The sequence below is a fragment of the Geotrypetes seraphini genome, chromosome 4 (genome assembly GCF_902459505.1).
Source record: "Geotrypetes seraphini chromosome 4, aGeoSer1.1, whole genome shotgun sequence".
Taxonomy (NCBI): domain Eukaryota; kingdom Metazoa; phylum Chordata; class Amphibia; order Gymnophiona; family Dermophiidae; genus Geotrypetes; species Geotrypetes seraphini.
In genome coordinates this window covers 45,944,555-46,014,116 of record NC_047087.1, presented here as the reverse complement: position 1 = coordinate 46,014,116, position 69,562 = coordinate 45,944,555, and the positions used below count along the sequence as shown (strand labels likewise).

The following is a 69,562-nucleotide window of genomic DNA, read 5'->3' as shown; positions in this document are numbered from 1 at the left end:
AACCGGCGTTGACTTCAACATATATTTCTCAAAAGATGGCGTCGGTGAAAACCAACGCTGAGCTATTTAAAGAGCTCATTAATCAGCTGTCGGTACAGCGTTAGAAAACGTCAAAAAACGTCAATACGTAATGACGTACACAAAGCTGACACTGCAGGAAAAGTGCAAAAAAAATTTTTTTATCTTCAACCTCAATAGGTCAAAATATCACGGAAAAATAATCTAAGTGATACTACTAGTGATACTGAGATCCAAAAAGAGATCCAACGGCCAAATTTAATAGTACACTGACCAATCAATTCTATCATTTAAACCAGAGGGATATAATGATTGTAAGGTATATATCCAATATGTTTCCCTCCGTTTAAGTGCTGCAGCTCTATCACCTCCTCTCCTATTCTTTTTTATAACATCAATCACTAGACCTTTAAGGTTATGGAAAGAGTGGGAGGCATCCTTGCAATGTTGGACTAATGGCTCTTTGAGTTGCAATCTCTTAATATTTGATTTATGTTCAGCAAGTCTCGTTCTAAACGGTCTTGTAGTCATGCCTACATAAATTTTTTGGCAAGGACACAATCACATAAACTACATGATCTGTTTGGCAGGTACTAAAGTGTTTGATTTTATAGCTTCTTTGATTGTTAGGGTTGATGAATTCTTTTGTTGTAATTGAAAAGTCACAGTACATACAGTGACCGCATCTAAAGTGTCCACATATGGTCGGAATAGTAGACTACGTTTTGCTTATTCAAGAGGCAAGAATCTTAAATAATTCTTTAGTAGCAATAGAGAACAAGTAAGAAGTACTATTCCGACCATATATGGACACTTTAGATGCGGTCACTGTATGTACTGTGACTTTTCAATTACAACAAAAGAATTCATCAACCCTAACAATCAAAGAAGCTATAAAATCAAACACTTTAGTACCTGCCAAACAGATCATGTAGTTTATGTGATTATGTGTCCTTGCCAAAAAATTTATGTAGGCATGACTACAAGACCGTTTAGAACGAGACTTGCCGAACATAAATCAAATATTAAGAGATTGCAACTCAAAGAGCCATTAGTCCAACATTGCAAGGATGCTTCCCACTCTTTCCATAACCTTAAAGGTCTAGTGATTGATGTTATAAAAAAGAATAGGAGAGGAGGTGATAGAGCTGCAGCACTTAAACGGAGGGAAACATATTGGATATATACCTTACAATCATTATATCCCTCTGGTTTAAATGATAGAATTGATTGGTCAGTGTACTATTAAATTTGGCCGTTGGATCTCTTTTTGGATCTCAGTATCACTAGTAGTATCACTTAGATTATTTTTCCGTGATATTTTGACCTATTGAGGTTGAAGATAAAAAAATTTTTTTTGCACTTTTCCTGCAGTGTCAGCTTTGTGTACGTCATTACGTATTGACATTTTTTGACGTTTTCTAACGCTGTACCGACAGCTGATTAATGAGCTCTTTAAATAGCTCAGCGTTGGTTTTCACCGACGCCATCTTTTGAGAAATATATGTTGAAGTCAACGCCGGTTCCGTAAGTTTGCTAATAAATTTAACACATTAAATTTAAAGCCTAAGTATTTGCTTGTATTCAAATACTATATTATTGATAAATTGTGACTTTTGTTACTTATTACAGACACTGTCCATGTCGTTCCCCTGATGAAGCCACTTCAGGTGAAACGGTGGCCCCATTGGGATTAAAACAGTGTGAACATCTTTTAAGATAAGTGCTTTTTCTTTGAACTTATGCACTATATTTTATATTTCTCATAGTATTTGGTGTTAAAGATGTTAAATTCATCTATTTAAAAAAATCCTTTTGACAATAATTTAATGTAAAGAAAAATTGAGATATTTAATAATAATAATGAAAGTATGAATATACTCAAATTTACCACTTGCCAATGATTGAGACTAGAACCGAATTAAGTATTTTGCAAATTTTGCTTTAATACTCGGTCTCTGAGGCGTGGTTTAAACATCTCATCCAGTATATGTGTTTGAAGAAGTGAATTTTCTCTTGTCAGTACCCTTCTCCTCTACTGCCAACTCCCGACTCCGGTCCTTCTACCTTGCTGCACTGTATGCCTAGAACAACCGTCTGACTTGATACGCTGGGCTCCATCTCTGGCGGTATTCAAATCCAGGCTGAAAGCCCACTTTTTGAAGCTGCGTTAATCAATTTGTTAAGCACTCATATGTCTGTCATTGCCCATTTAGTCCCCTACCCTATCTGCCTCATTTTCTTTGTAAGTCCCTACCTGAGCAGCATATATAGATTCACCCTTTTTGTCCTGTGTGTCTGTCATAATTTAGATTGTAAGCTCTTTTGAGCAGGGACTGTTTCTTGCATTTTTAATGTATTCTATAGTAGTAGTTCCGCTGTTTTTCATATTGTTCTTATTACACTTCTAGTTATAGACTTACTATTTAACAGCATATCAAGGGGAAAAGAAGGGTTAGACAGGAAACAAGATATAGGTGTACATTTATTGCTTTAGCTGCTGTTAACCACAAATGAAGCTTCAAGAAAGGGATATTGGGTTCAAGGTGTAAATAAAGAGATAGGGACTGTATACTGTCTTTTGGTAGTTGCACAATCACATTCAAAGTGCTTTACATGCCGGTACTCAAGCATTTTCCCTGTCTGTCCTAGTGGTCTCACAATCTATCCAATAGACCTGGGACAGTGGAGTATTAAGTGACTTGCCCAGTGTTACAAGGAGCAGCGTGAGGTTTGAACCCACAGCCTCCGGGTGCTGAGGCTGTAGCTGTAACCACTGGACCACACTCTTCTCCCATGCTTGACATTTAGCAGATATATAATTTGTTTATTTTTACTGAACAGGAGCCCCATCTACAAAAATATGCATATTAGTTCTCTAGGAACCCTAAGATCAAACCACTGTTCTATTGGCTTACTCAGCAAGATACTAAAATACAATTTTTATTTCCTCAGTAACCTGTATTGCTGTATTTTTTTGATGTAGGTATATTAATTCAGATGGCTGTCTTAAGATTCATCTCTTCACCCCTGCCTCACTTTTCTGCCTTTCTCCAAATCCCATGCCTTATTTTAGAGTTACATATGGCAGTAACCACTAGGAATCAACTGAATAAGAAAAAAATTCAGAGATGTTAAATAATTTAACTCGAATAGGATAGAGAACAAACTCATATCAAGGGAATTTTATTACCAGACCTCAAACACCCAAAGTACTACTTGATTTTTTTTCATGCCCTTGCTGGGGTAATGTGTTCATCATCAGTCTTGGTAAAGTGACGTGTGCAAATTGATTTTTAACAGGCTCTATATAATTATAAAGTGCTGTAAAAGGAAGGCACTTATCTTTATGCCCAACGGCTGCCCGTTTCACTCTTGGTTTCGTCTGGGGCTATGCCTCCTTGAATACATACACCAGTTTCTAAAAGAGAACCAAAAACACGTGGAGGGGCATAATTTAAAAAAAAAACGACATCCTAGTCCCCTCTTGGCCTAGGCCCTAAACGCTGAAAGTAGAAGCAGAGAAAATGTCCATTCTCAAAAAATAATGTCCAAAAGGAGTTTTTTTAAAAAAAATAATGGCCTGCCTCTACGTTCAGCTGTTTAAACGCCCAGACCACCACTATTTCTACACTAACAACATATAATCAACCAAAAAAATGCCTAAGTCCCAAACGCCCAACACAAGAGCTTTTAGGCGAAGGAGGAGCCAGTCCTTCGCCTAAAAACTGGATTCTGTAATCCTGTATTTTTCAACCTTTTTACACCTAAGGACCGGCAGAAATAAAAGAATTATTTTGTGGACCGGCATCGGTCTGCAGACCAGCAGTTGAAGAACACTGGGCTAAGTCGTGGGCCAGACCCTGGCCATCTCTACCCAGTCTCCACCCCAGACCCTGCCCCCTTAGTCCTAATTGTAATACTATTTTTTCCATTCATTTTTCATATATACACATAATATAATCTTATTAACAACGCATCGATCGCACTACGGACCGGCAGTTGAAGAACAGTTTTGGGCCTGATGCACATGTCGGCCCTGTGGACCGGTAGGAAATTTCTGTGGACTGGCACCAGTCCATGGACCGGTAGTTGAAGAACACTGCTGTAACCGGTGTCTGTCAAAAAGAACACCGGTTACAGAATCCACCCCCCCCCCCCAGCAACGATCACGTAAGAAGAGAGCCAATCTCTCCTGCCGCAGTCCACACACCCCGATTGGATCGGACAGGAGGGAGCCCAGGCCCTCCTGCCAGGCAACTCCCCGCCCCTCTCGACATGACTGGGGCAGAAGGGAGCCCAAGCCCTCCTGCCCGAACAACCCCCACCCTCCCCGACACGATCAGGGCAGGAGGCAGCCCAAGCCCTCCTGCACTGGCGACCCCCTTACCCCCGAACACGACCCGTGAGACTGCCCGCCGACCGCCCCCCCCCCCCCGTACCTTAAGAAAGTTGGACGGATGGGTCCCAAGCCCGTCCATCCAGAAGGCCTGCCATCCTCAGAATGGCAGGCCTTAGGACCTGATTGGACCAGGTCCCTCAAGCCCCACCTACAGGTGGGGCCTGAGGCACCTGGGCCAACCACTTAGCACACCTCAGGGCTCCTTTTACTAAGCCGCGCTAGCGGTTTAATGCGCGTAATAGCGTGTGCTAAACCACGGGACATGCTAACCGCTACCACCTCCTCTTGAGCAGGCGGTAGTTTTTGGCCAGCACAGGGGTTAGCGCATGATGAAAAATCACGTGCGTTAACCCCACTAGCGCAGCTTAGTAAAAGGAGCCCTTAGTAAAAGAGGGCCTAAATGTTAATGAAATATTTGATAAATTGATATAATTAATGAGTTTAAAAACTACTTATTAATTTAGAATTCATTATTAATGAATTGATTAAGTAACATATAATATACTGTTAGGTTGGGGATGTTAGGATTTTCACATTTTAAATTGAACATCAAGTGTTTTGGGTTCTCTTTTAGAAACTGGTGTATGTATTCAAGGAGGCATAGCCCCTGACGAAACCAAGAGTGAAACGGTTGGGCAGCCATCGGGCATAAAGATAAGTGCCTTCCTTTTACAACACTTTAAGCACTTTATAATTGTACTAGTGTTTAAGCCCGTTACATTAATGGGTGCTAGAATATATGTCTGTCTTTCTTTCTTTCTGTCTCCCTCCCGCTGTCTTTCTTTGTCTGTCTCTCTCCCTGGCCCCTTTTGTCTGTCTGCCTTTCTGTCTCTCTCCCTGCCCCTGTTTCTTTCTTCCTTTCTTTCTGTCTCCATCCTGCTGTCTATCTTTCTCCCTCCCTCCCACTGTCTTGTCTGTCTTTCTTTCTTTCTATCTGTCTCTCTCCCTGCCCCCTATGCAGCAGCAGCATTTCTCTCCCCACCACTTCCCTGTGAAGCAGCAACAGCAGCATTCCCTCCACCTCCATTTCCCTGTGCAGCAGCATTTCCCCCACCCCACTTCCCTGTGCAGCAGCAGCATTTCCCTCCCCCCGCTTCCTTGTGCAGCAACAGCAGCAGCATTCTCTCACCCTCCATTTCCCTGTGCAGCAGCATTTCCCTCCCCTACTCCACTTCACTGTGCAGCAGAAGTATTTCCCTCCCCCTCCACGTCCCTGTGCATCAGCAGCAGCATTTCCCCCTACCCCCCCTTCCCTTTCTGTGGTCTGGCCTGCTCCCTTAGTCCCTTGCCGCCCCCCCCCCCTTTCCTTTCCTTCCCGCGGTTTGGCCGGCTCCCTTAGTCCCTTGCTGGAGTTTATTTTTAAGTTTTAAGGTGCCGCCACGGCTCCTCTCATGATCCCCGCCTGCGTCGGAAGCCTTCTCCAAAGCAGGTGCGACTTGTGAGAGGAGCCGCTGTCGCAGCTTTTAACTTAAAAACAAACTTCGGCTAGTAGGGCCGTATTTCCTGGATGGAGGACTGGCGCTTCGATGGCTTGAGGAGGTGGAAGCAGGGAGGCCAGCGCTTTTCAATTTCTCTGTCGGCCACTGACACAGCTAAGCGCGCATGCGCACTCCTGCCGGCCATGGACCTTCGGATCACGCAGGTAGGAGTGCGCATGAGCGCTTAACATTTTATTATAGTAGATAGAGCCTGTTAAAAATAAATTAAAATCAATTTGCACACGTCACTTTACCAAGACCGATGATAAACACATCACCCCAGCAAAGGCACAAAAAAAAATCAAGAAGTAGTCACTTGGTTGTTTGAGGTCTGGTAATAAAATTCACTTGATATGAGTTTGATCTCTATCCTATTCGAGTAAACAGCAGGAGAAATTCATTCATTATATAGTATACTAGCTGATGCCCCGGCGTTGCACGGGTATTTAATTATAGCAATAACACTGTAAATGGATTCAAATAAAGATACTTCATAGTGGTGAATAAAATTATTTTTTTACAGCTTTATAAAAAGTACAATATTCAAATTATAATGTGAAATATTTGACAAAATGAATACAATACAACTAACACAAAACTTGATTATAAACAACATTTTTAGTTTCACCTCCAGGAGCAAGAACATATAAATTCTTGGGTGAAGAGACCCCCAGAACATATCACCCCAGTTAGTGAGGGATCTGCATACCAAGTTTCGTTCAAATCGGTCAAGCCGTTTTAGATTTACTGTGAGAATGGCAGCTTTTTACATTTTTTCCATTGACATGAATGGGTGAAATCTGATGTTCTGTTTGTAGCTCCGCCCACGTGTGCAGGTGGGCCGCGAGACCCCCAGGACATATCACCCCAGGTAGTTGGAATTACTGTGAGAATGGCAGCTTTTTACATTTTTCCCATTGACTTGAATGAGTGAAATCTGAAGTTATGTTTGTAGCTCCGCCCACGTGTGCAGTTGGGCTGCGAGACCCCCAGAACATATCATCCCGAGTAGTGAGGGATCCGCATACCAAGTTTCATTCAAATCGGGCAAGCCGGTTTTGCAGAGGCAGTTTTTACATTTTTTCCATTGACATGAATGGGTGAAATCTGATTTTCTGTTTGTAGCTCCGCCCAGGTGTGCAGGTTGGCCGCGAGACCCCCAGAACATATCACCCCAGGTAGTGAGGGATCTGCATACCAAGTTTCGTTCAAATCGGTCAAGCCGGTTTTGAATTACTGTGAGAATGGCAGCTTTTTACATTTTTTCCATTGACATGAATGGGTGAAATCTGATTTTCTGTTTGTAGCTCCGCCCACGTGTGCAGGTGGGCCGCGAGACCCCCAGAACATATCACCCCAGGTAGTGAGGGATCTGCATACCAAGTTTCGTTCAAATCGGTCAAGCCGTTTTTGAATTACTGTGAGAATGGCAGCGTTTTACATTTTTTCCATTGACATGAATGGGTGAAATCTGATGTTCTGTTTGTAGCTCCGCCCACGTGTGCAGGTGGGCCGCGAGACCCTCAGAACATATCACCCCAGGTAGTTGGAATTACTGTGAGAATGGCAGCTTTTTACATTTTTTCCATTGACATGAATGGGTGAAATCTGATTTTCTGTTTGTAGCTCCGCCCACGTGTGCAGGTGGGCCGCGAGACCCCCAGAACATATCACTCCAGGTAGTGAGGGATCTGCATACCAAGTTTCGGTCAAATCGGTCAAGCCGTTTTTGAATTACTGTGAGAATGGCAGCTCTTTACATTTTTTCCATTGACATAAATGGGTGAAAACTGGTTTTCTGTTTGTAGCTCCGCCCACGTGTGCAGGTGGGCAGCGAGACCCCCAGAACATATCACCCCAGGTAGTGAAGGATCTGCATATCAAGTTTCGTTCAAATCGGTCCCACAGCTTTTTACATTTTTCCCATTGACTTGAATGGGTGAAATCTGATTTTCTGTTTGTAGCTCCGCCGACGTGTGCAGGTGGGCCGCGAGACCCCCAGAACATATCACCCCAGGTAGTGAGGGATCTGCAAACCAAGTTTCGTTCAAATCGGTCCCACAGCTTTTTACATTTTTACCATTGACTTGAATGGGTGAAATCAGATTTTCTGTTTGTAGCTCCGCCCACGTGTGCAGGTGGGCCGCGAGACCCCCAGAACATATCACCCCAGGTAGTGAGGGATCTGCATACCAATTTTCGTCCAAATTGGTCACAGTGAGAATGGCAGCTTTTTACATTTTTTCCATTGACATGAATAGGGGAAATCTGATTTTCTGTTTGTAGCTCCGTCCACGTGTGCAGGAGGGCCGCGAGACCCCCAGAACATATCACCCCAGGTAGTGAGGGATCTGCATACCAAGTTTCGTTCAAATCGGTCAAGCCGGTTTTGAATTACTGTGAGAATGGCAGCTTTTTACATTTTTTCATTGACATGAATGGGTGAAATCTGATTTTATGTTTGTAGCTCCGCACACGTGTGCAGGTGGGCCGCGAGACCCCCAAAACATATCACCCCAGGTAGTGAGGGATCTGCATACCAAGTTTCGTTCAAATCGGTCAAGCCGTTTTTGCGTTGGCAGCTGTTTTACAATTTTTCCATTGACATGAATGGGTGAAATCTGATTTTATGTTTGTAGCTCCGCCCACATGTGCAGGTGGGCCGCGAGACCCCCAGAACATATCACCCCAGGTCGTGAGGGATCAGCATACCAAGTTTAGTTCAAATCGGTCCCACAGCTTTTTACATTTTTCCCATTGACTTGAATGGGTGAAATCTGAAGTTATGTTTGTAGCTCCGCCCACGTGTTCAGTTGGGCTGCGAGACCCCCAGAACATATCATCCCGGGTAGTGAGGGATCCGCATACCAAGTTTCGTTCAAATCGGGCAAGCCGGTTTTGCAGAGGCAGTTTTTACATTTTTTCCATTGACATGAATGGGTGAAATCTGATTTTCTGTTTGTAGCTCCGCCCAGGTGTGCAGGTTGGCCGCGATACCCCCAGAACATATCACCCCAGGTAGTGAGGGATCTGCATACCAAGTTTCGTTCAAATCGGGCAAGCCGTTTTTGCGTTGGCAGCTGTTTTACATTTTTTCCATTGACATGAATGGGTGAAATCTGATTTTATGTTTGTAGCTCCGCCCACATGTGCAGGTGGACCGTGAGACCCCCAGAACATATCACCCCAGGTAGTGAGGGATCCGCATACCAAGTTTCGTTCAAATCGGTCAAGCCATTTTTGAATTACTGTGAGAATGGCAGCGTTTTACATTTTTTCCATTGACATGAATGGGTGAAATCTGATGTTCTGTTTGTAGCTCCGCCCACGTGTGCAGGTGGGCCACGAGACCCCCAGAACATATCACCCCAGGTAGTTGGAATTACTGTGAGAATGGCAGCTTTTTATATTTTTTCCATTGACATGAATGGGTGAAATCTGATTTTCTGTTTGTAGCTCCGCCCACGTGTGCAGGTGGGTCGCGAGACCCCCAGAACATATCACCCCAGGTAGTGAGGGATCTGCATACCAAGTTTCGGTCAAATCGGTCAAGCCGTTTTTGAATTACTGTGAGAATGGCAGCTCTTTACATTTTTTCCATTGACATGAATGGGTGAAATCTGGTTTTCTGTTTGTAGCTCCGCCCACGTGTGCAGGTGGGCAGCGAGACCCCCAGAACATATCACCCCAGGTAGTGATGGATCTGCATATCAAGTTTCGTTCAAATCGGTCCCACAGCTTTTTACATTTTTCCCATTGACTTGAATGGGTGAAATCAGATTTTCTGTTTGTAGCTCCGCCCACGTGTGCAGGTGGGCCGCGAGACCCCCAGAACATATCACCCCAGGTAGTGAGGAATCTGCATACCAAGTTTCGTTCAAATCGGTCCCACAGCTTTTTACATTTTTTCCATTGACTTGAATGGGTGAAATCTGATTTTCTGTTTGTAGCTCCGCTGACGTGTGCAGGTGGGCCGCGAGACCCCCAGAACATATCACCCCAGGTAGTGAGGGATCCGCATACCAAGTTTCATTCAAATCGGTCAAGCCGGTTTTGAATTACTGTGAGAATGGCAGCTTTTTACATTTTTTCATTGACATGAATGGGTGAAATCTGATTTTATGTTTGTAGCTCCGCACACGTGTGCAGGTGGGCCGCGAGACCCCCAGAACATATCACCCCAGGTAGTGAGGGATCAGCATACCAAGTTTCGTTCAAATCGGTCAAGCCGTTTTTGCGTTGGCAGCTGTTTTACAATTTTTCCATTGACATGAATGGGTGAAATCTGATTTTATGTTTGTAGCTCCGCCCACATGTGCAGGTGGGCCGCGAGACCCCCAGAACATATCACCCCAGGTCGTGAGGGATCAGCATACCAAGTTTAGTTCAAATCGGTCCCACAGCTTTTTACATTTTTCCCATTGACTTGAATGGGTGAAATCTGAAGTTATGTTTGTAGCTCCGCCCACGTGTTCAGTTGGGCTGCGAGACCCCCAGAACATATCATCCCGGGTAGTGAGGGATCCGCATACCAAGTTTCGTTCAAATCGGGCAAGCCGGTTTTGCAGAGGCAGTTTTTACATTTTTTCCATTGACATGAATGGGTGAAATCTGATTTTCTGTTTGTAGCTCCGCCCAGGTGTGCAGGTTGGCCGCGATACCCCCAGAACATATCACCCCAGGTAGTGAGGGATCTGCATACCAAGTTTCGTTCAAATCGGGCAAGCCGTTTTTGCGTTGGCAGCTGTTTTACATTTTTTCCATTGACATGAATGGGTGAAATCTGATTTTATGTTTGTAGCTCCGCCCACATGTGCAGGTGGGCCGTGAGACCCCCAGAACATATCACCCCAGGTAGTGAGGGATCCGCATACCAAGTTTCGTTCAAATCGGTCAAGCCGTTTTTGAATTACTGTGAGAATGGCAGCGTTTTACATTTTTTCCATTGACATGAATGGGTGAAATCTGATGTTCTGTTTGTAGCTCCGCCCACGTGTGCAGGTGGGCCGCGAGACCCCCAGAACATATCACCCCAGGTAGTGAGGGATCTGCATACCAAGTTTCGGTCAAATCGGTCAAGCCGTTTTTGAATTACTGTGAGAATGGCAGCTCTTTACATTTTTTCCATTGACATGAATGGATGAAATCTGGTTTTCTGTTTGTAGCTCCACCCACGTGTGCAGGTGGGCAGCGAGACCCCCAGAACATATCACCCCAGGTAGTGATGGATCTGCATATCAAGTTTCGTTCAAATCGGTCCCACAGCTTTTTACATTTTTCCCATTGACTTGAATGGGTGAAATCAGATTTTCTGTTTGTAGCTCCGCCGACGTGTGCAGGTGGGCCGCGAGACCCCCAGAACATATCACACCAGGTAGTGAGGGATCTGCATATCAAGTTTCGTTCAAATCGGTCCCAAAGCTTTTTACATTTTTACCATTGACTTGAATGGGTGAAATCTGATTTTCTGTTTGTAGCTTCGCCGACGTGTGCAGGTGGGCCGCGAGACCCCCAGAACATATCACACCAGGTAGTGAGGAATCTGCATACCAAGTTTCGTCCATATTGGTCACAGTGAGAATGGCAGCTTTTTACATTTTTTCCATTGACTTGAATGGGTGAAATCTGATTTTCTGTTTGTAGCTCCGCCCACGTGTGCAGGAGGGCCGCGAGACCCCCAGAACATATCACCCCAGGTAGTGAGGGATCTGCATACCAAGTTTCGTTCAAATCAGTCAAGCCGTTTTTGAATTACAGGGAGAAAGGCAGCTTCTTACATTTTTTCCATTGACATGAATGGGTGAAATCTGATTTTCTGTTTGTAGCTCCGCCCACGTGTGCAGGTGGGCCACGAGACCCCCAGAACATATCACCCCAGGTAGTGAGGGATCTTCATACCAAGTTTCGTTCAAATCGGTCAAGCCGGTTTTGAATTACTGTGAGAATGGCAGCTTTTTACATTTTTTCCATTGACATGAATGGGTGAAATCTGATTTTCTGTTTGTAGCTCCGCCCAGGTGTGCAGGTTGGCCGCGATACCCCCAGAACATATCACCCCAGGTAGTGAGGGATCTGCATACCAAGTTTCGTTCAAATCGGGCAAGCCGTTTTTGCGTTGGCAGCTGTTTTACTTTTTTTCCATTGACATGAATGGGTGAAATCTGATTTTATGTTTGTAGCTCCGCCCACATGTGCAGGTGGGCCGTGAGACCCCCAGAACATATCACCCCAGGTAGTGAGGGATCCGCATACCAAGTTTCGTTCAAATCGGTCAAGCCGTTTTTGAATTACTGTGAGAATGGCAGCGTTTTACATTTTTTCCATTGACATGAATGGGTGAAATCTGATGTTCTGTTTGTAGCTCCGCCCACGTGTGCAGGTGGGCCACGAGACCCCCAGAACATATCACCCCAGGTAGTTGGAATTACTGTGAGAATGGCAGCTTTTTACATTTTTTCCATTGACATGAATGGGTGAAATCTGATTTTCTGTTTGTAGCTCCGCCCACGTGTGCAGGTGGGCCGCGAGACCCCCAGAACATATCACCCCAGGTAGTGAGGGATCTGCATACCAAGTTTCGGTCAAATCGGTCAAGCCGTTTTTAAATTACTGTGAGAATGGCAGCTCTTTACATTTTTTCCATTGACATGAATGGGTGAAATCTGGTTTTCTGTTTGTAGCTCCGCCCACGTGTGCAGGTGGGCAGTGAGACCCCCAGAACATATCACCCCAGGTAGTGAGGAATCTGAATACCAAGTTTCGTTCAAATCGGTCCCACAGCTTTTTACATTTTTTCCATTGACTTGAATGGGTGAAATCTGATTTTCTGTTTGTAGCTCCGCCGACGTGTGCAGGTGGGCCGCGAGACCCCCAGAACATATCACACCAGGTAGTGAGGGATCTGCATATCAAGTTTCGTTCAAATCGGTCCCAAAGCTTTTTACATTTTTACCATTGACTTGAATGGGTGAAATCAGATTTTCTGTTTGTAGCTCCGCCCACGTGTGCAGGTGGGCCGCGAGACCCCCAGAACATATCACCCCAGGTAGTGAGGGATCTGCATACCAAGTTTCGTCCAAATTGGTCACAGTGAGAATGGCAGCTTTTTATATTTTTTCCATTGACATGAATAGGTGAAATCTGATTTTCTGTTTGTAGCTCCGCCCACGTGTGCAGGAGGGCCGCGAGACCCCCAGAACATATCACCCCAGGTAGTGAGGGATCTGCATACCAAGTTTCGTTCAAATCGGTCAAGCCGGTTTTGAATTACTGTGAGAATGGCAGCTTTTTACATTTTTTCCATTGACATGAATGGGTGAAATCTGATTTTCTGTTTGTAGCTCCGCCCAGGTGTGCAGGTTGGCCGCGATACCCCCAGAACATATCACCCCAGGTAGTGAGGGATCTGCATACCAAGTTTCGTTCAAATCGGGCAAGCCGTTTTTGCGTTGGCAGCTGTTTTACTTTTTTTCCATTGACATGAATGGGTGAAATCTGATTTTATGTTTGTAGCTCCGCCCACATGTGCAGGTGGGCCGTGAGACCCCCAGAACATATCACCCCAGGTAGTGAGGGATCGGCATACCAAGTTTCGTTCAAATCGGGCAAGCCGGTTTTGCGTTGGCAGCTCTTTACATTTTTTCCATTGGCATGAATGGGTGAAATACGATTATCTGTTTGTAGCTCCGCCTACGTGTGCAGGTGGGCCGCGAGACCCCCAGAACATATCATCCCGGGTAGTGAGGGATCTGCATACCAAGTTTTGTTCAAATCGGTCAAGCCGTTTTTGCGTGATCGCGGCACATACATACATACATCCGATTTTATATATATAGATGTCAACGTGGGCACTAGGATTTTTGCCCCCCATAGCTTAAAAATTGATGCCCTCCTTTGTTTTAAGTATCAGTGGTAGGCACTGGTACTGACTGGGTATTCAAATGCACCTGCTTTGGCGGCTAAATAATTATCACATATACATTCTGCTTTTAAGGATGGGAGGGAAATAGGACAAGAAACCCTTTGTGTTTTCTTCTGCTAAACCTAATGGGCTGATTTATAAAGGGCGGGGGTGGAGGGAGGCTGGTCTAGAATATATAAAAGTTGCTTAGTCTTCTATGCCCATAACCTGCCATCATTGCCATGGAGAAGGCAGAGTGAGCAGCAGGTGTCTCTTGGGGATCTGCCATCACAAGCTACAAGCAGGAGAGCTGCTAGAACAGGGCATGCCCAGATGCTGCTGTTGCCTCAGCCATGATGCTGCACCATAACAGCACAGAAAGCCCGGTTGCTGAGCAGCCCCTAGGCAAGTTTAACAAGATCTCTTGAAGTAGAACTGGTAGTGGTGCTATACCCAGCATCTTTGACATGAGGGTTAAGGAGAGAATAAGAGTATTTTGATGCCCCTACCACTCTTAGGGCTCCGTTTATGAAGGTGCGCTACGGGTTTTACCGCACGCACCGGATTAGCGCACGCTAGCCAAAAATCTACTGCCTTCTCAAAAGGAGGCGGTAGCGGCACGCAGCATTTTAGCACGCGCTATTCCGCATGTTAAGGCCCTAGCACGCCTTTATAAAAAGAGCCCTTACTGTGTTGGACTCTATCATTAGATCCTCCCTGCACCAGAGGGCTGAAAAGCTGAGCTAAAAGAGGTGACTATTGAAATACATATAAATGTTCTGTAAATATGAAAGGAAGGCTCCTGAAATAGCACATGAAAGACATGTTTGAGCATGAAGGCTGGATCAGGTGCAGATTTGGTTACTAGTTGTAATTGGATAATAATTGTGCAGTCTCTAGTGAATTTAATAAGTAGATGGATAATGTGTGTGTGTTCTTACAGTGGTGCACAAGTGAATAGTGAAGTATGGAGAGTAGTGAAATAAAGAGTGCAGTTATTTACTCTGGCCCTAAATACTCTGTGGGACATGGATTGAACCTTACCTAAATGTATATTAGACCCATATATTTACAGCTGCAGTGATCATCACTTAGAATAATTCTGAGTAGTAAAAAGCTTCTTTAGATGACAGCAGAATGGCTTTTGGTCTAGATAAATATGTGGCTAAGACAACCTTCATTAAAATTAAGACTGAAGATGCCTCTTTAAATAAAGATTGTAACGTAAATTAGGAATCTAAAGAACCACAGTAGTAATATACAGGATGTAGGTTGTACATATCTGGTTTGAGAAAGGTGCCTTTACTGTCAAAATACCCAACACAATACACTTCTCCCTCCATATTCGCAGGGGATGTTATTCGTGGTTTTGTGAAAATGATGTCATTTTTACTATTGAAACCACAAATAACTTTTCAACTGTTATTCGCGGTTTGGAAAAGCGATTCCCAGCGATTTTAGGGCCTGGAGCAGGACATAGAAGATTTTTTTTTTTAAAGTTAGAAAACAAGAAGCAAGGGGGGAGGTTGGCAGGCGAGGCAAAGATACCGAAGAGGAAGGGGGTTCATGTGTGAACTATTGAGCGTCTGCTTCTTCTGGTTTGACTGAGAACATAAAAGTTGCAATGCTGGGAGAGATTGAAGGGATCAGTCGAGCCCTGTATCTTGTTTCCAACAGTGACTAGCCCTTTAACACCGCTAGTCCCCGTGTTGGAGTTGTTCATAAACTGTCCTATTAGGGCGCAGGACCTGTTCCTGAAATCTTTTAGAGAACTGCCATAGACTGTGTGTGTGTGTGTAGAGGATTTCTCTGCCAGCAGCACCTATCTATCACCCGTCATCACAAACACTGAGAGGTTTCTCCACATCTGAAAAGCTTAGTTAATACTCAAATGAAAACACTTGCACTCGAGAGTCCACAGAATTATACTCTCTCCCCGTCCCCGACTAGCTCTTGGTGGTATTTCCTAGCTCGGCAAGCCTTTCCCACCCGCTTCCCACTCTCACCATGCTACAACAGTCAACGGCTCTCCGGTGGCGTACCTAGCATATGTGAAATCCAGGTCCATCATTTTTTGACAACCCCCCCCATCTGTATGAAAACATGATTTTTAGTAACAATACACATGTCACACATGAGTACCTAGGAAAAGGCAGCATCTTACATACTGCAATGAGCAGTACAACATCAATACACTCATTGTAAAACTAAACAAGCCAGACTAGTACAGCTCAATCCTGCAATCAATCCTAACAAAAAAACATGTCTTTCGAACACAGAAAACACCTTCGCCTAGTATGGAATATGTAATCACAAACTAGCCCTTCCCTCTTTTACAAAACTGTAGTGTGGATTTTTGCCACGGAGATAACAGCTCTGACGCTCAGAATTCTGAGCATCAGAGCTGCTACCACCATGGCTGGCGCTAAAACACGCTCCACAGTTTTGTAAAAGGGGGGATAAAATAGAAATACATAGACAAAGGTTAAATTGAACCAGCAAGAAGCTGGACTCTGCATACAATGCACCACAGAAACAGAGATACATGTCTCCTAAAGCAATAAATACATAGAAACTTTTTTCTACCTTTGTCTTCTGTGGTTTCTGCTTTCCTCATCTTCTTGTAACTCTCTTCCTTCCATTCACTGTCTGCCGTCTCTCTTCCCCTATATGGCATCTTCTCTCCTTCTATGCCCCTTCCAGAAACTGTATGCCTCCCCCTTCCATCTCTCCTTTCACCCCCATTGGTCTGGCATCTCTCTCCTCTCCTTCCCTCTCCCACACCTCTCCTCTGCAATCCCTTTCCCTTTTCCCCTCATTTTCCTTTTCAGTTTATTTTCTGCATCTGTCTAGATTACGTTCTTACTACCCTCTCATCAATTTCCTTTTTTACTGTCTACCTAAAGCTTGCCACCTCTTTCCCTCACCCCTCCAGTGTTTTCCTAACTCAATCCTTTTCTCCCCATCATGTGCGCTCCTTCCATCATGTACCCTCTTTCTCTAACCCTTCCATCTAGTACCTTCTCCTCTCTCTGTCCACTTCCATCCAGTGTCTGCTCCCCTCTTTCTCTCCTCACATTTCCTTCCTGCATTTCCTCCCTTATCTCTCCCATCTGCACTTCCATCCAGCATAGGCTCCCCACTACCATCCAATGTCTACCCTTTCTCTCTCCATCCACCCCTCTTCAATCAGCATCTGCCCACTTTCTTTCCCTCCAATATCCTTCCCCCTTATGTCTCTCCCTTTTCTCTGTACATCAATTCCGTCAGCACCACCCTTCCATACCATCCTGCCCTCTTTCTTTCCCTCCACCACTCTTCCATTCCAGCAATCATGCTCCTTTCTCTCCCTTCATGCAGCAAGGTCCCGTGATGACTGTAGCTGCTGGCTGCCAGTCCACCCCACTTCGACGTACTTGCTCTGGAGCGGACTCGGCAGCCGAATACTGGAAGGCCTCGCGATGACTCGTCTGCTGGCTCTGCTCCGGAAGAAGTAAGTTACGTCGGAGGGGATGGACCCAGAAGACACAGGGAATTGCGGCAAAGTCCCGCAATGACTGCGTCTGCCAGGTCCACCCCCTCCGACATAACTTACTTCTTCCGGAGCAGAGCCGGCAGATGAGCCATCGCGGGACCTTTCTGCACCTCAGCGCGGCTACCAACTCTGCTGCAGATAAAGTAAGTCAGAGGTAACTTGACCATTTATTTTTTTTCATCAAAAGGGGACATCTGTTAATTGACTGTGTAGCCTTTCTTTCATTTTTTTCTTTCTGCACTCAGGCCCAACAATTGTCCCTTTCTATTCCCTCCCTTCTTCCTTCCCATGTCCTTAGTGCCCCCATCCTGTGTCCTTAGTGCTCCCAGTGCCTCCGTCCTGTGTCCTTAGTGCCCCCAGTGCCTCCTTCCTGTGTCTATAGTGACCCCAGTGCCTCCGTCCTGTGTCCATAGTGACCCCAGTGACTCCTTCCCGTGTCCATTGTGCCCCCAGTACCTCCGTCCTGTGTCCATTGTGCCCCCAGTGCCTCCGTCCCGTGTCCTTAGTGCCCCCAGTGCCTCCGTCCCGTGTCCATAGTGCCCCCAGTGCCTCCGCCCCGTGTCCTTAGTGCCCCCAGTGCCTCCGTCCCGTGAATAAGCGAATCCGCAGATGCAGAAACCGTGGATATGGAGGGAGAAGTGTAATCAAAAGAGCCTCAGAAAATTAGAGGAGGTTAGACAAATGATTAGAAAAACCTGCTCTCAGATTCCCAACTCACAGAATACAGTCAGCAATAAAGCGAACGTCTCATTCTTATTTTAACAATCAACACTTGTTATAATAGAATCAGTGAAAAATCAGTTCTTGGGGATACTTTTTAATAAATCTTAGGGCTCCTTTTACAAAGGCGCACTAGCGGTTTAACGCGCATAATACCGCACGCTAAACTGCCGGCTGTGCTAGCCACTACCGCCTCCTCTTGAGCAGGCGGTAGTTTTTAGGCCAGCGCAGGGCTTAGCGCATGATTAAAAGTCGTGCGCGCTAACGCGGCTTAATAAAAGGAGCCCTTAAGAGTCTCCACCAGGGTTTATCCCACAATAGTATATGTGTACCCGAGGGCACACCGTAGGAACTACCCAAAAACATCAAACACACTTGCTGGTGAATGTACAGTATATCTTTTTTAACAATTAAAGTGCAATGAAAGAAACTTCTAATATTAAATATTGCTTCTACCTTACTTAAAATGGACCATAAAAAATCCACAATAATTGTGATCTCCCCAAAAAAGGAATAAAAGCCCGCTTATCGTCCCTCTTAAAGGGGTGCTTTGGCTGATTGCCCTGCAGAGTACACCGTTTCATGTCCTTCTTCAGGGGCAAACTCAGGAGCACAACCCGCTGTTTCTGCTAATCTTTCTTGCTCCCAGCATATTATGGCTTATTTTCTGCACATGGACAATCAAACGTCTGGACGTACAGATGGACGATTAAAAAAAAAAAAAAAAAGTATACTTTAGACATATTTTTCGAGAATGGACATTTGTGGCCTGCCGACTTTAGGACTAGTGCCTTATGTCCAAATCGGACTTACATGTATGTTTTGATTATGCCCCTCCACGTTTGCAGTTTTTCTCTGCTTTTTTGCGAAATAGGATTGTTTCAATTTTGTACTATAATTTTCTGTTACTGGCACCTATTAATACATTGGGGGTCTTTTACAAAAGATTACACATGTTATCTGCCGCAAGACCCATTTTATTCCCGAAGTCCCTGTGGCAGATAACATGATCTTATCTTTAGTAAAAGACCTGCTTAATCAGGCTGCAAGCTAGATATCATACATGCAAATGAATAGGCAGCTGGAGTTACCCACCTTCATCTCATTAAAACAACAAACCTTTTATCCTTATCCTATTGCAGAAAGCCTGTAAGAAGACTAATTCAATCCACCAACATCCCCAAACAAGTGGACAACTGCTGGAGACACAGACAGCAGGAATTCTCTCTTTCTTATTGTGCCAGCTAGAACTAAGAACCACCCTACCATTCAGTTAGCATTTAAAAAAAAAAAAAAAAGAGAGAGAGAGAGAGAAAACATAAGGCAATCTAACTCCAAATGAAGATTTCAGAGTAAATTATTCAAATCTATGGTGTACAAGTGTATATTGTGATTAACAATGTATCTGACAGAGAGCTGTGAATTTATTATGAGGGATAAAGGGAAATTTGCTAATGTTCTTCTTTACACTTCTTCCTCCATATTCATGGGTTCGACACTCACGATTTTGATTATTCACGGTTTTCATCTTGCTGACTCTGCCCCCGAATGACATCATCCTGGAATGCCAAGAAAAAAGTTCAGCGCTTTTTTTCAGCATGGTCGGGCAAACTGCAGTGTTGGAGAAAGGGGTGCAGAGAGAAAAGTTCAGCACTTGCTTCAGCGTGGTCAGTTTATGCTCACATAAAATAATAATAACTTTATTTTTCTATACCGCCGTAGTCAAACTGACTTCTAGGCGGTTCATATAGAAAGAAGGCTGGACAATCAGCGAATTACAAAATGCAAGAAGAAGGAAGTTACATCATGAATTGGAGAAACATGGTGAAAGAATACATGAGAGAAGAAAGATGTTACATAATACAATGGGGTTATAAGGTGAAGAAAAAAAAACAAAAACCTGAGAGAGGTGATCTCATTAAGCAAGGAATTTATCAAATAGAACGGTTTTATTCGTGAATTCATGGTATTCGTGAGGGCTATACCACCAAACCCCACGAATATGAAAGAAAAAAAATGTATTTGCAATTTTTTGTTATTTGCAGGATGTCTTTGACCCTAACCTTTGTGAATATGGAGGGAGAAGTGTAGTTTGTTTCATTCTTATCATTCATCTTGAGTTAATTTTTGCTTAATCCATAGGGATTTAAAGGGCTTCAAGGCTTTTGTCGCATGGCTTTGAAAAAGAGGGGGGTCAGTTCTGTATGTTAAATTCTATTAAACTAGATGAAATCCATGCACATTCCCCAAGCCAAACCCAACCCCAACCCTAGCAGCTCATCAAAATAGAGCACTTTGATATGGATGCAGATGGATGCTGATCACTGATCACTGAACTGATCTGTGCTCTTTCTCTCTCTGCCATCTGCTGGCAGACAGATGACACTGCCAGCTAATTACATTACATAGATTAAGAGGAAAAATTATCAATGTGGACAACCATTACCATAGACTCATGCTATTTTAACATAATGCAATGAATCTAATTACTAATAATTGGGGTTAAAGTATACATCTGAATAGTAGCTCACATTGATAACTTCCCCCCAAATGTGTTTCACATGGGAACAGGAAAATTATGCAATACAGAAATACATGGTGTATTTAAATATAAATTATCAATATTAAAAGCCAAATCCATGGATAAAGCAGTGCTATACTTGTGAAAATGTGCTTTTCAAGATATATAGATACCAACTATATGTTGTTTTGGCAACCTTTAAAGACAAGGGACCTTTTTAAAAAGCTGTTCACCACAGCAAGAAATGAATATTGTGGGGCATACTAACCGCATGCAAAAATTTTTTTTGTGTGGTGGGGCATGTTTGGGGGTAGAGAGTAGAGGTCTGTATGGGAACAGGGATTGCGGGAACCCCACAGGGATCACTTCCAGATCTATGGGACTCCCATGAGGATCCCCCCACCAGGCTCATGGGACTCCCATGGGGATGGAACCAGAGTTCCCGAAGCCTGGAATGAAAATTAGTAGAAGATAGCCAAAAGCAGAAATGGACCAAGATGATGGAAAACTAAAATGTCCCACCAGCTACAGCAAAGGAAATGTTCATTTTGAGGGGGGGGGGGGCTAAGCTCAAAGTGGTTCCTAACTGAAAAGTGGGTGTGGTTAGGGGGTGAACAATGGGTGTGGAATGACTTAGGCGTTGGTATGGGTCTATGTTAAGCACCAGTAAATTAGGTGCAGAATTTAGCACATGCACCTAGTGTGCTCTCCCTGATAAGTGTACAAATTGTGCTGACATCAAATTTGCATAATTTAGCTTATTGCATTCTCAAGCAAAATTAATTTTGGTATTAGAAGCTGTACTTTCAGCTTTTGGCACACAGCTCTAACAAAAACTTTCTGCATTTGTCCCTATATTAAGAGAGACTAAGGGCAGGATTCTCAAAAAAACTGTGTTAAATCACAATTACCAGATGCTAGGGTCCACCTTGGGGGGTTAGCGCCCAAGAAAAGAATCTGGGTGTCATCGTAGAAAAGACGATGAAACCTTCTGCCCAATGTGTGGCGGCAGCCAAAGAAGTAAACAGGATACTAAGAGTTATTAAAAAAGGAATGGTTAACAAGACTAAGAATGTTATAATGCCTCTGTATCACTTCATGGTGCGACCTCATCTGGAGTATTGCATTCAATTCTGGTCTCCTTATCTCAAGCAAAATATAGTGGCGCTAGAAAAGGTTCAAAGAAGAGCGACCAAGATGATACATGGGATGGAACTCCTCTTGTATGAGGCAAGACTAAAACGGTTAGGGCTCTTCAGCTTGGAAAAGACACGGCTGAGGAGAGATATGACTGAAGTCTACAAAATCCTGAGTGGCGTAGAACAAGTACAAGTGAATCGATTTTTCACTCCGTCAAAAATTACAAAGACTAGGGAACACTTGATGAAGTTACAGGGAAATACTTTTAAAACTAATAGGAGGAAAATTTTTTTCACTCAGAGAATAGTTAAGCTCTGGAACGTGTTGCCAGAGGATGTGGTAACAGCAGATAGCGTAGCTGGTTTTAAGAAGGTTTGGACAGTTTCCTGGAGGAAAAGTCCATAGTCTTACTGAGAAAGACATGGGGAAGTCACTGCTTCCCCTGGATCGGTAGCATGGAATAATGCTAGTCCTTGGATTTTGGCCAGGTACTAGTGACCTGGATTGGCCACCATGAGAACGGGCTACTGGGTCTGATGGATTTAAAGGTTGGGGAGGGGGTGGTCAGGAGAGTGGAGATAAGTGACTCCTGATCACCTGGGAGGGAAGGAGAGATGTCAGGTGGGGGCATCATGTTGGACTCAGGCCATACCAAAATTTGGTGTCTGGCTATTACAATCTTTTACATTGTGTGCCCACAAAATTCTGTGCAGATGTCAAACTAACTATGGCCTAGATTCACTACGCAAACCGATCATGTACCGATCGGTTTGCGAGCCCTTTACGACCAGATTTCCCTCCTGCATTATTCACTAACGCCTGAAGCGATCCGATCCCGATCGTTCCATGCAAATTAATAAAATCCCATTAATAAAAACCTCAGTGGAGGCAACTTCTTATGTTCTTATGTTCTTAAAATAGCCAAGCGATTGATTCACTAACAATTGCTAGGCTATTTCGAGTCGGGTTTTACTACTGACAAACCCGACTACTGCAGGGAGGCCTAGGAGCAGGAGGGACTGAGTACCCCTCCTGCTCCCAACTTTTTTGTGCCGGGGGTAGGCCATGCTGGCCATGCCATGGGCTGTGTGGTGCTGGTCACGGGCAGGAGGGAGAGTTCTGGGCAGAGCAGGGCAGGCAGGCAGGAGAGATCGGGGCCTGGGGGAGGGTGGGTACGGGCAGGGCCGGTGTGTCAGGTCAGTGCCCTATCTCTCTCTTGCCTGCTCCCGGAATCTCCTTCTCTCTGCTGCCGTTCCCCGCAGTGCAGGCCCATTTTAAAACCACGGACTTGCACTGCGGGGAACGGCGGCAGAGAGCAGGAGAGTCCGGGGGCAGGCAGGAGAGATCGGGGTCTGGAGGGGGTGTCGGGCAGGGCCAGTGTGTCGGGCTGGTGCCCGATATCTCTTCCCTGCTCGCTGGACTCTCCTGCTCTCTGCCGCCGTTCCCCGCAGTGCAGGCCCATTTTAAAACCACGGACTTGCACTGCAGGGAACAACGGCAGAGAGCAGGAGAGTCCGGAGCAGGCAGGAGAGATCGGGATCTGGAGGGGGTGTCGGGCTGGTGCCCGATATCTCTTCCCTACTCGCTGGACTCTCCTGCTCTCTGCCGCCATTTCCCGCAGTGCAGGCCCATTTTTAAACCATGGGCTTGCACTGCAGGGAACGGCGGCAGAGAGCAGGAGAGTCCGGGAGCAGGTAAGAGAGATCTGGGCTGGGCTGAGCCCTGACAGCACTGACAGGAGGCTGCTTCTCCTATCACTACTGTCAGGGTGTGCGCATGAGCGGGGATCACTCTGGCCGTGGGTAGGGGGCGTGCTAACGATCGACTCCATTTGTATGCAGGCCTTTACTGAATTTGTCAGCCGGCATGCAAACGGAAACGGATCGTGCACGGTTTGAAGGTTTAGTGAATCCTGTCCCATGTGCTTTCATCTGCAGTAGCTTTCTGCATCAGAATCTTGGTGCTTGACAGTACCCCCTCTAACCATATTAGTTATTAAAATACAATTAGAATAATCCACTCATTAGAAGCACAGATTCTTTACCTTAGATTCTTTTTTATAACAATGGTTCAAAGCTACAGCCTAAACCAATGATGATAATGTGAATCTCTTTAGATCTTGGGCAGCAAACAAAATAAGAGATACTGCAACATCTCAATCAAGGAATACATTTTAAAGAGTCACGTTAACTATTAACCAAATGAGTGGGCCCCCATGTTCTCTCTGTTCTGTACTTACCTCCACAGAACAAATCACTATCTATTTTCCTACTCTATTAACTAAGAAATCCTGCTCTAAACTTTTTCAGTTACATATGTAAATATGTCTCTTTCCAATAAAGCACAGTTCCCCCCCTCCCCCTTCTCCCCCACCCCCCTGTTTTATCTGGTCCTGCAGGACAATGCACCACAGTATCTAACCTTCATTACAAGCAGAGGCGGTACTACCATAATTCAATTACATATGTCCCAAACATACTAGTTAATGTTCGGAACCACATTAGTCAGAGCCACTTTCAAAACAGTACTTTGGGTAGTCACAAAAGAAGGCTGAAAATAAGGTCTGTGGTCTTGACAAGCTTTATTTGCAAACAAAGGAGCTGGAAGAACTATTCAATCAGGTGGAAAATAATGTTAACAGACAAAGCTATTTGTAAATTCCACTGCTTGAAAATGCCAAGCTGTGTTCTTATTTGTAAGTTTGAAATGAGTTATTCTGAAGAACAAATTTTTCAAATGTCACAAAAAATGTGATCATTTCCAATAAGGCAGACTCTCCCACAGTTCATAGTGACATGTGCATGCATGCAATGAGATAAGCAGGAATATCAGATCCCTACTACGTGAGATACAGAAACATTTTTAGACAGGTGCATTTCTTCTTGATGTCAGCAAAAATCTGCACATGCTTTGCTCCAATCTGCCTACGATATCTCAGCATATCGCCAGCAAAGGCATCGATAATGCCTTCATCAGCAACAGGGGAGAAGACAAAACCTTCTGCTCGGATGAAATTCAAACCTTACGAAAGCAATTTAAATAGACAGTAAAGAAAAAGGCTAATAAAAAATGACATGCCTGTTTCTCGAGGGATGGAGGGAAAGATGGCCTAATAGTTAGAGCAATCATGATTCAAACCTTGCTTTTCCCATCAACACACTCCCTAATGACTAAGGCAGTCACTTCCCCTCCTCCCCCCCTTTTGCTACACCATGTGGGGAGGGGAGTGTTATGTGGCAGTGGGAGAGAGTGCCGGGGTTTAAAACAGTGCTGTCACTCACTGTACTGGCACCCCTGGACCAGTCGCTGATTTTTGTCGCCAAAAGCAGACGCCGCTCTTAGAAAATGGCTCGGCGATTTTAAAGAATCCACCGGAGTGCTCATTTTAATGATGAAGAGCCCATTTGCATGGCAGTGTCGGAGACTGCTAGAAAGTGCACAAAGACAGAGATAAGCCATTTTGATAATCCGCCACTAAAATCCGTGCAGGCTAAACCATCGGAAACCAGTTTAGCAACGGCGTTAAAATTCTGAGAATCTGGGCCCGAGTACCTAAAAAATGCACTAAGGTCTCCAACCTATTCACATTTCTTATATGACACTCCTTAGACCCTAGCAGTGCTAATGAGAAAAACAATCAGGGTGATGGGTGATAGTAGCCTTGAGAAAGACTTTGGGGTAATGGTAGACAGATCAATGAAGCCGTCGGCGCAGTGTGCAGTGGCCTCAAAAAAGGCGAACAGAACAGCAGACGTTATCCTGCCGCTATATCGGGCAATGGTGCACCCGCATCTGGAGTACTGCGTCCAATTCTGGTCGCCGTACCTTAAGAAGGATATGGCGATACTCGAGAGGGTTCAGAGGAGAGCGACGCGACTGATAAAGGGTATGGAAACCCTAACATATGCTGAAAGATTGGAGAAACTGGGCCTCTTTTCCTTGGAAAAGTGGAGGCTTAGAGGGGACATGATAGAGACTTACAAGATCATGAAGGGCATGGAGAAAGTGGAGAGGGACAGATTTTTCAAAATTTTGAAACATACAAGAATGAGGGGGCATTCGGAAAAGTTAAGAGGGGACAGATTCAGAACCAATACTAGGAAATTATTCTTCACCCAAAGGGTGGTGGACACCTGGAATGTGCTTCCAGAGGGTGTGATACGACAGAGTACGCTACAGGGTTAAAAGAAGGGTTTGGATGAATTCCTGAAGGATAAGGGGATTGAAGGGTATAGATAGAGGATTGGATGATTTCCTGAAGGAAAAGGGGATTGAGGGGTACTGATAGAGAACTACTATGCAGATCCTGCATAGTGCAGATGGTGCAAGGAGATGAACTTCGGGTTTCTGCACCATGGAGAAGCATTGCAAGGACTACAGGGACACGACGGGCTACACCTAACCAGAAGAGGGAAGAATGTCCTTGGACACCGCCTAGCCCGCCTACTCCACAGGGCTTTAAACTAGGTAAGTCGGGGGAGGGTACAGGCACAAACAATATACCAGGCGAATTAAAATGCCAATACATTTATGAGGCTGAGGAAAGTAGACACCGAAATTCTGGGTCAGGGGTGAGTGCACACACTTTTGAGTCGGGAGTAGGGTCACATCATATTTATGGGTCACATTGTAATTCCGGGTCTAGGGGGGGTACACACTGTAGTTCTGGGTATATGGGGAGTACACATTGTGGTTCTGAGCCTCAGGAAAGCACAAATAACACAAACAATGCTAAAGGTGTTCAAATAGCTCAAACAGGAATATCCCCACTGAGACATAACAAAAATATAACATGGAGGGCTATGTACGTCAACACACACAGTTTAGGAAACAAGATCCTGGAATTGGAAACAGAAATAAGGAATGCCGACCTGGATGTGGTGGCGATATCCGAAACCTGGCTCACAGACTCCCACGGGTGGGACATGGTCATACCGGGTTACAACTTGCTTCGCCGGGACAGAGAGGGTAGGATGGGAGGGGGTGTAGCATTATATACTAAAGATGACATTAAGGTCACGAGAATCTCAGATGTCCAGTATACTGGGGAATCCCTTTGGGTTAATTTGGCCAGAGGGAAGGACAAATGCTTGTATCTTGGTGTAATTTACAGACCCCCAAGACAACAGGATGACCTGGATATGGAAATAATCGAAGATATAGAAAATATCACCTTGCGTGGGGACACAGTATTGCTAGGTGACTTCAACATGCCTGATGTGGATTGGGTTACACTTACCTCTGCTTCCGGCAGCAGCAGGAGGCTATTAAACTCTATGAAAGGAGCAAGCCTCAGGCAACTGGTGTTGGAACCGACAAGGGATCAGGCAATACTGGACCTGATACTTACCAATGGAGAAAGTGTCACAGAGGTCTCGGTGGGCGACACATTGGCCTCCAGTGACCACAACATGGTATGGTTCAATATCAGGAAAGGTTTCACTAAATCTACTACACTAACCAAAGTCCTCAAATTCAAGGACACAAATTTCAAAGAAATGGGAGACTTCGTTCACCAGGCACTACAAAGCCAAGAAGAAACCGATAACGTGGAAGACATGTGGTCGACTTTGAAAGCAACCATACAAGAAGCAACAAACCGCTATGTAAAATCAGTAAGTAAACGGCGAAGGAACAATAAGCCACAGTGGTTTACTGCGGAGATCTCAGACCTGATCAAGGAGAAGAAAAAAGCATTCATCTCTTACAAACAATCAGGGAAGCAGGACTCTAGAGAAGACTACCTGGCTAAATCAAAAGCCGTCAAAACAGCAGTCAGGGAGGCTAAATTCCTCATGGAGGAGTCTCTAGCAAAGAACATCCAGAAGGGAGATAAATCCTTCTTCAGGTATATCGGTGATAGAAGAAAAAACTCAGGCGGGATTGTACGTCTTAGGAAACCAGACGGAGACTATGTGGAAAAGGGTTCGGAAAAAGCCCAACTATTAAATGAATACTTCTGCTCAGTCTTCACCCGAGAAGCGCCAGGGCTCGGCCCTCAGCTACAGACAAGGGTTGTCTCAGTTGACCCGTTTAGTGACTTTGAGTTTACGCCCAGCAGTGTCTACGGTGAGCTGTCAAAGCTCAAGGTTAACAAAGCAATGGGGCCGGACAACTTGCACCCCAGGGTGCTTAAGGAGCTGAGTGATGTCTTGGCGGAGCCATTGTCCGCGCTCTTCAACCTCTCCCTTAGTACAGGCAGCGTCCCGTTGGACTGGAGGACGGCTAATGTCATTCCACTCCACAAGAAAGGCTCAAAGATGGAGACAGCAAACTACAGACCAGTGAGTCTAACATCGATAGTGAGCAAACTAATGGAAACTCTAATCAAACACCAATTAGATAAGATCCTGGATGAGGAGAATCTACGGGATCCCCGACAACATGGATTTACTAAGGGGAGATCCTGCCAATCCAACCTGATCAGCTTCTTTGACTGGGTGACGGGGAAGCTGGATATTGGGGAGTCCCTGGACATCGTGTACCTGGACTTTAGCAAAGCATTCGATAGCGTACCACACCGCAGGTTACTGAGCAAGATGAGTTCTATAGGATTAGGTAACACATTGACGAAATGGGTTGGGAGCTGGCTTGGAGGTAGGCTCCAAAGGGTGGTGGTGAACGGCACCCCCTCCGAAATGACGGAGGTGATTAGTGGAGTACCACAGGGCTCAGTCTTGGGCCCAATCCTATTCAACATCTTTATAAGAGACTTGGCAGAAGGGCTTCGAGGTAAAATAACATTATTCGCCGATGACGCCAAACTGAGTAATGTAGTGGGCAAATGCACAACAGACGAAGATTCAGTGCCCGACAACATGATGCACGACCTACTCCTACTGGAGCGATGGTCTAGGACATGGCAACTCAACTTCAATGCCAAAAAATGCAAAGTTATGCACCTGGGCAGCCAGAATCCATGCAAGTCTTATACCCTTAATGGCGAGATCCTAGCAAAAACGGTAGCAGAACGAGACTTGGGGGTAATCGTCAGTGAGGACATGAAGTCTGCCAATCAAGTGGAGCAGGCTTCGTCCAAGGCAAGACAAATCATGGGCTGCATATGAAGGGGTTTCGTCAGTCGTAAGGCGGAAGTCATTATGCCATTGTATAGATCCATGGTGAGGCCCCACCTGGAATACTGTGTGCAATTCTGGAGGCCGCATTATCGCAAGGATGTGCTGAGACTGGAGTCGGTGCAAAGGATGGCCGCCCGGATGGTCTCGGGACTCAAGGATCTACCATATGAAAAACTGCTTGACAAATTACAGCTATACTCGCTCGAGGAGCGCAGAGAGAGGGGAGACATGATCGAGACGTTCAAGTATCTTACGGGCCGCATCGAGGCGGAGGAAGATATCTTCTTTTTCAAGGGTCCCACGACAACAAGAGGGCATCCGTTGAAAATCAGGGGCAGGAAACTACGAGGTGACACCAGGAAATTCTTTTTCACTGAAAGAGTGGTTGATCGCTGGAATAGTCTTCCACTACAGGTGATTGAGGCCAGCAGCGTGCCTGATTTTAAGGCCAAATGGGATCGGCACATGGGATCTATTCACAGGGCAAAGGTAGGGGAGGGACATTAAGGTGGGCAGACTGGATGGGCCGTGGGCCCTTATCTGCCGTCTATTTCTATGTTTCTATGTTTCTATCCTTGACCTGATAGGCCGCCGCTGGTCTGACCCAGCATAGGCACTGCTTATGTCCTTATGTGATAGATATAGTATGTTCATGCTAGCATGTGATAAAATTATATATTGAACACAAAATCCGGGGTCAAAATGAGAGGCATACCACCTTCATTGTACACACTAATATTCAATTTTCGCTCTGTGCTGGGTTTGAACAATGCATCTTTCTCACTTCCATTTATTTTAAAAGCAAGGCACAGGGAATCACAGAATTATGAAGTATCACATTCTGGCATTTACTTTTTATACCTTTTTTACTCTTTCAGCATCTTTCTCTGGAAAGGGAGTCGTCATCTGCTCAAGAACTATAGTAACTACGACAAGAGCATATGAAGCTATGAACCTTAAACAAGTTTTCTGTTCGCCTTCCCCATCTCAGCTTTTCAAACACAGCAAGGAGATTGAAAATTCTCTCTCCACGGAAACCTCCATACAGGTTAGGTACTCTCTGATGCCTGCAGGCACAGCAGTTGCATGCATGTATCGGAAACAATCTGGAGCATGTCAATTCAGTCAACAAGAAATAAAGTCAAAAATTGGGATGGATGAAATTTCCTTTGTTTTTTGGTAACGTGGAGGGGCATTTTTTATATGACTCTTTTACTAAGGTGCGCTAACCAATTGGCACGCGCTAAACGCTAACGCGTCCATAGACTAACATGCATGCGTTAGCGTTTAGCATGCGCTAATCGGTTAGCACACCTTAGTAAAAGAGGGGGTTAGTTGTCATATAAAAGAGAGCCTAAGTCTGAGTGTGGACATTTTGGGAAAAACATTAAAAAATCCAGTAGAGAAAATGACCCTTTCTGAAACAGCAAAATGTCTATCTTTTATTTTAAGAAAATTACCAGTTCTAGTTGCGTTCATCCTTTGGGTCAGATTTTATAAATGGTGCCTACAGATAGGTGCCTATATTGGAGGTGCCTCCATTAATTGGATAACAAGCTTAATCAGCGCTGTTAACGAGGCTTAACTGAAAAGTAGGCACCTATCCGTAGACCACGATTCTGGAATAGGGTGCCTATAAATTTATGGACAGGTGCTTAACGAGATGGGCATGGTTTTCATTTAGGTGGCTTCTTAGAGAATGGCAGCAAGTAGGCACCTATTTCCCTGCCTATATTTTAAACGTGTTGAAAGTTGGTCTATTTTTCAGACAGCTCCAGATAGGTGCCGTTAGGCATGATTCAGGACAGTGCACCTATTGGCGTGGGATATACCTTGTATCGAATGAGATCCAGTAATGTAAATCTTTGTAACAATGTATTTACATTCATAGATCTTATGGGAGGGTCTAGGGGGTGGTCTGCTATCGGACACATCAAAACCATAATATAAATATGCAGCGAGAACCCTCTCATCTGTCTGCACACTGCAGACCCCCTTCCCCACAAGATGGGCATACTCTCCTACTGAGCAGCTGCTATGGGTCACTGGTTAATGCTGCTTGCTCTATCTTCACCAGGTGGTGGGTTCAAATCCACAAGAAATTCAGATATGTGTGCTACTTGGTCCCTTTTTCTAATTTATAATTCCCCACTGTACTTTCCCAACTTCTTCTTTGTCACATAAGTGATTGGAAGTTGTTGATAGATGTTTAACCGTCATCTGGAGGACTTTGTTGTTTGCGTCTGCACTATGCAGTTTTCTTTGTCTAGAGCAGGGGTGCCCAAAACATTGATCGTGATCTTCCTGTAGATCGCGAAGCCCATCCCAAGCTCCGTGATAGACACGCGTTGCCTTTGCCTTCGCGATCTACCTGGCCGATCAGCCTTCCTCTCCCTGACGTCAATTCTGCCATCGGAGAGGAAGTTCCAGGCCAGCCAATCGCTGCCTAGCTGGCCTGGAACTTCCTCTCCAACGGCAGAATTGACGTCGGGGAGAGGAATGCTGGTTGGCCCTACGCTTCTGCAGGGTTGAGCTTGGGGCGGTGGTAGCTTGGGGGCCTGTTCCCCGATGGCAGCAGCAGTGGCTTGGGGGAGGACATGGAGAAAGAAAGAAAGGAGGCAGGCAGGGAGGCAGAAGGAAAGAAGGGAAACAGAAAGAAAGAAAGGGGAAACGAAGAGAGGAAAAAAAGAAAGGTTTTTAGCGCAGGGAGCCTATGAGCATTGAGAGCAGCACAGGGCATTCAACGCAGCTCCCTGTGCTAAAAACTGATATCGCAATTTAGTAAAAAGGGAAGGGGGTATATTTGTCTATTTTTGTATAGTTGTTACTGAGGTGACAGTGCATAGGAGTCATCTGCCTTGACCTCTTTGAAAAAACCCTGGAATATAAATGATAATTAACATTTTCTCTGCATACAGTATGCTTTCTGTTTTTTAAAATTTTATTGTTGGTAGATCATTTTGACTTGGTCATTTTAAAAGTAGCTTGCAAGCCCAAAAACTATGGGCACCCTTGGTCTAGAGCAGTGGTCTCAAACCTGCGGTCCGCCAAGTATTATTTTGAGGCCCTCAGTATGTTTATTATAATCACAAAAGTAAAATAAAACAGCTATAAATTACATTATTACATTATTATTAAGACATCCAAAAGGAGAGATTTATAAACTACAAAGAGTTTTACCTTATGCAAAATTTTCATTTCCTTAATAAGACATTAACTATTTTTTTCTGAGGCCTTCCAAGAATTTATAAATCCAAAATGTGGCCCTCCAAAGGGTTTGAGTTTGAGCCACTGGTCTAGAGCAATGGTCTCAAACTCAAACCCTTTGCAGGGCCACATTTTGGATTTGTAGGTACTTGGAGGGTCTCAGAAAAAATATTTAATGTCTTATTAAAGAAATGACAATTTTGCATGAGGTAAAACTCTTTATCTATATACAGTGGTGCCTCACACAACGAACTTAATTGGTTCCAGGAGCAAGTTTGTTATGTGAAACGTTCGTTATGTGAAACGCGTTTTCCCATAGGAATACATGTAAAAAAAAATAATTCGTTCTGCAGCATAAAATATGCTAAGATGACATAAAAAAGATAAATTTTTTGTTATTATTTTTATTTAGATACATCTAAAAACATACATCTCCCTGTCCTTTTACTTCCACTATCTTCCTATCCCATCTCTATTCCCTTTTGTCCCTCTCCCCATGATCAATCATCTCACCACCTCTCTCTGCCCTCACCCTCAGGGTTCAAGATTGCTTCCACTCTTTTTCCTGTTGTTCTCTCTGCCTGTCACCCTATGATTTAGCATCCCTTCTGCCCTTGTCCAATATTTCCCCTTCTCTCCCTCCCTCTCATCCCCTGCTCCAACATGTGCTTTCTCCACTCCACCTTTCCTCCCTCCCTGCCTCCACCTTTGTGGCGCTTTTGCACCCGACCGACAACAGAACAGGCCCGGTCGGACAAATCTCCCTGTCCTGTAGCCGCGAATCTAAATTACCTTCTTACAGCAGCTGGATTATTGAAGCTGCTGTAAGAGGTAATTTAGATTCGCGGCTACAGGGCAGGGAGGTTTGTCGGCCGGGCCTGTTGTCGGTCGATCGGGGGACCTGACCATCTGTGCACATTCTTCGGGGCGGACCGCCCCCTCCCCCCTCTTTCGTTCGCCATTGCCTTCTTCCTACCTGCCCTGCCGCAGCCGCACACAGCCGACCGGAAGTCTTCCTGATGTCAGCGCTGACGTCGGAGGAAGGGAGGGCTTTGCTTAAGCCCTCCCTCCGACGTCAGCGCTGACATCGGGAAGATTTCCGTTCGGCTGTGTGCGGCTGCGACAGGGCAGGTAAGGAGAAGGAGACTACCCTCGCGGCTCGACCAACCCCGCTGCGATCCAACCCCGCAGGAACCCCGGAAGTATGCAGCTCGGGCGACTTCGTTGTGTGAAACGAAGTACGTTATACGGATCACGACATAAAGTTCGTTGTGCGCAGCGTTCGCTGTGCGAGGCGTTCGCTGTGCGAGGCACCACTGTATATAAAATCGGATGTATGTATGTATGTGCCGCGATTACGCAAAAACGGCTTGACCGATTTGAACGAAACTTGGTATGCAGATCCCTCACTACCCGGGATGATATGTTCTGGGGGTCTCGCGGCCCACCTGCACACGTGGGCGGAGCTACAAACAGATAATCGTATTTCACCCATTCATGTCAATGGAAAAAAATGTAAAGAGCTGCCAACGCAAAAACGGCTTGCCCGATTTGAACGAAACTTGGTATGCCGATCCCTCACTACCTGGGGTGATATGTTCTGGGGGTCTCACGGCCCACCTGCACATGTGGGCGGAGCTACAAACATAAAATCAGATTTCACCCATTCATGTCAATGGAAAAAATGTAAAACAGCTGCCAACGCAAAAACGGTTTGCCCGATTTGAACGAAACTTGGTATGCAGATCCCTCACTACCTGGGGTGATATGTTCTGGGGGTATCGCGGCCAACCTGCACACCTGGGCGGAGCTACAAACAGAAAATCAGATTTCACCCATTCATGTCAATGGAAAAAATGTAAAAACTGCCTCCGCAAAACCGGCTTGCCCGATTTGAACGAAACTTGGTATGCGGATCCCTCACTACCTGGGGTGATATGTTCTGGGGGTCTCACGGCCCACCTGCACATGTGGGCAGAGCTACAAACATAAAATCAAATTTCACCCATTCATGTCAATGGAAAAAATGTAAAAACTGCCTCTGCAAAACCGGCTTGCCCGATTTGAACGAAACTTGGTATGCGGATCCCTCACTACCCGGGATGATATGTTCTGGGGATCTCGCGGCCCAACTGCACACGTGGGCGGAGCTACAAACATAACTTCAGATTTCACCCATTCAAGTCAATGGGAAAAATATAAAAAGCTGTGGGACCGATTTGAACTAAACTTGGTATGCTGATCCCTCACGACCTGGGGTGATATGTTCTGGGGGTCTCGCGGCCCACCTGCACACATGGGCGGAGCTACAAACAGAAAATCAGAATTCACCCATTCATGTCAATGGAAAAAATGTAAAAAGCTGCCATTCTCACAGTAATTCACAAACGGCTTGACCCATTTGAACGAAACTTGGTATACAGATCCCTCACTACCTGGGGTGATATGTTCTGGGGGTCTCGCGGCCCTCCTGCACACGTGGGCGGAGCTACAAACAGAAAATCACATTTCACCCATTCATGTCAATGGAAAAAATGTAAAAAGCTGCCATTCTCACAGTAATTCAAAAACGTCTTGACCAATTTGAACGAAACTTGGTATGCAGATCCCTCACTACCTGGGGTGATATGTTCTTGGGGTCTCGCGACCCCCCTGCACACGTGGGCGGAGCTACAAACAGAAAATCTGATTTCACCCATTCATGTCAATGGAAAAAATGTAATAAGCTGCCATTCTCACAGTAATTCACAAAAGGCTTGACCGATTTGAACGAAACTTGGTATGCAGATCCCTCACTACCTGGGATGATATGTTCTGGGGGTCTCGCGGCCCACCTGCACATGTGGGCGGAGCTACAAACAGAAAATCAGATTTCACCCATTCATGTCAATGGAAAAAAATGTAAAAAGCTGCCATTCTCACAGTAATTCACAAACGGCTTGACCGATTTGAACGAAACTTGGTATGCAGATCCCTCACTACCTGGGGTGATATGTTCTGGGGGTCTCGCGGCCCTCCTGCACACGTGGGCGGAGCTACAAACAGAAAATCAGATTTCACCCATTCATGTCAATGGAAAAAATGTAAAAAGCTGCCATTCTCACTGTGACCAATTTGGACGAAACTTGCTATGCAGATCCCTCACTACCTGGGGTGATATGTTCTGGGGGTCTCGCGGCCCACCTGCACACGTGGGCGGAGCTACAAACAGAAAATCAGATTTCACCCATTCAAGTCAATGGAAAAAATGTAAAAAGCTGTGGGACCGATTTGAACGAAACTTGGTATGCAGATCCTCACTACCTGGGGTGATATGTTCTGGGGGTCTCGCGGCCCACCTGCACACGTGAGCGGAGCTACAAACAGAAAATCTGATTTCACCCATTCAAGTCAATGGGAAAAATGTAAAAAGCTGTGGGACCGATTTGAACAAAACTTGATATGCAGATCCATCACTACCTGGGGTGATATGTTCTGGGGGTCTCACTGCCCACCTGCACACGTGGGTGGAGCTACAAACAGAAAATCTGATTTCACCCATTCATGTCAATGGAAAAAATGTAAAGAGCTGCCATTCTCACAGTAATTCAAAAACGGCTTGACTGATTTGACCGAAACTTGGTATGCAGATCCCTCACTACCTGGGGTGATATGTTCTGGGGGTCTCGCCGCCCACCTGCACACATGGGCGGAGCTACAAACAGAAAATCAGATTTCACCCATTCATGTCAATGGAAAAAATGTAAAAAGCTGCCATTCTCACAGTAATTCCAACTACCTGGGGTGATATGTTCTGGGGGTCTCGCGGCCCACTTGCACACGTGGGCGGAGCTACAAACAGAACATCAGATTTCACCCATTCATGTCAATGGAAAAAATGTAAAACGCTGCCATTCTCACAGTAATTCAAAAATGGCTTGACCGATTTGAACGAAACTTGGTATGCAGATCCCTCACTACCTGGGGTGATATGTTCTGGGGGTCTCGCTGCACACCTGCACATGTGGGTGGAGCTACAAACAAAATCAGATTTCACCCATTCATGTCAATGGAAAAAATGTAAAAAGCTGCCATTCTCACAGTAATTCCAACTACCTGGGGTGATATGTCCTGGGGGTCTCGCGGCCCACCTGCACACGTGGGCGGAGCTACAAACAGAACATCAGATTTCACCCATTCATGTCAATGGAAAAAATGTTAACAGCTGCCATTCTCACAGTAAATCTAAAACGGCTTGACCGATTTGAACGAAACTTGGTATGCAGATCCCTCACTAACTGGGGTGATATGTTCTGGGGGTCTCTTCACCCAAGAATTTATATGTTCTTGCTCCTGGAGGTGAAACTAAAAATGTTGTTTATAATCAAGTTTTGTGTTAGTTGTATTGTATTCATTTTGTCAAATATTTCACATTATAATTTGAATATTGTACTTTTTATAAAGCTGTATAATTTCATTCACCACTATAAAGTATCTTTATTTGAATCCATTTACAGTGTTATTGCTATAATTAAATACCCGTGCAACGCCGGGCCATCAGCTAGTCTATCTATATATATAAAATCGGAGGTATGTATGTGTGTATGTGCCGCGATCACGCAAAAACGGCTTGACCGATTTGAACGCAACTTGGTATGCAGATCCCTCACTACCTGGGATGATATGTTCTGGGGGTCTCGCGGCCCACCTGCACACGTGGGCGGAGCTACAAATATAAAATCAGATTTCACCCATTCATGTCAATGGAAAAAATGTAAAAAGCTGCCATTCTCACTGTAATTCAAAAACGGCTTGACCGATTTGAACGAAACTTGGTATGCAGATCCCTCACTACTTGGGGTGATATGTTCTGGGGGTCTCGCGGCCCATCTGCACACGTGGGCGGAGCTACAAACAGAAAATCAGATTTCACCCATTCATGTCAATGGAAAAAATGTAAAAAGCTGCCATTTTCACTGTAATTCAAAAACGGCTTGACCGATTTGAACGAAACTTGGTATGCAGATCCCTCACTACTTGGGGTGATATGTTGTGGGGGTCTCGCGGCCCACCTGCACACGTGGGCGGAGCTACAAACAGAAAATCAGATTTCAGCCATTCATGTCAATGGAAAAAATGTAAAAAGCTGCCATTCTCACTGTAATTCAAAAACGGCTTGACCGATTTGAACGAAACATGGTATGCATATCCCTCACTAACTGGAGTGATATGTTCTGGGGGTCTCGCGGCCCACAACTCTATGTTGCTTGCTCAAGGGTGGGTTCCCCCATCAATTTATATGTTCTTGCTCCAGGAGGTGAAACTAAAAATTTTGTTTATAATCACGTTTTGCGTTAGTTGTATTGTATTCATTTTGTCAAATATTTCACATTATAATTTGAATATTGTACTTTTTATTAAGCTGTAAAAAAATACTTTCATTCACCACTATAAAGTATCTTTATTTGAATCCATTTACACTGTTATTGCTATAATTAAATACACGTGCAACGCCGGGTCATCAGCTAGTAGTTCATAAATCTTTCCTTTTGGTTAAGGGCTCCTTTTACAAAGGTGCGCTAGCGTTTTTAGTGCCACACCGGATTAGCGAGCATTACCCGAAAACTACTGCCTGCTCAAGAGGAGGCGTAGCAGCTAGCGTGCGCAGCATTTTAGAGCGCGCTATTTTGTGCGTTAAGGACCTAATACACCTTTGTAAAAGGAGCCCTAAGTCTTAATAATAATTTTGTAATTTATAGCTAAAGAGACATATGATTGAGAAACTGTTTTATTTTACTTTGGGGATTATGATAAACATACTGAGGGCCTCAAAATAGTACCTGGCGGGCCGCGAGTTTGAGACCACTAGTCTAGAAGGAAAATCATTTTTGCATTAAGATATGACTATGGTCTCCTAAGGCATCATTAAGACAAAGAAAACTGCAGACGGGCGTACAATGATGCTAGCAAAGTTTATTTAAACAATAGATAAAATGCAGTTAAAAACATCACTTAAAAACAAATAAGTGGACCTGACACGGTCCGTGTTTCGGAAAACACGCCTTCATCATGGGATCCCAAATGAAGAAAGAATGAGATAAAACCGCAAACTAGCTATTGTCCGTATAGGAAAACTCCGGGAAAGAGTCGGTGCGAGTCATGCTGAAAAGTTGAAAAACAACGCCGTGGCTTGGACATCTTGCTGCTATAATCAAACCTTTCCTTGGCTGTCTTGGATGAAACTGTAGATGTTTTTACCTAGATCTGTTTGAGAAGCATCTAGTGCTAAAAGGGTACCCAAACTGACCAGATAACAACTGGAGGAATTAAGTAATAACCCCCACACACTCCACCAGTGGTCATTGACCCCCTCCGACCCCCCAAAATTTGAAATGCTGGCCTACATTGTAAGTAGACGCAGCCGTTATACTTATTACAACAAGAGATCTCCCTGCTTGAAGATCGCCCCCGCTCCGGACACCTCCCCTACTAACACCCCCCTCTCCCGGATCTCCCCCACTAACCTTTCAGCATTGGCCGGCCGGATGGGTCTTCCTACTGTCTGGCTGGCAGGCCCGCCTCATCAAAATGAGGCAGGCCCACCCCTTTCCGGCCCATCCCCGATATGCCTAAGGCCTCATTGGCCCATGCTCCTAGAGAAAGGGTTGGGTACCCTCCTGCCGACGATCATCGGGGGGGAGGAGGGGGACAGGCAGCCGCTATACCTATTGCAGCAGGGAGATCCCTTGCCACGATAAGTGTAGGGGCCGTGTCTACACTAACCTGGGTCTTTAACTGGCATCTGTAACATGGACGTTGGTTACAGAATCAGGTTTATTGTAGGCGGGCGTAGGCCCGATTCTGTATAGGACGTCCCTCCCGAGCATCCTATACAGAATCCGGGCCTAAATGTCCTGGATGTGATGCTGTCAGCTGGTTTTGTAATACAATTTTCCATCATTTTGAAGCAAACAAAGCTGATTATGTGCAATTGAAATTCTGTCTTTCAGGAAAGTAGAAAGCTTCTTTCACTTGTCAAGCATATTTCATTGTTTTTCTTCATCTGTCTGATGTTTATGGTATTGCCTGCTGTTCCAGGACATATTGCATTTATTGCTTTTATTTTATTGCATGGCTGTTAGCTTCTAAGTGAGTATGTGCTTAAAAGTTAGGCAGGTTTATATTCAGAATTATCTCAAGGGATGAATTCTTCTATAAGGTACGCTTATCTTCTTGAGGGTTTTACCACTCTCAATATGTAACGCAGGTAGACAGCTGAAGGAGAGAGCTACCCTTTTTTTAAGCTATCTGCCTTTTATGGTGCACCAGTGTAAGGAAAGCTGCTAGTTATGACAATTTCAACTTTGGTCTAGCCTGCAAGAAGCCTCCTATTAGCATAGTCAGAAGAAAGCTGAAAACCTCATATCCTTTTTTTAGGCTCTTGAATTCCTATTAGGATACAGTCAAACCTTGAATAGCAAGTAATGTGGTTTACGAGTATTTTGCAAGACGAGCAAAACATTTTCTTAAATTTTAACTCAATAAACAAGCGTTGCGTGCAGTACGAGCACATATACGTGCGTCACGTCAAATACGCACAATATATGTGCATCGCATCACTGATTGCGTCTGAACATAATACATGCACCCGCAGTTCAAGCACGCACAATATACGCACATCTCACGCTGAGCGCAGCTGAACGTAATAAAAGCATCACGTCCAATTCACCCGCAGTGTAGTGACTGTTCGAAATGAATGAGATCTTGCAATACAAGTATGTACAGTATTGTATTTTCTATTAAAGTGTTTGGGACGTGGAATGAATTGTCCGAGTTTCCATTATTTCCTATGGGGAAATTCGCTTTGATATACGAGCATGCTTCTGGAACAAATTATGCTCGCAAACCAAGGTACCACTGTATTTTGGGTTGGATTTTTGTAATGTTTTTTTCATTCATGAATTCAGGAGACTGCTGGTGGAGCTATGAGGCATTCTGGAGGATCAGCCTTGATGAGGAAAGATATCTGTGCGGCCTTGACACATCACACAGCCAGAGATCCCGACGAATCGGCCCTGCTGTCCGTTGGGCCTGCAGCTGTCCCTGCCCCAGCAGTGATTTTGATGGTGGACTTCAATATCAGCTGTGACCTGCTTCTTCCTTTCCACCTGCAATCTACTCTGTCTTGCTTGGACTGCTTTGGGTCTTTGAGGTTTTGATTTACTTTAGTGTTATTCTTTTTATTTATTTTTTTATTTGAATTGTTATATCTTTACTATTTAATAATTGTTTTCTCAAGTACTTTAGCTAGATTGTGAGCCTTTGGGACATTTAGGGAAGTTCCAAGTACCTAATTTTATTTTATTGTAATCCGTTCTGGGCTCCGGGGAGAACGGGCTATAAAAATGAACAAATAAATAACTCCATTTTTCATCTAACATCCTTCACAATTATCCTTGCATTTTTCTGAGTGATTTCTCATTATATACATATAAACCTCAGCTCTATTGCAATGCAAGTTGGCCAATCAGAACGATGGATACAGAGTAGTTCTTGGAATTTGAGCTGAACATACAAGAATCCATGGTAACAGCTACTCTATAAAACATTCTGACATAGAATTTACCTGCACAATAACAGAAGAAATTTCTCCAGTTCAGTTTATTTTTCTTTTGATAGCTCAACCCATTTGAATTTTAGTATTAGTCGTATCATTTCAAGCTCTCCATTTTTTGGTAAGTGTATTTAACATACTCTCTTAGTCCTAAGTAAGGCTACTACAACTATGTTCTTTGATAAGATTGCGTACATAACTGGTGTGTTCTATTAGCTCCTACATTACATAAAGAAAGGCTATGCCCTACACAAATATATTTTGTCCATACATTAGAACTGGTATGTTTCAATAAAGGGTAACCAATAACAAAATACATTTTGGATTTGTTAACCTCCCCAAAGAGTATAATTGGCACTGTAATATTTTTTGAGCTATAGCCAAAATAGCATGGGCCTTTTAATATACTTACCCAGTCAACACTAATAATAATGCAATATTTTACAAATTAGCTCTATGGTTTGTACTTTGTAGACCAGATTTCAGTCTTCTGGCTGGTAGGATATTTATTTATTTATAAGAACATGAGCATGAGGTAATATGCTTGGGCCTTACAGGAAAGGAGAAAGAACTGCTTGTACAAATTAACCCTCTGTTGATACACACGAATTTGACCTTAGAATTCTTTTCCAGCAGAGTCATCTGAGCTCTCCGAGTAGTCACCCTAATGAAGTAGTCTCAAACTCAAACCCTTTGCAGGGCTACATTTTGGATTTGTAGGTACTTGGAAGGCCTCAGAAAAAATAGTTAATGTCTTATTTAAGAAATGACAATTTTGCATGAGGTAAAACTCTTTATAGCTTATAAATCTTTCCTTTTGGCTAAGTCTTATTAATAATATTGTAATTTATAGCTAAAGAGACATATGATCAAGAAACTGTTTTATTTTACTTTTGTGATTATGATAAAAATACAGAGGGCCTCAGAATAGTACCTGGCGGGCCGCATGTGGCCTCTGGGCCGCGAGTTTGAGACCACTGCCCTAATATAATAGCATTATAAAGTATAACCTTAGGAATATTTAATTTCCTAGTCCAGTAATGCTCTAATACACCTCTGACCTTTTTAATTTGCAACTTGAAAAAAACCACACCACGTATTTGAAGGAAAATTACTTTAAAATTAAACTTTCTTTCTGAAAGTTATACAGTTTGAAGTTATGCACCCAATCCAATGGATTGTATATGTGAAGTTAACAGTTAGTCAGGCCAAAATACTGATTTACACTGGCTTTTACAAGGCTGCAGTAGAGGTTTTTACCACGGCCGGTGATGTAAATGCTTTGACGCTTTGCAAAAGGCGCCCTTAGTAAGGCAAACGTCACTGACACTTTAAACCTTCATGCTAATCTGCAAAGACCCAGCAGGGCACTGAACTAGCTTATACAGTATCTTTATCTGCCAGGCCATCAGCCTATCACAACAAAAAATGACATGGGGAAACTGGCTTATTTGTTCCAACACTGGCCTATGCAAAGCTGCAGTTGCAGGTCCTTTCATCCAAATGGTTTTCATATGCTTAACTGTTTATGTAAAATTCTGGGTTTATAAAAATTGTTTTCCTTCCTTAAGATAGACATTATTGTTTGAAACTTAGGGCTCCTTTTACTAAGCTGCAATAGTGGTTGTAGCACACATTGAATTGCCACACGTGCTAGACCTTAACACCAGCATTGAGCTGGCGTTAGTTCTAGCCGCGTAGCGTGGGTTTAGCGCGTGCTAAAAACGCTATCACAGCTTAGTAAAAGGAGCCCTTAGTTGTGTTGAGCATCCTTAAAAATAATATTTATTCATAATTTATTTTCACAAGAACAGAATGTTCCACAACACAAATCTTTAAGGTTGATGATTGCTTTTTGGCTCTTAGGTTCATTCCAGGTATGCTTATATACATTTTTAAAAATTGTGATATTTTGTTTCTTGAATTTATAAAACTGTAACTTTGCCTGTTATCAGTTTTTGACAGTTGCTAGCAACAGTTTAGATTTTTGCAGACTATTTGGCATTTGTTGACTCATATAATAAAACAGACCCAGTTGCACCAGGCATAACAATACTTACAGTTCCAGCCTGTTGATAAATTTCAGCTTCAAAACAAGCTTCTTTCTTGATCTGTGTGTTCCTGCATTGGTAAACAGAGTTCAGGATACCAAGGCACAAATTATTTGTCATATAGTGCTAACATGAATGCAACTCTAAGTTAGGAGACTAAAAAGGAGATATACAAGTAGATCAAATACACTACTACTGTTAATTATTTCTATAGCTCTACCAGATGTACGCAGCGCTGTACAGAGTCACAAAGAACACAGTCCTTACTTGAAAGAGTTTATAATCTAAACAGACAAACAGGATATCAGGGATACAGTTAAAGGGATCAGTTAATCTGCTGGCTGGGTTGGTTAACATTCCAAAAAGCTGCAGGAACTTCATGGCGTGGGCAAGGAGGCCAAGTTAGAAGCAAGGGGTTGTCAAAAACAATTGCCACAGTCAGAGTTTTGCTAGGTGAAAGTCACACGCATAGGAAGAGGTGCTAAACTACAGACAGCGTCTAGCCCGGGAGCATAGCGGGGCAGCAGCACCGGTGGCGCCAGTCCACTCTCTCGCACTCTAGCCCGACAACCTGGGGCCCGGCTCGGCGCAAAGCCAGCGACTGGCACCAGCCTGCTCTTGCTCCCAGCCAAAGATCCTCTCGAGCCTTGTTTACATCCCTCAGGCAGCCACCACGCGGCTCCTGCCACTTCCGCACTCCGGGCTCCGCCCCGAGCCCGCCCCTTCGATGGGAGGTGCCCGCCGGCCCGGAACCGGAGAGTCGCTAATGGGGGGTGATGAGGTGTGAGAAGGGAGTAAGCAGCAGGTTGAGGGGCAAGCGAGAGGAGTCGGGCATAGGGGGGGGGGGGGGCAGCGAGGAGGTGGCCAGCGACGGCAAAGGTGGTAGGAGCGGGGAGGAGGCGGGCCTGACCGCGCGCGCACTCAGTTGCCCTCCCCTTATAAAGGCAGGAGGCGCGGAGAAAGCGTGAAGTGCCCGCGTGCAGTAGCAGCAGCTGGCGCCGCCGGATAGGTCTTGCCGCGTGCAGACCTGGAGCAAACTGGACCGAGCACCCGAGTATACCGCCTTTCGTGTCATATACGTGCACAAATCCGTGGGGGGATCGAGCCCTCTGGATGCCTCGCCAAATCGTGTGTGTCCTATGTGCCGGCTGGAGGGGGGTTTCTTGGCTTGTCGAAAGGAGACTGTGGCAGCCCCTCCCGCGTGCAGTTCCCCTGAGGTGCCGGTGGCATAGAAGCCAGCGCAAAGCGTGCCACTTGCTTAATCGTTATAGTTTCTTTTTTAAGCCGGGCGGAAAGCGCGCCTAGAAACAAGGGCTTCCCTCCTCCCCTCTCCTTCCCTCCTCCTCTGCGGCCAATCTTCGACTCCTTGAGCTGCAACTTGGCGTCTTGGTGAGTATTTTTGAGCCACAATTGACCGGGCAGCCCCCTCCCCCCCCCCAGGTCCGGTGGAGGTGGGGATGTCGCCGGGTAGGGATTCCACGGGGCCCTGGTTCCTGTTGCCCGCGTTGCAGGGCGGGCAGGCCGCTGTATGGGAAGAGGCGCTGAGGGGACGCCTTTGACTCTCCTTTTCCAAGATAAAAGTGCTGATTTCTTTCATCTAGGGGGGGAACTTCATGATATTTAATTTTTCTTCTGTAGGATTGAAGTTCCTGCGTTGAAAAGCAGTGGGCGACCCGCCATGCCCAGAGAGAGGTTGGTACACTCTTTTTTTTTTTTTTTTTTTTTTTTTTTTTTCCCTCCCCCCATTCCAGCGCTGCATTTTAAGCAGCTCGTGTCCTAGCTTGTGTAGTAGGCCAACGTTTGTCACTTTGTATAAGACACCACCCAATGTACTCGCACCCCTCCCAAAAAGTACTTATCACCTTCTTGGCACCCTGAGCCTGTCTGTTATTTTTCTTTTATAGCGATTCTGTCGAAGGAAAAGCCACAAAGGATGAAGCCACCACAGATTTCACAATGCGTTCCAGAAAGAGAAAAGCAGATGTTGCTATTGTAAGTTCTTACAAAGCACCCAATCAAAATAATTTTTAGAAATGTTTCTTCTTCCTTAAACGTTCTCTGAAGTATGGCCTCTTGTTTTAGTTTCTTGCAAGATCCAGATGAGGAGCTAGGCCGAGATAGAAAACACAAAGAGGCAGCAGCAATACGAAAACCAGGTAATTGAGGCTTGGCCTAGAAGTTTGTCAGCCGTATGTGATTGCTCATGCTTTCCACTTTGTCACTTAAATTTGTTAAATTGACATTTTTGCTTCAAATGTTATTGATTTCTGGCTTTGTATTGTGCCTATTAATTTAACTTTGAGATACTGGATATAAAGTATTTCAGCTGCCTCCTTTACCTGTGGAAACAAGTACACTTTTAAAATATAAAATACTTGATGATAACAAATACATGAAAATTTTCAGTGTCATATTAGAAATGTCATAAAATTTTCTGTACCTGTTCAGCTCAGATAATAACTAGATCTGCCCTGCACTGCCCTGTGTTCTTTGGGATAAAATTTCTTACAAGCTTGACTGAGGTAACTGCTTGGGGTTGTCTTACTGCCCATGATAACAGGGGGGAGGGGGAAACCTATAGAATGACATGGGGATAAAGTTTGTCCCCACGGGCTCCGTCTCCATCTGCATTAACCTTGAACATTTATAATTTTATATTTAAATCTTTTTATTTATAAATAGAACTTTCCATTATGATCTAGTTTTATTACAAAGATTTGGTTGCTTGTGGTTTTACATCTGGGATAGGTGGATATTGTCTCAGAAATGGGTGTAGATGAGAAACCAACATAGTGTAGTAGTGAATGAACAGGAAAATAAATGCCTATTAAGGGGAAGGGGTAAAACGCAGACCTGACGGACCTCGCGGATCTAAACCCACACGTCCTTAAAAATCTGAGGTCTGTGCCACCTTGCTAGTTAGTTTCTGGCTCTGACAGACCTCGGTGACAATTTAGTGCTGACGATCCGTCTCAGCATAGGAGGGGAAAGTATTAGGATCCGTCAGCGCTAAAATGTCACCGAGGTTCTTCAGAGCCAGAGACTAGTGCTGGAGCGGCTCAAACAAATCGTTTTTAAACTGGTTTCTTGCAGCCCCAGTAAATCGGTCTCTGACAGACCTCGGTGACATTGTAGCGCTGACGGATCCTAATACTAGTCCCCTCCCTATGCTGGGACGGATCCGTCAGCGCTAAATTGTCACCGAGGCCTGTCGGAGGCCCAGAAACTAACATACAGGTGGCACAGACCTCTGACTTTTTAATGACTGTGCGGGTTTAGATCCGCAAGATCCGTTGAGGTCCTCGTTTTTCCCCTTCCCGCATTTAAGCAGAAATGCTCCTTGATACCAGCAACGATGGATGAATCTGTTGCAGTAACAGTAAGATGGTTGAGCAACTGGGCACATGATGGAAGGACATTGCAGGTGGTAGGAATCTGATCGGCAAATAAGAATTGCCATACTGGGACAGACTGAAGGTCCATCAAGCCCAGTATCCTGTTTCTTTTTTTTTTTTTTTTAATTCTTTATTCAGTTAACTTTTGCAACAAGTGTACAAAATTCAATCAGATAATTCGTACAAATCACTTGACATTCTAACAATTATTGTCAAATGCATATAAAAGACCCCTCCCCTACTCATCCCATTCATCAATGGCCAACTCGGGTCCCAAGCACCTAGCTAGATCCCAGGTAACAAAACAGATTCTATGCTACTTGCCCTAGGAATAAGCAATGGGATTTCACCAAGCCATCTCAACAGTAGCCTATGGACCTCTCATGTAGGAAATTATCCAAACCTTTTTTAAACCCTGTTAAGCTAACTGATTTCACCACATTCTCTGGCAACGAATTCCAGAGTTGAATTACACATGTAAAGAAATATTTTTTTCTAGTTTGTTTTAAATCTACTACTAAGTAGCTTTATCGCATGTCCTCTAGTCCTAGTATTTTTGGAATGTACGAGCAAATCCACTCTTGCCATATCAAAGGCAGAGAAGACACAAATGATGCCATTTAATAGTACATTTAAATCCAAAAGCAGTTTTTTAATTTTTTTGATACTGCACTGCAACTGACTACCTATTCCATGTGCCTTTAACAATAGGCGTGATGGAAGCTGTGGTGCAGCCCTCTAACTAATGCTTATTTGATGCCAACCTAGGGCTTTTCATTGGTTAAATCTGCAGTTCTTAAGCCCTCTTGTATAGGCCAAGGCCTGGTGTGTAGCTCAACTTTCCACTAGTCTGCTAGGTAGGGGCAGCACCACTGTACATAGATGTCTAGGAAGGTGTTGGTTGGTAGGACAGATGGTGAACTACAAAAATGCCTGTAAAAAAAGTGATACGAGGGCATCTCAAGTTAGAATTAAGAATCGGAAATAAATGAACACAGTCCAAGTGTGTAACATCTTTTTGCTTGCCATTTTGAAATTATTGCAAAGTAACATTCAGGCAAGCATAGTTTGTTACATGAGGGATACAGGACTGATGTGGGCAAGAGTTTTCTTTGGAAAAAAAATATCCCCCAAAACAGTTAAACTATATCCACTTCAGGATAGTACGAGGAGCGTTCAATAATTTATCTTAATAGAAAATACATTTTTTTTTGTTATTTTCCAATATACAGTAGAATTTTATCCGGCACCCACAGGGATTGGTGGATACTTGATACTGGTCATTTCTAGTTAATTAAGAGTGTGTTATAAACCTTATCTCAACAATCTCTTCCCCCCCCCTTTCCCACTCCAAAGCACCCAGTGCGGTAGCAGTCCTGAGCCACAAAGCCCCCTCCCTCAAGCCCGAAAGTGCAGAAGCAGGCAGCGGTCCTGAGCCGTGAACTCTCTCCCTCTCTCTCCCTCCCTTACCCAAAGCGCAGAGAGGAAACCTCAAGACCAACCCGGCAGGGCCTTTCCTCTGATTGTGGCTCAGGACCACTTCCTGCTTCTGCCACTTTCGTGGCTAGAGGGCTTTGCCAGCTCAAGGACTGTTGCCGCATTTGGTGCTTCAGGACAGGAGGGAGGGGGGGTTCATAGCGTTTAAAGGATGGAGGGAGGATTTGCGGCTCCAGCACGCTGCTTCGCTTGGTGTTTCAGGTTGAGCGGGATGGTGGTGGTCGCGACTCGGGACGCTACCGCTTGTAGTTCTTCGGGGCTTGAGGGAGGGTGGGGTGGGGGTTTGCAGCTCAGGACTTCTGCCACAGGTGCTGTGTGGTAACTTCTTTTTTTCTCCCACCAGCAATTTTTTTTGCCGGTTGTGTGAGTTAACCGAGACTCTACTGTACAGGCAATCCCCTGGGTTAAGAACGATGTTCTGTTTAAAAAAAAAAACCAAAAACCTTAGTTGAAATTGTATATAATTCAGATCCTGTACAGTCCTCAAAATAAAGGACTGTTAGTTTTTAAATAGAAAAGATATACATTTTTGCTCTTCCCATGCATCTGTACCTCGCACCCTCTCCCGCCACTGTATCCAACTATTTCTCTCACGCCTCCATTCTTCCTTACATCCTTTGTCCAAAGTTTGTGCTCCCTCCCTTCTGTGTCCAAATGCGACACTCTGTTTTGCATCCTAAATTCATGCCTTCTCCTGCAGGTATTTACCTTCTCTGGCCAGCTCCCTCCTCCCAGCAGCACTTCTTTTCACAAAGTCAAGAGCAGCAGCAGCTGCTGTGCACAGCCGACCCAGAAGCCTTCCCTCGGACATTGGAGGGAAGGCTTCTAGGGTCAGCCTGTGCGCAGGAGCCACTGCACTTGGCTTTGTGAAAAGAAGTGCATCTGGGAGGAGGGAGCCGGCCAGAGGAGGCAAATGCCTGCAGGAGGAAAAGCACGATTTGGGACGCAAAACGGAGGGACAGAAGGGAGAAGGAGGGTCGCAGTTTGTAAATACAAGTCTGTAAGTTGGACATTCTTAACCCCGGGGACTGCTTGTAGTTCCGTGATAGCTCCATACACTTCATCCACTTTTCCAGCAATGACTTTAAACCCCTTTGAAAATAATTTTTCTGTTTGAGCTTCGAGCCAGGACGTCACAGCTTCCCTGATAATCTTAATCGCTTGAAAACCACTGTCCAAGGAGAGATTTCTTCAAAATTCAGAACAGGAAATAATTGGAAGGGAGCTAGGTCGGGACTCTAGGATAGTTGGTTTAGCTGCTAAAATCCACATTCTCGGATGGCAGCCTGTGATTGTCGTGACATGTGCACTGGCTCATTGTTGTGAAGAAGCAGCAAGTCTGCTTTGAGTTTCTTCATCTTTTCTCCTTGATTGACTCCCGCAAAGTGATCATTGTGTTGGCGTAGCTCTCTCCTCGGTTATGGTTGTCTTGTGTGGTATGAACTGCAGAAGCAAAAGTCCTTCTTCACCCCTGAAGGCAGTTGCCATGACTGCCTGCAGATTTTTCTGTCTTGAACTTTTTTCAGGTGGGGGGATAACTTTGTGCTTCCACTGCATTGACACTATTTTGGACTTCCTCTTTGATAGATCCAAGTCTCATTTCCAGTCATCAGATAATGAAGAAAAAAATTCACTTGGTCTTTATGGAGCATCTCCAAGTTCTGAGAGCCCTGGAGCCTCGTGGCTTTCTGACATAGCTTCCAAGAATACTAATGCCATCATACACCAACCTTGGACATGCCCAACTTTTCATGAATTATTTTCTAAACTACCTGCTGAGATGCCCATTTCTTTAGCTATTCGGGATACCTTAATTCATCTGTCTGACAAAATTAAATCCTTGACTTTCTTGCACATTTTCGTGGAAGCTGCTTCCACAGGTTGTCAAGTGTCGGGGTCATCTTCAGTGGACACTCTACCCCCACTTAAATTGCTTGCTCCAGAATTTTACTTTGTAGGATGATGGAACAGACTCGCAAAAACTGTAGTCATGCATTCATGAATCTCCTTTGGCTTTTTCCCTTTTGTGAGAAACTTTATCACTGACTGATGCTCCAAATCTAGCATTTTTTTCTGTGTTTGAACGAGGACTCTCCTGACATCCTTTCTCTTGGCATGTTAGATGCGCACTGAGTCGCAACTGTATGCGAGTAACCTTGAGACATATCACAAGCATAGATTGTTTTCAACACGCATGCTACTTTCTTTCATACTCGGATAAATTACTAAACTAACACCCCTTGTATGTTTTAAGGCAAAATCATAAAATGTCGACGCTTTGTACGCCTTTCAGCGCTATATGAGTGAGTAGTAGTAGTAATCTCCTCTGGGAAAGGAAGGAAGTGAGGGTGTGTGCCCCTCAATCACACGGCTTTGCATGAGTCAAGCTAGTTGGGCATATAGTATTTAGGGCAAGCATAATTTAAACTAGCAGTTTTCCTCCATAGTTTTCTCTCTTATACCCTCCCCCTCCCGCATGAGCTGTGAACACTGCTCTTAGCATCTCTGGCAACCCGGAATGCAAGTTGGATCTCCTTATATCAGTGTTTAGTAAACTGTGCCACAGCACACTAATGTGCCTCCTGAGATTTCAGGTGTGCCACAGCACACTGGAGTAGGAGAGGTGCTGGCTAACTGCCCCACGAGAGGCATGTCCTGTAGGCAATCAACCGGTACCTCTCCATCTCTCTTCCCTGCTGCCCCCACCCCCCTCCACTGGCGTCTCAGGGCCTTCGTGCTTGAATGGACATCGTCATGGTGACATACACGCACTTCCAGGTGCCTCAAGCTTCGGCCACTACCTTTAGTGTGCCGCAACTTGAGATTGTTTGCGGGACATTGCCGTGCAGGGTGTGCAGCAATCAACAGGTGGCTCAGTCTTTCTGGGACTTAGTTAAAGCATTATAGACTAGGTTCAGTAAATGGTGACGAAAAAAATGTGCTCAGAGCTATTCTATAAAATAGTACTCAAGTTGGGTGCCATTTTATAGAAAATTGTGCCCAACTGAAACCTGGTGTAAATCCTCATGTATAAGTTAGGCATGGATTCCCTCCCCCCACCCATTCTGTAATACTGTGCGGATTTTTAGTGGACACCTCTGATCTGCCCATGCCCTTTTTCACATAGCGTGCTTATATAAGATGGTGCGTGCATCTTGCTAATACAAATTTCTGCCAGTTAACACCAGTAACTCCCAATTGACACTAATTGGCTTTTTTTCAAATTACACACAAATTGGTCACATGCCCAAATATGTAGTGCAATTTCGAGCTCCTTATAAAGAATCTGGGGGGTTAAGGAATAAAAACCATTGCATGGACACGTTCAGCTTGTAAGACTTCCTTTGGCTTGTTTCAGCCTCTGCTTAGACTGGTGCTTGAAAGAGACTCTAGTGAAGTGTTTGGCTTTTTAAGGGTTATAGTTATGTAGGTTATGATGACTTTAAGGGTTAGTTACAGTATGTAGGTTATGATCCTGGCCTAACTACACAATGAAGAATGGATTAAGTAGGGTGACAGATCCAAGGAAGTACCCATCAATGACTTCCCCCCCCCCTCCTTGCTGCCTCCCATCCCTTCTCAAACAAGTCCACTTAATGAGTAGCCTATGGTCACTAAATAGCAACTTTAACAGAATCACCAACGTCTCATTTCTTGTGAAATACATCCTGTGTACTTCTGAGAAACAGAACTTAGTATGCATATTCTGAAACCTTTTTTCGTTTCCAGGCCTCAGAATTTGCCCTTTTTGTTAATACTATATTATCCACAGGCTTTTGGTGTTACATATTACAAAGAAACAGACCGGACTGCAGATGATAAAAACCACCAGACTAATCTGTTCTGCTTTTTTCCTTTTATAATATGGCAGGATTTATCATCAAACATGGGGGCTTCTTCTAAGCTTTATTGAAAGGGTCCCATGGTGCTACAAGGTGTACAGACACAACTGTTTCTTCTCTGAGGAACTTAGACTAGCCAATAGATGGGAAAGTGAAGACAGACATGAGGAGCGTATATGGCTTCTGAAGTGTAGTTTAGTTAAACAGTGACATACTGTAGTAAATGCTGGACATAAAGCATGTATCGTACAATACAAAGGAAAAAATCACAACCCCATGTGTGAACTGTAAGAGCAAAAAAGGAGTGGAGAAGGAACACAGGTCAAACCATTAGAAGGACAACTAGTTTATTTAAATATCAACAAATTCAAGTTAAAAGTACACATTTTTATGAATAAAACGTGACGGGCATAGAAAGTCCTTTATAATAAAATATATACTGGACCCTAACACGGTCCATGTTTTGGCCAAATTGGCTTTCCTCAGGGGTGTAAAGGTAACCCAGTAGATGGCACCAAATTTCAAAAAATCAAGCCAAAATGGTTACTTGTGGTATGTATTATAAAATTCCTGCTGCTTGGCACAATATCCAAAAAAACCCGCAATCTTGAAAAAAACACTGCAATAACTCAAATCGCTGCATGACCATGTTATCTGCCACTAGTGCTGCCAATTCAGGAAAAAAAATTTTTCAATTTGATTCAGCCTATTGAATCAATTTTTTTTCGATTTGATTTTCCTGCTCAATTGGGTGTTTTTATAAAACATTCTGGTGGGTTTATTTTATAGCCTCTTCATCCACTTTGCCTTCTCCTAACCACACTGGCGCTGTGGTATAAACAAAAGACTTTTCCTCTTAAATCCTAGCTCACGTTTGCGGTCTAACACCAGCTCTGGCAGGATACACTTTTCAAATCTGACATTGTAATCACAAAACAGAAAAATATTTTTTTCTACCTTTTGTTGTCTGGTCAATATTCAAATCTTGTTGGTCCCAGGGTCTGGTTGTCTTCTGAGAACTTGCTTGCCAGGGTCTCCTTCTTTCTCCGTGCTAACCATCCATCTGCCATCTCTGTCCTCCCCTTCCGTTTCCCTTCCCTCCTCCAGAGGTCTGGCATCTTTCCTTTTTTTCGTCTCCCTCCACAGATCCACTTTTTCTTAACTACCCTTTCATCTAGCATCTCTCCCTTCTTCCCCACCACCCCAGGGTCCACCTTCTCTCCCTTTCTGTTCCCAACTACTCTCCTATCCAGTATCTCTATCCCCCATCCACACCATCCCTTGTGTCCAACTTCTCTCCCTTTCTGTTCGCAGAGAGCAGCCTGCAGAAAGGATCATGGGTATGTTAGTGATCCTTACAGGTTGTCATAGTCCTCCAGAGCTGTTGTCCCTCTGCCGCGGTCCTGCCCCTCCTGACATCAGAGGCAGGATCGCAACAGAGGGTCGACAGCTCCAGAGGTCTATGGCAACCTGCAAGGATCGCTAAAGTACCTGTGATCCTTTCTGCAGGCTGCTCTCTGCTGCAATCAGGTAAAGGGAGGCGCGGGAAGCAAAGGGGGAAACCGCACTGCAGCACTGACCCTACCCTCGACTGACCCTCGCCCTTTAAAACAGGAGCGGCAGCGCTGGCCAGCACGAGACAGCGCTGTCAATCTCGCTTTTGAGGGCGAGGGGGGAGGGTCAGACAGTGAATTGGGAGGCCGGTGGTTTTTGCTTGTTTGTTTTGTTTGGTTTGGTTTTTTTGGGGGGTGGTCTTGAATCGATTCACCCAAAATGAATCGGTGAATCGATTTGAATCGGGCAGCACTATCTGCCTCCAAGGTGGTCAGAGTTGAATATCACTCTACACCAGTTCCACTGCATGACTTAAAACACTGGAACACTTAATCTGTTTCCTGGCAATTTTTGGAACACAGCACTAAGTCTGCCTTGCAAGGAGCTGAAGTGGGAACTGAACCCAGTTCCTTTGGTCCTCGAGCCACTGCATTCACCTTTAGGTAGCTACCCACTCCATGTACATACAGAATGCTGGGGTAAGGCACTTGGACTCTGTAGGAAAAACTACAAAAGCTTGCCTCGTTAAAAATCTTACTCCTTAATATATATTAAGGATTTATATATATTAAGGAGTAAGATTTTCTGTGCTTATCCCAGTAGCAAGGCCCTTCAGGAATATAGGGCCCTGCTATACGGTGCCATTTTAGCTATACAGGGCATCTTGTCTATAGATATTTCCTTGCTAGGTTTATTGTTTGAATAGTTTATCCAACTTAACCCATGCCAGGATTTTGGGGTGTGTATAGCAGAGCCCTAGTACAGTTGGTTATTTGAATAAATAACATGAAACGAATATAGCTATCTAGTTAAATGATGAAAACAATTCCCTAATCCTTGAAACAAATACTATTTAAGCCATTGCTACACAAGACCTTTTTAAAATGTTGGGAAGTGTGTTGATTTCCAAGCACAGCTGGAACGCCTAACAATGTAGAAATATTCTGCTGCATAGAGTAACTATTAGATATGGGGTTTGATTCAGCATAGCAAACAAAATGAGTGCCGAGAATAGATTTGGTAGAAAGTGCAATGATTAAATTTTTAATACAGCATTCTAGAACTTTATATTCAGCTATTAGATGCACTCATTCAGAGTAACAACAACTGAGGTTGAGAACAGGAGAGCAAATTACTTTGGGGCTACAAACAATGCCTATATTTCACTGTTCATTTTGAAAAAATGATTTCAAAACTAGGTGAATAACACAGCAGCAAGTCTAGTAAATTTTTTTTCTTGTATGTTCAGCAGCAACGAGGGTCAGACATTGCAGGAGCATTTCCCGGTGACGAGTCAATCGCGTGCAAGTCGTCAGCGCAGTGAATTAAAACACTATTTTAAAGTGCTCCCAGGCAGGGTGTGGAGGGGGAATCCCCCTCTTTACATAGAACTGTTGGCGCTCCCATTGGGGGGGGGAGGAAACTAGTTTTTCTCAAAAAAAAAAGAGGGAAAAAAGCTGTTTCTTCTATAATGGGGGTCCCCCCCCCCCCCAACAACGGGAACGCGGTTTAGACTATGGGAAATTTTTTTATTACAACTGTGTGCCTGCCAGCCATAGCATTTGACCAACTTTCAGAGAGCTGATAAACATGATGGGAGGGGGGAACAGCCCCAAGAAAATAAAACCATGCAGGACTTGCCAGTGGCTCGGTGCCTAGCCACCTGGGTTTGATTCCTGGCTCCAGTTTTTCATTCTAGTGGCTAGCTATGGCTCCACAGTCAGTTCTCAGCTCCTGAGAGGAGGAAGAGTAGCTATTGCACTACTTTTGATACCTTGTGGCTAGATCTGGGAGGAATAGTACTGTATGGTCTTTACTCATGGACTCTCGTTTTGGGAAGGGATATAAAATAGAGGGCGACTTCATTTAGAATGAAGGCTCATAGGGCTGGATGCCAGCCTTAATTCCAGTTGACCTGGAAGCCCGGAGGAGCCAGCAGCAGGAGTTTATCAGTCAAGAATCCAAGATCAAACTTGCATGGTAGCTGTCTTTTTTTTTTTTTTTCTTTTCTTTCTTTCTTCCTTCCTTCCTGTGTTTACAATATATGTATAACTTGACTCTGCTGTGTTACCTATCTTGAAACCTCCATCTTTGATCTGTTTATACAATTCATCCTTCAGGCTGAAATAACGTTACCCAGTAGCAAAGACCAGGTGATTCCATCTTGGAGCAAATCAACAGTTGCCATAAAGTGCTCTGTCAATCCCTGGAAACTATTGAAGCATGTTCTGTTTTACCCAAACCACATCTGTATAAATAACTTTCCCAAGTTTTACACAGAGGAGAAATTATCTCTTGGTATTACGCTTGGCTTTGCTTCTCATTGCCAACAATTGGTTGTGCTGCAGGACTTTGTAGTGTCTTATTTTAAACATGGAATCTCATTGAGTCTCTAAACCTCTTTCTTTCTTTCTTCCCCCCTCCCCCTCATTTAGACTAGTTTGACCTGCATCCTTTAACATGTGACTTTAATGATTGACTTTATTTTTGCTAGGCGGCTTGGAGCAGTGAAGACATCTGTAGAAGCCCACACAGGTTAATGCCCACACCTGATAAAGATGAGGATGAAGCCAGCAGTGTTGGTTTTTCTCTCTTTGTGCCACATAGATTTATTCCTACAAGAGCATCTCCATTACCTGTTTTGGGGTAAGCATGTTGTGTAGATATTCTCCCCCCCCCCCCCCTAAAGAGAATAGACAGCAGTAATGCAATTCTTTCTTTCCAGTCTCTGGAGTGCCTGCTAACCTGATGATGTGCTAGTTCTGAGCGGTTGTCTGCTTAGGCCTTTCACAGATTCTTATTTCATCTACTCGGCTAATATTTGGAGGAACCATTTTGCATTAGCAAATATAGTAATGCAAGATGCAGGCAAAATTTACTAAGGTTGCTACTAGATGTCGCTAACCATCAGCAAAGAGCCTTAGAAGTGTGTGGGGGTGGGGTTCAAGTACTCTTAAATGTTAAATGAGGACTAATCATGGATACCAAAGAGATCTGATTTGCTCAAAGGAAATAAGTTTGGTTTCTTTTTACTTTCTATTTCCTGTTTTAGTTGCACGATAGGTAGCATATTCTGTTTTCAGTGCAGGTGACAATGCTGGTACAACTACATAACGGCGTAGTCCTCCGATGTAACTAAGCTGCTGGGAGTTGTTTTCCAATGTTTTAAAGCCTCCACCTTGCATCAAAATGCAAATAAGCCAGGATATGCCAGAGCTGGTTTTGTTAAAGTAAAGCACACATTGGGTGGCAAGAGGAGAGAGGTAATAGTGCTGTAGTAATTCTTAAACTTAATTCTTAAATTTTTCAGTTGGGCCAGCAAAGATGAGGTGTGGAAAAACATGCTAAATAAAGAACAGACCTACCTGAGGGACAAACACTTCATGCAGCGGCACCCTCTCCTGCAGCCAAAAATGAGGGCCATTCTTCTAGACTGGTTAATGGAGGTTGGTTTTCCTTGGCATGGCATAAATAAGAATGTTCCACAGTACAGTGGTGTGGAGCAGTATGTGCATGAGGAGTGCAATAGCTTGTTGGCATTTTGCTGGAGATCTATAAGTTAGAAACATAAAACATGATGGCAGAAAAGGGCCACGGCCCATCTAGTCTGCCCACACTAATGGCCCACCCCCTAACTACCTCCATGAAGAGATCCCAGATGCCAATCCCATCTTTTCTTAAAATCTGGCACGCTGCTGGCCTCAATTACCTGTCCCATTACTTTCAGATTTTTTTAATATCTACTCCTGGAAGTTCATTTATTAACTATACATTAGGAAAAATCCAAGCTGATGGCATGGAGTATCAAATCTGAGGCGAGAGCTTTTGATATCTAGGTTATTTATTTAGCAAAAGTTATGGTTGAGAAAACACTTTGGAGAATTAGTGTCAAATGTGCCCACTAGGATACTACATTTAATCAACGCACTACTATTGAAATCTTCATCAAGGTGCCACAATATTCAATCTACTAGTATAGCCAAAATATAAACTTACTTAAGGCTATGAAGCCACCTTGTATATAATTTTTAGAGTTTTTTTAGACGTTTTTTACCCGACCCTCAGTGGCACCACTCAGGACTCAAACTTCTCATTGTCCTGAGCTTTGTGTCTGCTCGTCATCGGGTCATTTATTATTTATTTTTTCATAGAGCTTTCAGCTATTTCTATTTATTCTTTTCTTATAAAGATATTCTCTTATAAAGATAAATACTTAGCTTAAAATATGGCTAAGTCTTCTTGATCAGAGATGTCAGCACTAGTAAGGGATGTCAAAGCCGACATGTTTCTCCTCGCTTGCTTTCTCAAGGCTCAATCCCTATAAATCACCAACAAAACCATAAATTTAAACCTATTTCAATGTAACAAAGTGTAAACCAGTCTATTTCTTACATTCTCAATCGTGTTTCAATAATATACTTTAAGAAAATAGCTCTTACTTGACCTAAAGGCTTCCCAATTACTACTCACCCTTAGCCATCTACCTCCGTTATAACAGTCAATACTTTACAGCAGGGCCGACCGCGTTCTTTAGTTTAAATATCATCGGAGCTCCAATCTGTAATCTGACGTATCGGGGCTCACACTACTGTACCTTATACCTTATTTATCATTTTCCTTTTTCTAACTCCTCCCACTACTCTGTTCTTCTTACTAGATCAAACTAAATCAGATTAGAGACAGCCATTCAAGCTCTGTGTTCAACCCATAAGGGGTAACTGTGTTTAATGTGTAAATCCAACGTTGTTCTTTATAGTTGAGTCTTTCTTCCACATTAACCACCCCCTCCCCCTCTTTTTCCTTGTAGTGATCAAGTACCCTCCATTTTAACTGGCTAGAATCATGTTGATGATTTATGCAGTGTTCCACTATCGGAGCTTGCAACGTTTTAGTTTTTATCCTTGATTTATGTTCATTTAATCGCACATGAATGGGACGAGATGTACGTCCAACATAAACAAGATTACAAGGGCAAATCAAAATATAAACTACATTTTCCGTCCGGCAAGTTGTATCTGTAAATGCCGTAATGGTTTTCTTAGTTTGAGGGTCTGTCCAAGTACTGCCCTCTATGGTGCTTTTGCACCAATGACAGCTCCCACATTTACTATGATTGCCCACTGTGGTTTCATACCTAAAGCCTAATTTTTGTTGAATTAAAATCTGACCTATTGATTTGCCTTTTCTAAAAGCAAACATTGGAAACTCTGCAAAAACACTGAAGTTGTAATATTTTCCAGTATCGTTTTATCTGATGTATCGGAGCCTTAGCTGCTTCGGAATACGGAAGCACACAAATGAGTCTATCTTCTACTTCAGCGTGACCTTGTTCTGTTAGTAATAATTCTCTATTAGCATATTTGGCTCGTAAATATGCACGACGAATAGATTTCGTTGGGTAACCTCTAACTTTGAACCTTTCCTGCAAATCATTAGCCGCTTTTTTAAATTCTCTAATTCTGAAGAGACTCTCCTAATTCTAAGGAACTGACTAACTGGAAGGTTGAATTTGAGATGGTAGGGGTGGTAACTCGAAAAGTGCAACAATGAATTTCGGGCTGTAGATTTCCTAAAAAGTTTTGTAGTCAGCTGAGCATTTTCTTTAGTAAGACGCATGTCTAAAAAATCCAGTGTTTTCTTGTTGTAAGTAGGAGTGAACTGAAGATGAAAGTCTCTAGTGTTAATCCATGTAAGAAACTCTAAAAGTTCCTGTTCTGTACCCTTCCAGAGAAAAAAGATATAGTCTAAAAACCTTTTCCAAACCAAAATATTTTTAAAGAAATTGGAAGGATATATCTCCTTCTCCTCAAACTTATTCACATAGAGGGTGGCCACTGACGGAGCCAGAGTGGCCCCCATAGCCACCCCCTAAATCTGTTGGTAGTAAACTCCTCTAAATTCAAAATAATTTTGCTCAATAACCCACTGAGCTAGTCTCATTAGAAAATCCGTAGTGATACGTTGGTCCCGCTTTCTTTTAGTTAGAACCTCTTTCACTATTTCCAACGCTCCTTGTTGGGGAATTTTGGTATATAAAGAGACCACGTCTAGGGTTACTAGAAAAGTTGTTAACTCAATTTGTGTAGTTTGGGTTAAAATCCTAAGAAAATGAGAGGAGTCTTTTATATACGAGGAGATCTTAATCACTTCCTTCCTTAAAAAGAAGTCTACAAATTTAGAAAGGGGTTCTAAAAGAGACCCCCGTGTGTTAACAATAGGTCTGCCCGGTGGATTAGTTTGGCTCTTATGTATCTTTGGGACAAAGTAAATAATCGGGGTTTTAGGGTATTTTTCTATCAAAAACTGGTATTCTTTTTTAGTAAGGATACCCTCCTCATAATGAGTCACTGCATCAAAAACTTCTTTCATCAAGCGTTTTAATGGATCTTCGCAAAGGGGAGAATAAGCTGTTGTATCCGACAGTTGTCTACTGGCTTCCTCTAAGTAATAAGCCTTATCTAGTACAATGGTAGCTCCCCCTTTGTCAGCTCTCAGTATCATACAGTCTTGTAGGTCTTAACTGCATCAAGGCTAAATAATGTTCATGTGCTAGATTGTATGGTATCCTATTGTTCTTCATAGTTATTTCATGATGAGAGATACCCTGAAGAACCAAATCTCTAAACGTGGCTAACGCCGCGTCCATCGAGCCTGGAGGGGACCATTTCGATTCTCTTTTACAGATGGAAATGTCATCTTTATCTATCAATTCACTGTTCTCCGTATTCTGAAAAAACAAACGCAATTGTAGTTTTCTAAGGAACCTAAAAAAGAAAATCTTCAGCTGAAAAAAATCCGGGCGTTGAGAAATCACATAGTTGAGTCCAAGTTCAAATATCTCTTGTTGAGGCTTTGTTAACTGTCTCTGAGATATGTTTATTACCATAGATTCTACTTTTTCCCATCGGGTTGTGTTTTTATTCTGCCCCTCTAGCTCCTCTCGTTCTTCCTCTCGAGCGTGTATCCCTCTGACCTTGTGTTCCTTCCCCCGAGGTTTTAGTGGAGGATGATGTGTCAGTTGATTCTCCACTGGTGACATCCGATTCCTCTGATGAAGTGTTGAAAGCCACTTTCTTTTTAACCGGTCCGCTCATTGTCTTCTTGTTCCAGGTGTAAACTCTACCCATATGGTAGTCTCTTTCGTCCCTCTTCCATTTCTTTATTTTAGTTTGTTTTATGGAATCACAGAATTGTGTCATCTCTTCTTCTAATTCATCCCGGTTTTTTTAGAAAGTCATCTTTTTCAATTTTATCTCTCATCTGTGTTTCCATAGACACAGTCTTAGCTCGGAGTTCCAACTCGATGTCCGAAGTGGTCTCTACTAGAAGAATCATTAGGTCTCTGGAACAGCGATTTAGTATCGCTGTCCATTTATCCATGAAGGATCTATCTGAGGTAGGTAATTTCGGTTCCTTCAATATTCGGAGCCCACGTGGTATCATTGACTTTTTCAGATATTGAACCATGGTACTACCATGTAACTCTGTCCTAATCAGTCTCTTATGCATCTGTTCTAGTTCTCCCCAAGAGGATTGGGTGGAGGATTCATCTATATCGTCTAGAAGAGCAGGTCTAGATAAAATACTTTGAAACTGTTCTTCTGTGTATCCAATAAATTCTGATTCTTCATGTGCCATTTCTTCAATAAATTTAATCAACGCACTACTATTGAAATCTTCATCAAGGTGCCACAATATTCAATCTACTAGTATAGCCAAAATATAAACTTACTTAAGGCTATGAAGCCACCTTGTATATAATTTTTAGAGTTTTTTTAGACGTTTTTTACCCGACCCTCAGTGGCACCACTCAGGACTCAAACTTCTCATTGTCCTGAGCTTTATGTGTCTGCTCGTCATCGGGTCATTTATTATTTATTTTTTCATAGAGCTTTCAGCTATTTATATTTCTATTTATTCTTTTCTTATAAAGATATTCTCTTATAAAGACACATAAAGCTCAGGACAATGAGAAGTTTGAGTCCTGAGTGGTGCCACTGAGGGTCGGGTAAAAAACGTCTAAAAAAACTCTAAAAATTATATACAAGGTGGCTTCATAGCCTTAAGTAAGTTTATATTTTGGCACTAGGATACTACATGCATGCAAATGATTAAATTTGTATATTAAGAGTAAAAACACTGCATGTAACTTCAACACACAATTTTGCATAAGCTCCACCTACAACTGTTGCATTATCAGTTGTAATTAAACATCTTGAACAAGTGGGTGTGAAGCGTCGCATAGCACAATGTTATCGGATGAAAGCTGCCTTTTCTCCCAGCCCTTTTCAGAGAAAATTGTACTTTCATTGCTACCTGTTTTATACACTCATTGCAGTCCATAGAATGGAATAATTCCTAATGCTGAACTGTTTGAGTGGCTGAGTATTGAGCTCAAACTGTGAAGTCAATCTTATATGGCCGTTTGGGGGAGGATGGGCTGGCGAGGGCTTCAATGGCTGGAAGGGTGTAGATGGGCTGGAGTAGGTTTTGACGGGAGATTTCGGCAGTTGGAACCCAAGCACAGTACCGGGTAGAGCTTTGGATTCTTGCCCAGAAATAGCTAAGAAGAAAAAATTTAAATTGGATCAGGTTGTGCAGACTGGATGGACCATTCGGGTCTTTATCTGCCGTCATCTACTATGTTATGTTACTTTTATGCTGTCTTGTGTGCTTGGGTTACTTACCTTGTATTTTATATCGGAGATACTGTACAAAAACTATATGCAGAGAGGTCTTAAAACAATGTGTATTATGCATCTCTGAAGTGGCATTTTAATTTTTCAGGTCTCTGATGTCTACAAACTTCATAGAGAGACGTTGTACCTGGCACAGGATTTCTTTGACAGGTTCATGGCCACTCAGCAGAATATAGTAAAAACCCGTTTGCAGCTGATTGGAATTTCAGCTTTGTTTATTGCTGCTAAGCTTGAGGTATACCACTTATATTTGTGTGCTTGTGCTGGGTTATGCTTATGCTGTAGTCTCGCTCGCGCTCTCTCGTCCATCTCAAACCTAGTTAAATATTTAACAGCTTTTTTTGTCTAATCTTGACATTTTAGGAAATCTATCCACCAAAGTTGCACCAGTTTGCATATGTTACAGATGGAGCGTGTAAAGAGGATGAAATTCTCAGTATGGAATTGATCATCATGAAGGTACTTTGATCTCACCCCCAATACTTTTTCTTTAACTACTGTATAAACGTGTCAACCTTTTTTGCAGGAAACAATGGCACCAACATTAAAAGTACCTTAATTCATGGCACACATTGCTTCCTTAGTGTACACTATTAGTGTGCCTCCATCTAGGCACCTTGGATAATGTGTGGCAATATCTATTCTATAATATCTGGGCACCTGGATGATAGAATACTTGCATAACAGCCATTGGTGTGCCCTGAATATACGTACTTGCTGTTTAAAACCAGCCATAGATGTGGCAGAACCGTTGCTGTATAAATGCAGCAAGGATACTTGTAACTTGCAGAACTTTGCCCACGTCTTGCCATTACAGAATAGTGCTTAAGCATCCAACTTAAAGGGTGAGAATATATAAATGGCACCTAACTTTAAAATCTGTGTGCAACTCAGTCTTGATTAGTTTAGACAGTGTGGTAATTGACCATGCCATTGAAGTTAATCGAGAAAAAAAACAAAACAAATTAAAACAAATTCCACCTAGTAATGTCTAAGTCCAGGCGCCCTCTGATGCTTAACGACCACCCCCAGACTTCACCCGGCTAGAGATCCCACATACATATCCCATTTCTTTTTAAAATCGAGCACGCTGCTGGCGTTAATCACCTGCGATAGAAGTTCATTCCAATGATCGACCATCCTTTCGGTGAAGAAATACTTCCTGGCGTAGCCATGAAATTGCCCGCCTTTGATTTTCAGCGGGTGACCTCTTGTGGTCGAAGGTCCTTTAAGAAAGAAGATATCGTCTTCCACCTCGATGCAGCCCGTGATAGACTTTTAAATATATCACGGGCTGCATCGAGGTGGAAGACGATATCTTCTTTCTTAAAGGACCTTCGACCACAAGAGGTCACCCACTGAAAATCAAAGGCGGGCAATTTCACGACGACGCCAGGAAGTATTTCTTCACTGAAAGGGTGGTCGATCATTGGAATGAACTTCCATTGCAGGTGATTAACGCCAGCAGCGTGCTCGATTTTAAAAAGAAATGGGATATGTATGTGGGATCTCTAGCCAGGTGAAATCTGGGGGTGGGTCATTAGCGTGGGCAGACTTGATGGGCTACAGCCCTTTTCTGCCGTCATTCTATGTTACCTGAAAAGTAGGTGTGGTTAGAGGTAGAGAATAGGTGTAGATTTAGGTATAATAGGCATCCAAGTCTAAACTAAACCTTAAGTTTATATACCGCACATCCTCTCCATAATTATAGAGTTCGGCACGGTTTACAAGAGCTTAATATAGGAAGGAATAACATAATGGGTTTGGGGGTTGAGAACAGGGGAGAGGAGAGCATTACATTTTTGTGAAAAGCCTAGTTTTCAGGTGCTTACGGAATAGTTGGAAGGAACCCTGATTCTGTAGTGGGGCAGTAAGTCGGGTGCTAGTAAATTAGGCCAAGTCTAAGTCTGCTTAAGCACAGCTAAGCATGATTCTATAAGCAGCACATGGCAGTACCTACAATGTAGGCACGCCTAAGTGCCGTTTATACAATATAGCCCAAAATGCATAAGTGTAAACTTAACCAGGAAAAGTGCTAGAATTCTGTAATTTTAAGCACACACGTGATTAGTAAAAACTACGTGTCTTTTATAAAATTTGATTTTTGAGTTGAAGCTTTTGCTTTCATTCTGTGTTTGAGGGTAAAAGTGTAGTGAATGAGGTCCTAAGGGCTAGAGTGTAAGCCATCTAATGGGCTAAAGTATTCTTGGCCCTGTAGAATTCCAGGTTGTTTGTGTGTGTGTGTGTTTGTTTGAGGTTTTTTGTTTTTTTTTTTGGGGGGGAGGTGGGTTACAACCCATAGTAGATCCACTGTTGTGCATAATGCAACCTGTAGATTACTCCAAATCACCCTCCCTCTCAGGATTTGCTTTTAATACAGGCCATGCTCTTCCAAAGGCACCGCTATTAGCAAGCGATAGATGTGCTGTTTTGCTTTGCAGGAACCCTGCAGAGGGAATATATAGTGGCAGTGAAGAAGTAGGGCTTCAGTTTATGTTGTTGTTGATGTATATCCTGCTAACTTATCCTTAGGGCCTCAACTGGAGTTTAAGTCCTCTGACAATTGTGTCCTGGCTTAACATCTACATGCAAGTTGCTTATCTAAATGACCTTTATGAGGTGCTACTGCCACAGTACCCCCAGCAAGCTTTTGTACAAATAGCAGAGGTAAGCAGCATGCACTGGCTACCAACTTTATAGGCATGGTCATTCACTAGAATGAGTTGAAGTTCACATCTTTCTGCTTGGTGTTTTTAGCTTCTGGATCTGTGTGTATTGGATATTGGTTGCTTGGAGTTCACGTATGGGATTCTTGCTGCTTCAGCTCTCTACCACTTCTCTTCAGCAGAGCTAGTACAGAAAGTTTCAGGCAAGTTCACTCCTGGGTTTGGAACTGTGGGACCTGCAGGATGTGCAACCCAACATGCTAATAGCTGCTTAACTGTACTCCCTATAGGTTATGAATGGAATGAGATGGAGGAGTGTGTACGGTGGATGGTTCCATTTGCCATGACCATAAGGGAAGTGGGAAGCTCAAAGTTAAAATATTTCCGAGGGATCGCTCCTGAAGATATGCACAACATCCAGCCCCACATAAATGGTTTGGACTTACTGGTATGCTATTAGTCCTGCTGTGACTTTATGCACATTCTTGTGTTAACTGTAGTATGTTAAGTGGTACTTGCTCTTGTGCCGGCAAATGTTAAATGTAGCAATTCTAAGAGCAGGTCTCTGTTTTGCCTTTTATCCAGCCTTTAAGCTAGACATTTAATGGAATGTGTTTGTCCTCCGTGTAATAAGATGCATATTAAAAAAAATAAATAAATACAAGGTCTGAAAGCGTTTTTAGACTTAATAAAATATAACTTGCTTTTGAACTTGTCAGGATCACTACAGGAAGTTATATGCATAGTTTTCAAGGCTTGTCAAAAATAATTTGTCTGAATTTTAATGTAAGATTTTTATTTTTAATGTTTAATGACTTGGTTTCTTGTAGGACAAGGCTCAAGCAAAGCTGGTCGTAATGACTGAGCAAAATCGGACTTCTCCAGTGCCCACAGGTGTACTCACTCCACCACAGAGTAGCAAGAAGCAGAACCCTGTGTTGCACACTAATTCCATGTGATCCAGTCTGCCAGTATAGACTTGTGCAAATGAAAGACAGTTTTAAGTGCCTGTTAAGAATTCTGAAATGCTGCAAAACATTTTTTATATAAGCTTTTGAACTCTACAAAGTGCTCTTTTCTCACGACAGAGGAATCCTTAACTTGAAAAATCCTTGTGTGTATGGTTTTTTTTTTTGTTTTTTTTTTAAATAATTGAACGTCACTATGTATTAATCAAGTACACCAGCCACCTACAGGACACGGAAGTGCTCAGAATGCTGCTATGGAGGGTGATGCTTGATACTGGCTGTTTTTAAAACAGAAATGGAAAAGGCTTAAACTTATCAGCCCAAAGGGAGTGCTATGCTTGGGTATGTTTGGGGGGGGGGGGGTCAGGGGGATGAATAAGTGCAGTGGTCAAAATAATGGAAAGGAGTATGAATAAAGCCTTTTAAAAATGTTTATTATATAACTTTGATACATTTAACTGTAGGTAAATGCTGCTATGAATCTTCATCTTTTTAAAATAAAGATGCTGTCTTTAAGACAGTTAATTTTATGATTACTCTGTGCCTGTTCTTGCATAATAAACCTTTGGAAAGCTGAAGTCTCCAAGGAGCTTATGGACTAAGCTATGTTAAAAATTGGCAAAAGTGCATGTACTGTTTCACAGTCCCAGTATTATGTGCAAATTACACTTGCTTATACCACAAACGCTATGACACACACAGGTGTGTTTCACACTCTTGATGAAGGCTTCTAAGTGCCAAAACATCCGTGTGTCAAGTCATAGCTGCTGGTTTGTACTCCCACACCCACACACTTTGGAAGACTATTCAGCTGGTCTTTATATTATTCTTTGATAAAACTCAGACAGCTCAGCCCCATGCTCAATGAGGGACACTTCTGGCTGTAACCCAAGATGTTTGTTAAAGTCTTGTTTGTTATATTCTGTGCATGTTATTATTGTAATGCCTAGATATAGGCGTCTGATAAATTTTTTTGAATAAATAAACTTGGTTAGCTGCATCTCAGAAGTGCAGTTAAATGTTTGCAAAAGGATATTGCAAAATTTATTCTTTTTTTTTTTTTTTTAACCGTGAGCTGTTTTTGTTCCATTTAGCATTGGCTGTTACTCAGCTGATTTTGAAGAAAACTTTAAGATTGGAGTGGAGAATTACAAAGCAAAATTGTGCAACTTCAGGGGGAAGTGAATGGACAGATCAAGGGCATGTTGGGTAGTTACATGTTTGGTTATAGAATAGCATCTGTACCTAATTTCCTACATTTAAGCTTGTAAATGCAGATTTACACTAGAATTCTAGAATAGTTGCATGCTAACACTTATATTCTATGTCATACTCAAAAATTGCCCATCGGAAAAGTGTGTACCTAATTTGTGTGCAATCAAATTGAGAATTGCACCCAATTAATCTGCACTAATTGGCTCATCAGCACTAATTAAAATTTTACTTGTGTGTCTGAAAAAAAGGCACGGGCATATATGTAAGGAATTTAGGCATGAATTTACACTAGGGCTATGCAATTTTTATTTTTTTTTCCTCATGTGAGCAACACGTTCTAGAAGCCAAGTGTTCCAGATTTACAAATATTTGTGAGCAACCATGTAAAATCTATGTGCGACTCTCCTAGAATGTATGAACAACTGCTCATGTGCTGAGCTTAGAAGGAACATAGGTCCAAACACCAAATGCTATTCTGTAAACTGTGGCCAATTCTAGAATAGAACTTGGTGCCAATTTTTTTATCAGTGCCTAAATTTGGGCATCATTTTAGAATATGTACATAAAGCAATTAGGCATGCATCATCCTAGTGTCTATAGATAATTACCTTGGTGTAGAAAATGAGTTTTTCTAAGTCATCCTTTTTGTGTGTATATGAACTTTACCTTGTACAATGATGCAACTTTAATACAAAAGTTAGTCCATAGATATTTGCAGCCATTCTTGGAAAAAAAAAAATTGTATGAATTCAAAGTAACAAGAGTGTTATAACTTTTGTATATAAGAAAAAGGGGTGAAGCAGAATTCAGTAAGTAACCTGATATATGAACCTCAGACTGAAAGGCAAGAGCTCTGTATAAGTCCATTTGCCCACTTTTAATGAGAGATACTACAGTATGTATGTTTAAAACATCTGAAATGTTTGTCTTCACAACCAGCTGTGGTGGGGTTGGGGTTTTCCAGTCTGTTTTATTAAATAAGAGCTCACAATGACCACCACAAAGCTATGACAACACAGGTCTGTTTCATACTCCTGATGAAGGCTTCCAGGTGCCAAAACATGCCTGTGTCAAGTTATAGCTGCTGTTTGGACTCCCAGCCCCACACACTTTGAAAGGACTATTCATCTAGACCCTACTTTTCTTGATTGGCTGCCAATGAGGACGGTTGCTTCCCTAGTTCTGCCATATTAAACAATAGGAATGCTTGTTCCAGTGCATTTGAGATGCACCAACACCTGCTAAATAAGGGACTCTTTTCTTATTTATCATCTCTAAGGCTGTATCAGCTTCAAAATTAAAACAGTGAGTAATGCACACAAATTGATGTAGGGCTGAAGCAAATTGCTTCCCTATAATCAGAAAATACAGGCAGACTGACTTAAGTATGACTCGTACTTAAGAACGCAGATACGGCTTAATTGATTTCACTGAGGGAGTATTTCCAGTGGCATAGAACACCTATGCTCCTGCAGCAGATTCAGGAATGATACCTGGTCACATTAAGACCAGTGTGATTGTGCAAGCTGTACCTTAGAGGAAGGGACAGTTGGTTCTTTGCTGCTGCTCACCTCTGCTCCTAGCTGACCAATCTTAAAATCTACTTAAAGTTCTGCGTTAACATACAAATCTGACTTAAGAACGGCTTTAAAAAAAATTGTAACTTGTTCTTAACCTGGGGACTGCCTGTAGTAGATGGGGTAGCCAAAGCAGTGCGTTTGGCATTTTAAAAAACCTAAAAGCAAGTCCCAGATTTGGTCCTTCCTCTCTTAGATGATAGGGCTTGGGACCTTGTTGAAATGGACTTAGAAATTAGGGTAAGGAAGTCCTAATTGGGCACAGAAGATACCTGCTGACTGGACCTAGAGTACATGCATACTAGGTTTTGGGTATGTTTACAAATAGTAGAAAATACTTTTTGTGTTATTTAACAAAGACTTGTAAACTACAAGTCCAAAAGAGCAGGAGCAATGGGCTTGCTAAACCACTGGTCTAATTTCAGCAAGGAGAGTGTGTGGAGCCTGAAAATACAGCATGAGAAAATACATTTCTCATTCTTATGATAAACTGCAGATAGCTCAGGCCCCTGCTCAAGGAGGGACATTTTCTTCAGTCAACCCTGATGGCAATACATACTTGTTCATATAAGAGAGACCCCCAAATCCACCATGATTCCATGCTTAAATGCCAGCTATCAAATCACAAATGGGATTACAGATAACTAATATCTAAATGATGGGCTTGGTTACCTCCTCCTCTCTACAGTCTATCCTTAACTTTAGTATGTTTCTTCTTTGAAATAATTTTTCTTGTGAAACTTGTTGGAGCTGTACACCCGAAAAAAGAATAGTTTGGTGGCAGTTGCAATGATTTTTTGCCAGGGTAGGCTGAGTTGCTGGTTTAGCTAGTCCTTCCTGCCAGTTGATCTCCCTCTGATTACTACTTCTAGACATAGTTCATCCACCTGGCAAAAAAATCCCATGTAATTGGGCTTCTGTTTTGCAAAATACGGTATAAGAACTTAAAGATATTCCACTCATGGCAATTTTTTTTTAATGACTGCTTCTTAGACATTTTGGCTAAGATCAAGTACAAAGAGATGAGAATGTATAGGGTATGGACTATGATACCTTGCTATAAAATCCTAATAGGGTTGAGAATATAACTGATTCTCAAAGCAGAAGGATTAAGTTTCTTATATTAAAAAAAATATATTCTCATTCATCTAAAGCGATGCCTTCAAGGAGAAGAGGTGCCAGCTGACAGTTTACAAGATGTGTCTCTCAAAACAAGAGGCACATCCTGGCAGTTAGCCGGTGCTGATGACTCTCCTTGCCGGCATCTCTCCCCTCCTCCAGGATCCCCCAGCAGCAAAGTGACGGATTCAGGGTTGCGGCTGGAGAGCCTCCAACCCTGTGCAGATGTCAAATGGTATGTCGACGCACGTGCATGCACTTCGGATGCCTTCCAGCCGCAGCACTGGGTTTAGTGTGCTGTGGCTGGAAAAGTTTGCAGGATACTTTGCTAAAGAGATGCTCAGTTATCTGTTGTCAGAATGGTTTCCATTAGAGTTTTTCTCACT

At 43.4% G+C, this 69,562-nt stretch overlaps 1 protein-coding gene and 1 long non-coding RNA gene across 2 annotated transcripts; one reads left to right on the top strand and one right to left on the bottom strand.

Moving 5' to 3' along the window:
• Nucleotides 1-19,237: 19,237 nt before the first annotated feature.
• On the bottom strand, nucleotides 19,238-43,509 carry LOC117359433. The gene is made up of 3 exons (XR_004539234.1): nucleotides 42,912-43,509; nucleotides 42,654-42,714; nucleotides 19,238-19,612 (listed from the first exon to the last, which is right to left on the bottom strand). It is a non-coding gene; the product is annotated as an uncharacterized LOC117359433 (long non-coding RNA).
• Nucleotides 43,510-43,628: 119 nt separating this feature from the next.
• On the top strand, nucleotides 43,629-65,801 carry CCNE1 (cyclin E1). The gene is made up of 12 exons (XM_033942191.1): nucleotides 43,629-44,033; nucleotides 44,283-44,336; nucleotides 44,549-44,635; nucleotides 44,727-44,800; nucleotides 55,427-55,578; nucleotides 56,243-56,378; nucleotides 61,720-61,866; nucleotides 61,995-62,090; nucleotides 64,164-64,298; nucleotides 64,389-64,500; nucleotides 64,588-64,745; nucleotides 65,128-65,801. The coding sequence occupies exons 5-12, from the start codon at nucleotides 55,472-55,474 to the stop codon at nucleotides 65,254-65,256; spliced, it is 1,020 nt and encodes a 339-aa protein (XP_033798082.1). The 5' UTR covers nucleotides 43,629-44,033; nucleotides 44,283-44,336; nucleotides 44,549-44,635; nucleotides 44,727-44,800; nucleotides 55,427-55,471; the 3' UTR covers nucleotides 65,257-65,801.
• The last annotated feature ends 3,761 nt before the right edge of the window (nucleotides 65,802-69,562 follow it).

Bases quoted from the DNA above. Each gene is read 5' to 3' on its own strand.
- CCNE1 (XM_033942191.1), top strand. From the start codon at position 55,472: ATGCCCACACCTGATAAAGATGAGGATGAAGCCAGCAGTGTTGGTTTT. The intron at 55,579-56,242 runs GTAAGCATGTTG...TAAATTTTTCAG, and splicing joins TCTCCATTACCTGTTTTGGG to TTGGGCCAGCAAAGATGAGG. The intron at 62,091-64,163 runs GTACTTTGATCT...ACTTATCCTTAG, and splicing joins TGGAATTGATCATCATGAAG to GGCCTCAACTGGAGTTTAAG.